The sequence below is a fragment of the Cricetulus griseus genome, chromosome 6 (assembly GCF_003668045.3).
Source record: "Cricetulus griseus strain 17A/GY chromosome 6, alternate assembly CriGri-PICRH-1.0, whole genome shotgun sequence".
Taxonomy (NCBI): domain Eukaryota; kingdom Metazoa; phylum Chordata; class Mammalia; order Rodentia; family Cricetidae; genus Cricetulus; species Cricetulus griseus.
In genome coordinates this window covers 104494300-104566388 of record NC_048599.1, presented here as the reverse complement: position 1 = coordinate 104566388, position 72089 = coordinate 104494300, and the positions used below count along the sequence as shown (strand labels likewise).

The following is a 72089-nucleotide window of genomic DNA, read 5'->3' as shown; positions in this document are numbered from 1 at the left end:
CCTGCTGGTGACATGAGGCTGTGCACTGCTCTGTCACTCCATATTGTAGAAAGCAGTCGGTTCTCCAGGCTGTGCCTTGCCCTGGAAGACTCCATTTTACATGCAGCTTTGGACTCAATTATGAAGGAGAAAGCTGATTTCAGCCCCTGGGTACACACAGAAATGATACCATCTGTATCCAATAATTATTCCTGGGCACAGAAAGGGAGCCATCCTATAAGCTTATTGGAGTGATCTGGACCTGTAGGAGCACATGGATATTGTCCTAGTTAGGGTCACTAGTGCTGTGATGAAACACCATGACCAAAGCATTTTTGCTTATACTTCCACAACACTGTTCACCACTGAAGGAAGTCAGGATAGGATTTCAAACAGGACAGGAACCTGGAGGCAGGAGCTGATGCTGAGGCCATGGAGGGGTATCGCTTCCTGGCTTGTTCAACCTGCCTTCTTACAAAACCTAGGACCACCAGCCCAGGGATGGCACCACCCACCATTGATGTTGTAGGGCCTAGCCCTACAACATCAATCACTAACTTAAAAAATATCCTATAGATGGGTCTTATGGAGGCATTTTCTCAACTTAGTTTCCCTTCTCTTAGATGACTCTAGCTTGTGCCAAGCTGACATGAAACTAGCCAGCATTGTTAATATTTAGGCATTTTACTGGCCTGCCTTTGGAGTTTTGACAAGATACGCCCTCAGATGCTACTACTAAGAGCACCACCTGTGCCCATTCAATATGTTTCCTTTTAAAAGGACCCTGCCCACCTCCCATCCCTCTCTCTTTCTCTCCCTCTCTCTATCTGTTCCTGTTCCCCCCTCTCTGCTCGTCTTTCCTCTTTCCCACTGTTCCTGTCCCTGGAAGCCAGTCTCCCCTCTTCCCTTTCCACCATTTATGATCCTTTTCTCCTAATAAAAAAAATCCTCTGTTTGAACTCCATCACTTGGCATCTTTTTCTCTTGCACCACTTTTTAAATTATAACAAGCATGGGTATATCAAAATCCTATCAGGAGAACTAGGCTCTAGAATTTATCTGTCATGCCAGACTAAGGCAAGGGTAGGACTCCTTCACCTGGACAAAGTGATGGACACCTTACCTTGATATGACATGGCCCCACACCAACCTATCATCTGACACAGAGTGTGTGCATCCAGGACTGACAAGCAGAGGACTCCTCACCTGTCCCTGGGGGTTTGACTTGGTTCTGTCCCCTGCTGTTGACATGGCATACTTGACCACCTGTCCATCTATATATAGTTCACTGATCTGAACCTGGACCTGAACCTGCTGTTTCCTGATCTGGAGCCAGCTTGACCTTTCACCTCACAATGGGACTGTACACTGCCCCCCCCATTTTTTCTTTTGAGATAGGGTTTCTCTGTAAACCAGGCTAGCCTCGGACACAGAGATATACCTGCCTCTTCCTCCCTAGCGCTGGGAGGGAAGGTGTGCGCCACCATGTCTGGCTTCTATAGCTTCTCCATGTAAGCCCTTATTCTAGCAACTCCAGCAGCAGATTCCTCCTGACACTGGTCTAGTTCATTATCAATACAAACTCTCTGTCCACTGCTTTAACTTTTATTCTCTCAACAAACCATATACATAGTGTGCTGTGTGATATGAGTTAACATTAGTAATTAAGACTGGAATAAAAGAATTTGCATTCACCTTAGCTAGATGACCATAGTAGGAAGAGTCCTATGACAAATCACTGTCTTTGAAATTGCTAAGCTTTATGAATTTACTGCCATTCAATCAATTCTGATACTGTGGAAAGACATAGGTGTGTCTGCCTATGTCTCTGATACAGTGCCAACATTCTGTTTAAAATCTAATGAGGTGCCAGGCATTGGTGGCACAGGCCTTTAACCCCAGCACTCAGGAGGCAGAGGCAGGCGGATCTCTGTGAGTTCGAGGCCAGCCTGGTCTACAGAGGGAGTGCCAGGATAGGCTACAAAGCTACACAGAGAAACCAAATAATAATAATAATAATAATAATAATAATCTAATGAGGCTCCAAGTCCAAACCATTCAGCAAAGCTGCTCCCAGAATCCTGACCTACAGAACTTTCCAGAATAAATAAATGTTTATTGTTTTAAGCTTTGAGGGTAATTTGCTACACAGCAGCCCTTGGGGTTCCACATGGTCTGGGCTCCCTTTCAATCATCACTTAAAGCCCCTGTTCCCTGAGTTCATTGTGACTGGCCTGTGCATTTCCCTTCACACAACCTTACCACAGGATATTCCCATTTTCTGAAGTTCCCTTGCCCAAATAGTACCTCCTCATCTTTTAGGTCTCAGCTTCAATGTCGATGCTTCAAGGAGAACTTACTCAGACACCCAGTCCAGACCATGTCCTTCTGTCCCACCCACCATCTTCTCAGCCTGTCCTGTTCTTGTTCATCATTCATCTGACTATTGATTATGATTATTTCCTTATTTGGTTTTTAAAAAACTTTGGCAGAGAAATATTGGTCTCTTCCTTCTTCCTTAAGGATCATTTTGTAAAGATTTATTTATTTTTACTTTATGGGCATGTATGTCTGTGCGAGGGTGTCCTGGGATGGGAGTAACAGACAGTTGTGAGCTGTCCTCTAAGTGCTGGGAATTGAACCCAGGTCCCCTGGAAGAGCAGCCAGTGCCCTTATCTGCTGAGCCATCTCCCCAGCCCCGGGTTGAGGGTTCTTATTAATACCTCTCCACTGTACCTCCAGGAACTTGTATCTTCATTGACACTTATAGAAGAAATAGTGTAGTTAAGCGGTTTCCACGAGTTACAACCAGTGCCATAACTAATGGCCCATCATGTAAGCACAGGGTTGACAAGTCCAGACTCACCTTCCTCATTTGCAGTAAGGGCAATGCCCTTCCCAGGTTGTTTCTAGCTCTTCAAAGGGATGGGATAGATGCCCATTGAATAAAGAGGGCCTCCAATCCCAGGTGGTTCAGTTGTCATGAGCCACTTAGTTAAAAGACCATGGACAGGCCACTTGGCTGGTGACTGAGAATGCCAGGGACCAGCTCTCCCAGGCATCCCCTGGATTGACCTATTTCCAGCCTATTAATAGTGGTAGGCTTTGCTCTAATCCCGGAACGTTAAAAAACTCAGGCATCTGATGGAGAGTTCTCAAGTCTCTGCTGTGGGTGTGGGAAGCAGCTCTCTCTGTCGCTCTCCTTGTCCGATTCCTTCCAGTCCAACACAGCCCAGCACACTCAGCACGCCTTTTCCCCAAGGCTGCATACTCAGACTTTATCTGGCATTGCCTCTAGCCTCCTGCTCCAATCATAAAGTACCTCAGGATAGCTACAGACTTGGGGAAACCTCCCTACCACATCCATAACGGTCACCACAGATAAGATGAGTTTCCCCACACCTTACAGGGACTAAGCCTGGACAGGTCACAAGTGGGCTGAGAGTAGCCTTCTATGGGCACAGCCCTCCTTTTTCTCATCATACCTCAGGAGCTGGGCATCTGCCTCATTGTCTTGCTCTCAGCCAGCTTCCTTGTTCACCTATACAAATGCTCCATTTCTATGGGATAACACAACAAAGTATCCATAGACCCTGGGACATACTTCTGAACCTTTCCCTTCTCATTCCTAAAGCAACTTCCGAGAAGTTCAGATCATCTCTATTGGTCAAGATATGCCAATCACAAGCCTGTGGCCAATTGTCTGGGAATAGGGTCCTCAGAAAACTATTGGCCGGAAATCTGCCAGAGGGTTCAGGGCTGGAGAGCAGCCTGAAATACACACTCTACTATGCAGACCTATTAGGAGGCTAAATGTGTTTCCTCTGTATCTATTCCATCATTCCTGGTGTTCAGTGAACTAGTGCAGTGTTTTTGCTTTTGCTTTATTTTGCTGTGATTTGACCAAAAGCAACTTGGGGAAGAAAGGATTTATTTTGCTTGCACTTTGCCATCACAGTCTATCATTAAGGGAAGTCAGAACAGGAACTTCAAGGCAGGAACCTGAAGGCAGGAACTGAAGCAGAGGCTATGAAGGAGTGTTGCTTACAGCTTGCTCAGCTTGTTTTGCTTCTACCACCCAGAACCACCTGCCAGGAAAGAGCCCTCTCACACCCATAACTAATGAAGAAAATACCCCCACTGACTTGTCTACAGGCCAATCTGATAGAGGCATTTTCTCAACTGAAGTTCCCTCTTCCCAGATGCCCCTAGCTGTGTCAAGTTGACAAAGAACCAAACAGGGACAATGTTACACCCAAGAACAGCCATGTCAACAACCATAACCTCAAGCCCATGAAAATGGCAAATCCTGGATGAGGCTCAGAGGATGGCAAAGCCTTCCTCTGGTCTGTGTGTGGATTTTGATAGTGTGTGCGAGAAATTGCCCACCATAACTTTCTCCCCATGGATATTTATAACCTAAAACCGATTCCCTATGGATTGCTCCGATTGAGATTAGCAAAACCTGCATCCTTGGTCTAGAATACTATAATCCCTGTCTCCTTGTTTATCTGAATGTAATAACTCTGCCTCCTTGTACGACTCTATGTCTTAACTCCTCCTCCTCGTTCAGCTGTGTGTAATAACCCCACCTCCCCATTCAACTCTCTATAACACACACACTGAGCTCCTGGGAGGCTGAGCTTCTCTGTAAGAACCCAATCCACCTAGGCCCAGTTTCTTTCTGTCCCCATGTTTGTGTGTTTGTCTTTTCTTCATTCCCTTGTCACCTCAGTTAGGTCAGCCCCCAGGGACCCCCCAAGGATTCTGTCCACCATCTCGTGTTTTTTTCTTCTAAAATAATAACTATAAGGGACTGGCAAGATAATTTAGTGGGTAAAAGCTCTTGCTGCCAAACCTAAGGACCTGAGTTCAACCCCAAGGACCTACCCATATGGTGGAAGGAAAGAACTGACTCCTGAAAACTGTTTTCTGAACTCTGACCTCTGACCTCCACATATTATGGCATGTCACCCACCCACCCATACACACATACAAGTAAATAAACATAATAAAATTGGAAAATAATTATAAGACCTTTAAGTGATCCCCCATTTTAAGAATGATAAAACAATATGGGTTTGAACTCTATGTCAGATAATTAAATTAAGGGAAATTTTGGGGGGCATTAAATAAAAAGAAAGGCAAGTTTCCTCTCCATCTCCCAGGCTTTATCAGTAAAGTTGGAATTTATAAAGAACAGTAGAGAACAGGCATGGTGGTACATGGCTTTAATCCCAGCAGATGGAGCTCTGTGGGTTCAAGGCCAGTCTGGTCTATACAGGGAGCTCTTAGCCTCAAGAAAAAGATGTTAAGATGCGGAAATCAATGCCGAATGTCACCCAGGTCCCAAAGCTGAGCGAGCAGGGCCTCTCCACCAAGGGCAGCACGTAGCAGCAAGAGGCTCTAATACTTTCCCTTTTGTATCGATCCCAACAGATCTATTCATTTAGTCTAACATGCACTGAAGGAAGGCTGGTCCTATGAGTCTCCTCAGACCTGTTTAATTGCACGTGATGCCAAGTTGGTAACTTTCCTCATGGAAGATGTCATTGACACCGTGCCATGGGGAGGGAGTTCTTTATAACAGCATTCGCTAGCTTGGACTTCACCTGGCAAGTGGGGAAGCACCGCTCACCAGGCGGCCTGGCAGGGAATTTCTTCCGCTCTGAGAGTTCTCTTTCAGCTGATGGAGGCAGTGGCGGGGCATTTTTGAGATCTCCTGACATCAGTAACTGACTGTGCCCACACACCAGGTTACACGAGTCCCCTGGTGCTCTAGGAAGCACCTCTACCTTTGGCCCCTCACTGGGAATTTAGGAAGAGAACTGAACTTCTGGACTAGGACCAACATCTGTTTCCTTCTCACTCCTTCAGTGTGCTTGTTTGTACAATAGGAGGCTTAGCCGGGGTGGTGGTGCACGCCTTTAATCCCTGCAGGGAGGCAGAGGCAGGTGGATCTCTGTGAGTTTAAAGTCAGCCTGATCTACAGAACGAGTTCCAGAACAGCCAGAGCTGTAAAGAGAAACCTTGTCTCAAAAAAAGAAAAAGAAAACAAAAGATATACTTTCTTACCAAATTTTATCTATCCACTGGAGTATTATTAATTATAGCAATTATTTTATTAATCAAGTAACCATGTACTTTGCTCAAAAACAGTTGCATATTAGTAAAAAGATTAAAATGTAAGTTTCTATAATCTCATCAATGCTAATTTTTAAAGATTTATTGGTTTTGCTTTTATTTTATGTATATGGGTGTTTTGCCTGCTTGTATGTCTGCGTACTACATGTTTGCAGTATCCAAGGAGGCCAGAAGAGGGCGTCAAATCCCCTGGAAGTGGAGTTACAGATGTTGTTAGCTGTGGGAGGGACACACAGTGAATCTAACCCACGTTCTCTGGAAGAGCAGACAGTGTGTTCTCTCTCTCTCTCTCTCTCTCTCTCTCTCTCTCTCTCTCTCTCTCCTCTCTCTCCTCCCCCTCTCCTCCTCCCCTCTCCCTCTCCTCTTTCTCTCTCCCTCCCTCTCTCCCTCTCTTCCCCATCTCCTTCCCCCTCCTCCTCCTCCCCTCCCCCTCTCCTTCACTCTTACACACAGGGTTTCTATCTCTCAGACAGGGTCTGTCTATGTAGCATTGGTTTTTCTAGAACTCCTTCTGTAGACCAGGCTGGCATCCAGTTCTCAGAGATCTGCCTGCCTCTGCCTCCCAAATGCTGGGATTAAAGGTGTGCGCTGCTATACCCAGCTTGCAGCCGTCTCTCCAACATTCCTGTTAATATTTTGTATACATCTTTCTAGACATTATTATTATTATTATTATTATTATTATTATTATTATTATCTGAGTGTGTGTATTGCAGTCAGGTAACAACTTTAGGAGTCACTTCTCTCTTCCCATCTTTTTATGGGTTCTGGGGATTGAACTCAGGGACACTACAAGCACTGAGTCATCTCATGGGTCCCAGCATCATTAGGGTTGAAATCATCTTATGAAACCAACTTACATCATATTAACTATTCCATAGTACTTTTTCACTAAGCACAACAGTCAAACCAAACAAAAAAAAAAAGTCCCCAATATTCAGAACCCTTTTCTTTGCTAAAGATATCTGCACACAGCCATTTCGAACACGGTATTCTCAGAAAATCCCAAAGTCTTAGCTTTTGCATTATAAGTATTTCTCTGCTGATCCCCGTATAAACCTGATTACTAAAATGTAAAAACTATGAATGTGAGACCAGCGTGAGCCATGTGGTGACACCCCAACTCATAAAAGTGGACAGTGAGTTATGGGGGGGCTGGGGTCTCTGCAAAATGTCCAACCTCAATACTGATACTTGCCCACTCTTATAATTTTAAGTTGGTTTTGTTTTTGTTTGTTTGCTTAGTTTTCTTTTTAATCAAATAATTTTTAAGTACACTGAGTCAGGGACTGTGCTTTCCAAACTATGTAAATCCCTCTGGTATGTTGTATGTAGCATTTGGGTTTGTTCTCAACCTCTGGGTTGAGACCACTTTGGGAATTGAACAACCCTTTTATAGGGCTGCCCTGAGACCACCAGAAAACACAGATGTTTACATTATGATTCATAACAGTAGCAAAATTACAGTTAGGATGTAGCAAAAAAATACTTTATGGTTGGGAGTCACCTCAACACAAGGAACCGTGTTAAAGGGTCACAGCATTCGGAAGGTTGATAACCACGGCTCTAGAAGCAACCAGAGACTTTGGGTATTCCATCTGGAATAGTTAGGAAACACACAGTACACAGAAGAATGGGAGTTGATGGAGTGGAAGACTTCCTAAACCATAGGTCATTTGATGAAACCAGAAGGGAGATGGCATCCACAGTTGCAACATGCTCTAGCCTCTTCGGAGCAGGGGGAATTGAGGGAAGCCAGTGTCCAGCCTGGTTTTTCCCACAAGCTAACACACCAAGGTTCCGTACTGCATGGTGATGGTGGCAGTGGGATATGAGGCCATTTTCACAGTGATCTATGTTACTACAACTTAATGCAAAAGCTCCAGACTATTGACTTGAGAGAAAGGGAAACTTCAGAATGTGAGCCCGTAGCAGCTGTTTGTTAACTCACTGCTGCTAACTCAGAGGTCTCAGAATCACTGGAGTCCAGTACCCTCCCTTGCCTGCCCCAAAACATCACTTCTGCTGAATGTAAAACCAAATCATTAATTCAGTCATATGCCTCATCCTCAAGATGGGAGGATAGTAAATAAGTTCCTCTTTTTTATGACTTGCTTACTTTAAAGCCTGTATTTGCAGGCATTTTTCATATTTCAAGTCCATCACCCCACCACTTTCTCCTTTCTGTGAGTTTTATTCCATTAGACCTGAGGCTAAGTACCATGGCTCACAGCTTCCAGACCCAGGAAAGACAGTAGGGGATATGTTGCAGTGTCTCCATCAAATAAATAATAGCCACCCGGGACGAAGACCTTTGTTTCAGCAGTTCAGGAGAATTCATTCTCGGTAGAGAAAACTCATTTGCTCATGGCAGCGATTCAAGCTGCTAGCTTCCCAGAGAATATTGCCTGAGCCAAATCCTTTCTCAGCGACGGAGGTCAGAGGTGAAGCAACCATGCTTACAGGGCAGAGCATTTTTATGGATCCCCTTGGCTTTCTGCTCCCTTCTTTACAGCTGATTAACACTCAATGGCCATTTCTTTTAAAAAGAAAAATTCAATTTCTAGGTTTAATTAACTTCCCTATCACAGCTTGCTGGAAACCAGACAAGGACTTGAGACTTTAGATTCCTTGATTTCCATCAAGGCAATTCACTGCTGAGGCTGGATAACTTCCAAATATGATGTCAGGGCTGGATGGCCACAGTAAGGGCCGGACTTAACATTTGTTTAGCTCTATGAGGACTCCCAAACACTGACTTAGTGTACCCATCTCAGGTGAGTGGAGCCAGGAACTGATGCTTTACCCCAGCTTCATGGCCAAGCTAAAACTAGTCTTCTCTTCCTCTCCCAACCCCAGGTTCACTGACAGCATGAGTTCTGTTGTTAACAGTTTGAACAAATGGTGGGGCATTTCTGTCTACCTCATTTTCTGAACAATTAATAAAAAGTGTCTATGGGGGACTCAGAACATAGCTTACTCTATATACATTTGCTAAGTAGCTGTAAATTAAGACAACCATATGCATTTTGTCCTTTTATTCCAGATCTTCAGGACTATAACATTAAAGAAACACAGTGTAATTGCTGAGATCATAAATACTGACCCAAATTGCCTGCATTCACATAAGCTATGACGTTAAGCAGGGTAAGTCCTGTGCCTCAGTGGCATCATATACAATGTAAGAATATCATAACAGTATCTACCTTGGGGTTATGCCATTGATTAGTTGAAAATACAAAACAATTATGACAATGATTGGGTTCACAGTGGCCTTCATGGTACATTTGTGAGAGGTCAACCCCCTACAGAAAGGTCATTTCTCTGAGTATGAGGTTATAAATTATCTACTACTACCACACCACCTCTCTGTCAGCAGTCACCTGTTTTGTGGGTGAGAGAGCCACAAAGGCAAGGCCCCAGAGCCCACTCTTGAGTCAAAAGAGAATGGGGCACATTCATCATAGTCCCACAATGAGCTTCTGCATGAGGAAGTGGTCCCACTGCCCCAGCCTGGCTGTGCATCACAGGTAATGTAAAGTGGCCGGGTTTTGATCGGACACAATATTCCCCTCAAGGTTTGTTTAAAACATGCATCTCACCTTTGTTTGTGATCTCTCCTGGAAAACTCCAGGACATGAGGAAAGAAGAACTTCCCAGAGGTCAGTCTGGGTGTGCACTGCTGTGAGTGTAAGATCTTTTATTCCTCTAGAATTAAGTGCAGCAAGAAAACATGCACCGTCTACACGTGAACCAGCTTGGTCACGAATCTGTCTGTCCCTCAGCTAAGTAATGGCACTGTCCATTGCAAGAGGACTTGAAATTTATTGTTGATAAAATGTCCTTTAAAAAATGTTATGATTTTTACATAATTATGTAAAATTTTTACATAATTATGATTATGTTATGATTCAAGTGAAAGGAAAAGTTACTGTAGTAGAGTAGGGCTCAGAAGCAGAGCAGTGTGACACATAGGAAAAGGAATTCTGCCCAGTCAGTTTGGCCGAGTGGTTTTTACTAAACATAAAACCAACTCTAGATGCTAAAACAGCTTTGGGTCATAGCCTAGTGGGCAGAATGCTCTTGTTTTCTCATTCATGTATGCACAATAATGATTAATTTTATAGACCAAAACCTTAGAAGCCAGGGGCAGTGGCCCATACCTGTAATCCTAATGCTTGTGAGACTGAGGCAGGAGGATTGCCTCAAGTTTAAGGTCAGCCTTGGATACAGAGTTGAGGGAGCCAGTGTACTCCCATAGGAATGAGCATCCATGACATAAGGATGGCCCTGTCAAGGATACAGATGCCTCAGACTCCTGGGAATGGCAGGGTCTTCCCTGGGGCAGACTCAGGGAAATGGCAAGGTTTTCTCCTGGTGAAAGTATGGGTGTTGATAAACAGGTGACATTTAGCTAAAAACAAAAAAGCTGTGTGTGCAAATAGTGTTGACTGGAGCTTCCTCATCCTATTGGATGGCATGATCATGGCCTCCCGAGACTGCTCACCTACAGAGCACCCACACTGAGACCAGCTCACCCACCTCCTTGTTCATGTTCTCTAGAATAAACACAGTAAGCAACCAGGCTGTGGTGCATCTCCATTCAAGAGATCCAAGAGCATCTCTACCCAAGAGCATCTCTCCATCCCACAGCATCTCCATCCCACAGCATCTCCATCCCACAGCATCTCCATCCCACAGCATCTCCATCCCACAGCATCTCCACCCAAGAGCATCTCCACCCAAGAGCATCTCCACCCAAGAGCATCTCCATCCAAGAGCATCTCCATCCCACAGCATCTCCATCCCACAGCATCTCCATCCCACAGCATCTCCATCCAAGAGCATCTCCATCCAAGAGCATCTCCACCCAAGAGCATCTCCATCCCACAGCATCTCCATCCCACAGCATCTCCACCCAAGAGCATCTCCACCCAAGAGCATCTCCACCCAAGAGCATCTCCATCCAAGAGCATCTCCATCCCACAGCATCTCCATCCCACAGCATCTCCATCCCACAGCATCTCCATCCAAGAGCATCTCCATCCAAGAGCATCTCCACCCAAGAGCATCTCCATCCCACAGCATCTCCATCCCACAGCATCTCCATCCCATAGCATCTCCATCCCACAGCATCTCCATCCCACAGCATCTCCATCCCACAGCATCTCCATCCCACAGCATCTCCATCCAAGAGCATCTCCATCCCACAGCATCTCCATCCCACAGCATCTCCATCCAAGAGCATCTCCATCCCACAGCATCTCCATCCCACAGCATCTCCACCCAAGAGCATCTCCATCCAAGAGCATCTCCATCCCACAGCATCTCCATCCCACAGCATCTCCATCCCACAGCATCTCCATCCCACAGCATCTCCATCCCACAGCATCTCCATCCCACAGCATCTCCATCCCACAGCATCTCCATCCCACAGCATCTCCATCCCACAGCATCTCCATCCCACAGCATCTCCATCCTACAACATCTCCATCCAAGAGCATGGCCCACTCAACCCCAGCTTTACTTTTCTTGTATCTTTCTTGCTTTTATTTATTAGGTTTATTTATTTGTTTATTATATTTTATTTTGTGTGTATGAGTGCTTTGCTTGCATGTATGTCTGTGCACCACATGCATGTCTGATGCCTAAAGAAGCGAGTGCTGGGAATAGAACCTGAGTCCTTGGCAAGAACAAGTGCTCTTAACCTCTAAGCCAACTCTCCAGTCCCATGTGGTGTTTCATCTCCTGTCACTCCCCGTCAGAATTCCAGGACCCAGCCACGAAGCCACAGTATAGAGACAGACCCTGTTTCGAGAACCAAAAGAAAGATAATTGATCAGATAAGCAAAATAAAAATAAACCTCACTCTGATGGAATCTGTTATATTCTAAAGAACTATTGACAGCTGGATTCTAAAATAACAAATTTTTCCTCAGTATTTCAAATTTTCATTTAATGCAAAGCCAAGTTCTATCTGCATTAAGATTTAATTCATCTTAACACTCATTTGATTTTAAGCTTATATAGATTTATTTTGAAAAAAGCATTTTGGTTATAAATGTGAGCTGAAGATTTTGATGTATAGTTGAACTGTTTGAGTATGAATTAAAATAAATTCATTTCTGTTAAGATGCAGGAAAGAAGACCCAACCATTCCCTATTTCAAAATAGGATGCAGACCCTCAACACAGATGAGGCTCTGGTCAGACTCATGGCTTCCTCCCAGTCAAGGCAGATCCTAAGCCCACATTGCCACACTCTCTGCAGTGGCTTTCAAGAAATTCCATGGAAGCCATACAGAAAAACCTAACTCCCAGACAGCCTTTGTCCATTTAGGACCCAGCTTCTCCATAAGGTTAATTCCAAAACTTATTTTTTATTATGTAGAGGTACAGAGCTAGGCAGCCTGCTTTGGGGTTCATGGACTTCAGGGGAGACTGTCCTGAATTCTTACCAACACTCTGACACAATGGTTTGGGGAGCTTGAGAGGAGACAGATCTCTTATTTCAGCCTACAGGAAACGTTTTTCCAGATAAGTACTTGGCCTTCGTTCACTCTCAGCTTGTAAACCCAGAAATGTTCTTCTGGCTCAATAGAGCATGGCGTTCACATATGGGCAGGGTTCTCTATCAACGCGATTGGAAGAAGTCCTGTTTATCATCGAGTGACACTTCCTCGATTTGCTCTTCTTGCTAATTATGGTTGTTAAGTTTTCCGGATCCTATCAGAAGAGCAGCTCATTAACTTTAATTATTTTTCAAACTTATTGGCTCCATTTTAGTCTGAAGCTGGCAGGTGCCAGTAGGTTTTTATTTCGGAAATTAATTAACAAGTGAGTGAAAGGCTTTGGGAGCGGACACCTTTCTCCTCCCCATTTAAGCAGCTGAGAGTGGATCTAAGACCCCACAAACTACAAGATGAGTTATCCAAGACACAAGAAAGCCACATCTCAAATCCAGCCAGAGATGTAACACTTGTTACCAACTTGTTACCAACTAAGTCACCATGAGACCTACATTCAGAAACCCCACGCATCAGGTTACCAGGTCATTTCCAGCTTGTGTCTACATCTAGTTGGTTCTAGATAGAAACCGACACCTAAAAAGTTGAATTAGATTCTCTCTGCATGCAGCCTGTTAAAGTTTGCTTCCAATGGCCCATTCAGGTCCTGCTCTGTGGCATGTCCCTGATATTCTATACTCACCAGAGTGGTTAATCCACTGTTGCAGACCCATGTCTGCTACAGCTACTGGATTTAAAACTAATTTTTAGGGAAAAATGGTACTCCATATCATAGCTACATTCCCTTACCATGGCTAGATACTCCTCACCATAATTTCCATTCATAGAATTCTCTCTCTCTCTCTCTCTCTCTCTCTCTCTCTCTCTCTCTCTCTCTCTCTCTCCTCCCTCCCTCTCCCTTTCTCCCTCCCTCCCTCTGTATTATGTCATAAAACATACATATTTAAAAAATTTCCACAAATATTTTGTCTAAAGAAATCAGACAAGAATATATCAAAGATGCCCCCCATAGCATTAATTGTAGGAAGTAAACATTAGGGAAACAAACAAACCAAAAATCCTATAGTCAATATAATAAAAAAAACAACTCAACCCTAGTCTTGCCACTAGAATATTAGCACAACCAGAAGTGATGTCACAGGACACCCAACAGAGGAAAATGCTTACCATATATTATATGTTACAAACTATAGACAGCGTTAGTCTAGTCTTTAACACTGATATTCATTTATGTTATGTCGGAACACAGCAACATTTTAATTTTCATCCCTGTATATTCTCATATTTTTAAAAACTTTCTTCTAGTCTTGTATTCAGAGAAGGAAATTAGTGTGATTTTTCAAATAAAAGAGAAAGCAGCCTCCTTGCAGCATAGAATAGCATTACTGCAGCAGTTTGTATGACCAAGCACTATTGTTCCTAAAATTCACAAGGAAGGGTTCTATGATTTATTGAGGGCTTTCTGGGTCCAAAGCAGGAGGCTGGGATATTTTGCATATGTTATCCCCTTTAATTGTGACAATAGTACTGTCTGTTGTCCTTACCCTTCTGGATGAGGATACAAAGATTACAAGAAACACAATACCTTAGTTTATCTTAGCTACAAAATGACTACAGAGCCAGAATCCACATCCTCAGTTAATCTCAATTGTCATCTTGATGAGGTCTAAATTAACTGTGAGAGGTGCCCCTGAACTTGCTGGAAGGGGTGGGGCATCTTAATCAGGTTAACTGATATGGAAGACTTGCCCACTGTGAGTGGCACCATTCCCTAAGGTCCTGGACTGTATAAGGAGGGAGTGAGCTAAGAAGCTGCATTCTTCTCTCTCTCCACTTCCTGACTGTGGACACCATGTGAGCAGCTCAGGCTTCTGCCACCATGATGGACTGTGGCTATAACTGTGACCCAAAATAAACTCTTTCCCCTTCAAGTTGCCTTTGTTGGGTATTTCACCACAGCAACAGAAAAGTAACTAAATCTGATTTCGTTCAATTATATTGTACACCCAGATGATTTGGATAATGATTAAATAGTTCTAGCAAATGAAAACAGACTAATAAACATAGAACCTAATAAAAATATTTGCCTGCTAGTTTTAAAAGTTGAATGTTTTGGATACATATGATATATGTATTTCCTCCCTATTCCATTCTGCTCTCTTCCATCCAGAGGCAAACACTATCTCCAGGATGAGATTTGTTCTTCCCATGTAAATTATTATTTTTTGGCTGCAAATGTTCCATAAACTAGACTGAATTCATCTCTCCCCAATAAGGTAAGTACCAAAAACTCAGTGTATTTCAGACAAAGAGATTTGGCACTGACATTGTTTTCAAGGGTTCAGAAATTGAGGGAAGCAAGTGGAATGATAAGGGTTTTTTTGTTTTTTGTTTTTTGTTTTTTGTTTTTTGTTTTTTCGAGACAGGGTTTCTCTGTATAGCTTTGGAGCCTATCCTGACACTCACTCTGGAGACCAGGCTGGCCTCCAACTCACAGAGATCCGCCTGCCTCTGCCTCCCGAGTGCTGGGATTAAAGGCATGCGTCACTAATGCCCAGTGGAATGATGGGGTTTGTATAATTTCCTCCATTTGGCCTCCAGGTTAATTCCTTCGGTGCTTAGAAACTGAGTGGTACAAACTACTTCACCAGGCTGCCCTGACTTCTGGCTTCTGGTTGGTTTGGGACAAAGGGAAGCAATTGGCAAGAGGGCAAAGGGCAGATAAAGTGAAGGTCAGAGCACCTGCCTGATAGGTTTCTTCCCTGTTGGGTGGCTAAAGTCATCATGGCACTGCTCAAATAGCCATGAGGCCTCTTCTACCACCTCTTCTTGCTGCCGGTGTTGTCATACTTGAAGTTCTGCCAGGAACAGGGGGAAAAATGGCATCTCACTGCCTGCTGTTTCCCAGTTCCCTGCCAGTGTGTTGAATTGGCAAAACCAGATCAGAAGCCTGTCACATGTGTGTCTTTCACATAGATTTTAGCCCCTTGATACAAAACAGTGCTCCAAAAGGCTACACAGAATCGGTAGAGTTTAGAGACCACAGCGCAAAATAATACAAGTGCCTAACATTGTTTGACTTTTTTTTTTTTTTTTTTTGAGCCAGTGTCTCCTCGTCTAACTTGTTATGTAGTGGAGGAGGATAACCTTGAACTTCAGACCCTCCTGCCTCCACCTTCCACGTGCTGGCATTACAAACATGTACCACCACACACCCAGCTTTATTGCTTGTATTTTTAAAGCTCTATGTTAGTCAACTGTCTAGTATTACAACACCATGCCTGAGAATCAAAGCACAAAGAGAAGGTGTCTTTTGGCGCACAGGTTTCATCCATGACTAGTCCTGTTGACTTTAGACCTATGACTTGGCAGTATATCATGGCAAAACTACCCAGTAGAGTGGAGGTGCACACAACATGGCCCAGATATGAGAAAGAGAAGAGACTAGCATCTCACACTACTATCCAAGGGCATAAGTCCAAGAACCTCCAACCTTCATCGGACCCCACCTTTTAAAGGCTTCATCACTTGTGATAGCACTGAGCACTTAACATACACAACTGGGTACACCTATCCAAATTATACCCATGTTCTTATTGTTTTGTCTGATTTGACATCGTGAGATACAGCCATGTTGGTACAGGCATCTCTAATTGATTCATTTAGCTACAGTACTGAATTCAATAATGATACTTCTGCATGGGAACTAGTAAAATGAGCAACCCCAAAATTACTGGGACTGGAGCATGAGTTATGAAGATAATATATGGCAGACATCAAACAGTGGGTAAAATTGGATTGCAGGAAAGTGTGTCCACTGTTGTTCTCATCATTCAACACAGATTCATCAAGTGCCTACCATGTCCTTATGCATTGTGCTTGATACAAAAGACAGAAAATCAAACATGACCTGGTCCCTGCTTTCCAATTGCTGACACACAAGCAATTAGATATATGGCTTCCAGCAGGGGAGGCAATGCAACAGGCAAGGCATCGCCATATTCAATAAATTTAAAAAGGAACTACTAAGCAATTTCAGTTATAGATTTAAGATTTTTCTAAATAGATGAAATACTGTACTGCAAATCGAATATGGAAGTTTAGTAAAAAAAAAAAAAAAAGAAGAAGAAGAATAACATGACCCAAGGGCTTATTTTCAGGATGCAAAATAGATTAACTTTTTTTTAAAAAAAAGTAAGTATTATCCCAAGTTAATGAGGATAAAAATTATGAATATGTCAAAAACTCACTTGAAATACTTTGGTAGCTTTCTTAATAAAAATTTAAGCAAGATTGGTGGAAAATTATCTTAACATGATAGACTAATGAACAAGCACTTCAAGCAAGTATTACATTAAGTAAGAGGTCTCTTGCCATCTAACCAAGAGGAAGGCTGTACTTACACGAGTCATCTTTTGGACACTTTAATAGTACAGCAAGTTAGAAAGAAATGAAAGGGGCTGGGGAGATGGCTCAGAGGGAGAGCATGTCCCTAAGCACAGGAGGCCTGAGTTTGATCCCCAAGACTAAGGCAGCAAAGTTAGTGTTTTAACAAGTAAAAGAATGCATATTATTTAAGAATTACTCTGACATTTTAAAATTTATTTAACTTTATTTTATGTGCACTGGTGTGAAGGTATTAGATTCCCTGGAACTGGAGTTACAGACAGTTGTAAGCTGCCATGTGGGTGCTGAGAATTGAACCCTGGTCCTCTAGAAGAGCAGTCAGTGCTCTTAATCACTGAGCCACCTCTCCAAGGCAGCACAATAGAGCCTGTTATTGCAGGATTTGGGTGAGCCAACCCTGAAGTTGTAAGCATGGGAGAGCTGTCTCCATTTCACATCTGGAGGACACATCTGCCCAGGCCCGGAACCAAGATTATGACTTGACCCATTCCAATACTCACCCCATCTATGATCTGCTGGAGCACGTGACCTGCAGACCTAAAGCTGCAGGTCTCCACAGCACAGGGCAACAACAGGATATCCAGGAGGAGCCCTAGTGAGAACCCAGCATCAACAGGGTAGTAGAAACCAGAGACCTCAATCCAGACCAATGACTTTTTGCAATGAGCACTTACTTGCAAGTAAAGATAAATGGACAAAGGGGTTCATGTGACTCACTGTGTCACCCTGCAGCTTCCATGATGAGATTTTTTTAGTTTTTCCTTAATTTTATTTTATTTTTTCTCCTTTTTTCTTAAATTTTGCTTTATTGGGGGGGTTGCAAGGGCAGAGGTCGAATGCAAAGAGACAGGGAAATGAATGAGATCAAGACACATGATGTAAAGGACACACAGAATAAATGATAAAAGCTTCCATACAATAAAAAAAGAATTACCCAAACATTACTTCCTGTGGTAGTTAGTTTGGTCAACTTGACACAGCATAGAATTACCTGGGGAGAGTCTCAATGAAGGATTGCTTACAGGGGTTTGCCTGTGGGCATACCTGCCAGGGTGTGCCTTAATTAAGATCATTGACGTGGGGAGATCTAGCCCACTGTGGTCAGAACCATTCCCGAGGCAGAAGTTGCTGAACTATGTAAGAGTGGTGAAATTGAGCTAAGGGCAAGAAAGTCAGCATGTATACATCCATTTCTTTCTGCCCTTTGTCTTTAGGAGGAGACTCTGTGAAGAATGGTGCTATAAACATTAATGTCTGTGTTCATTTTGACTGATATGTTTAGAACAAGTGTGATAGACTATGACTCATGTATTACAGCTGCATCTGCCACTGATTCCTGTTGTTGCCACCAACTACGCATCCTGTTAATTTTTCTGCCAGTTTTGACCTTTGGAAATACACAACAGTTTAAGTAGGTAGGCTAAAGCAAAGTGGAGACATCTTGGCTATTGGCCTCCGCTGCTACACAATGACATTCTTAGCCATTTAGTTGGTGGAAGCTTACAGAATAAATACAGTTAGCTTCTTCAGTTTAATCAGACTTAATCAGTTAGAAACACTAACATAGCAATATTATCACCAATACTTCAGATGAAAACCTATGAACTTTTCTGAAACACATTTTATAATCACAGGGTGTCTTCCAGCCAGCTCAGAGATTTTTAAGGCTGCCAACAGTAAGGCCCTGACTCCCACTTCCCTACTTGGCTCCACCCAGGACTCTGAAAACAAGACAAAAGCCTCAGTGTTCCCTTCAAAGCCCTGGCCTCGATTCTCCTTCTGCCAGCCTGGTAGAATAGGTGAGAGTGTAAACACAAACACAGCATTTAGCTCTGTCTCCGTGCCAAGAGCAGGAACCCTACGGCAGCTAAAAAGCATGGACTTTGGAATCAATGTGCCTGGATCGCAACGTGGGTCTGGCGTTTGCTTGCTGTGAGATCTTACTCTCTCTGAGCCTTTATTCTGTCAAGTGAGTTCAGTGATACCCACCTGGAACTGACCATGTCTGGACGGTGAGAGATGATGCAACCAGTCACAGGACACAGAAAGGCTCAGCAGTCATGCAGCGAACAGAAGCCACAGATACTGCTGCAGCTGTCAGGGCAGAGAGGAAGGCTTCTGGACTTGGGGTCAGAATTTGGTGCTACTTCTGGTTGTGCTACGTGTCAGCTTCTGTGATTGAATCAAGTCACAATCTCCCTCCCCCCACCTAAAAGATGAGAACAGAGGTACTTGCCGTAGGATCAAACAAGAATTTTGACCCTGCTCTGCATCATAAATGTCAATGCTTTTGCCAGTATATCTAGCAAGTTTAAGACACTGTCGTTACATTTGTTAAAAGACATTAACAATCATTGGCACAGAGCCTGTGTTAGTTGTTTTCTGTTGCTGTGATTTAAAAAAAAAAATGCCCTGACCCACCAAGAAGTAAGTTTGAGAAGAGTTTGTTTTGGCTTACTGGGATACAGTCCATCATGACAGGGAAGGCATGGCAGAAGGAGCGAGCACCAGGCTGGCCATCAGGAAGAGAAGTGATCACATTCCATCCACACACAGACAGCAGAAAGAGATCAGGAAGGACAGCCTGGCTGGAATACCTCAAGCCTGCCTGCCAGTGACATACTTCCTCCAGCAATGTTCTATTTCCTAATCCTAGCTGAGGCCCAAGTCTTCAAACACAGGAGCCAATGGGAGAAATGTCATATTCAACCCACAACAGTAATGTAGAAGACTCTCTAAACCAGAGATCAGAACCTGAATTCATGTAGAGATAGATATCTGTTCAGCCTTCCCTCCAAATACATCTCCAAGATACATTTGTTTGTTTAATCCGTGTTCTTTTAGCCCATAAAGTATTATCTCTTTAAAACAATGTTAATTCATTGAGAAAAGTGGTGGGCTTCACATGAGGATTTTGAGTTTTGAACTCTTGAGAAACCAAATTTGACAATACTGGGTGGCAGACAGATCATTTAGAAAGGAATTGAAATGCCCACACTACTGAAATTTCCCATGTCCCACACTACTGCCATATCTCCCAAACTCCGCCCAACTCATTATGGCTATGGAGGAATGAATTTGCGATATTTGGTTACATCAGAAAACACAGCATTACTAATAACGCATCAACATTTACAAATGACATTCCATTCACACTAGAGCAGGTTCAGTGTTTTCTTACTAACAACATCACTCTCACCCCGTTCTATTTCAATACACTTTCTTCTTTATCTTTGTTACTCATTTATTTATTTATTTGGGGGATAGGTGTAGGACACACAGGTATCACAACATTACTCGAGAGGATATCAGAAGACAGCTTGGGGGAGTTTGTTCTCTCCCTCCATCATGTATGTCCCAGAGGTCAAACTTAGGTGGCCCAGCTTGGCAGTAAGTACCTTCATGTGCTGAGCCATCTTGTGGCTCACAATACACTTCTTATGAAATGGCTTGAGTCATAGTTATTCAACTGAGAATTTTGCATAACCCTAGATATGCCCCCATAGTATGTCCTCCAAGGGAAAGTCACTTGTTGACAACATCATGGGAGGGAAAGATTTATCTTAACAGGAAACAAAGAATTCCCTTGGGATTTCCAGGCACTGTGAGGAATAATGCCTTCTCCACCCCTCTGTAACCTGAAAGCCCCTTGATACACTCTGTGGCCTTTAGATAAGAAGCCTTCAGCATTTGCCTTTTAACATCAGTACACATGGTACATGATTACATTGTCCCGTGTTACAGAACAGGGGTCAAGGAAAAATAAACAGCCTAAGATGAAAATAAAAGCTTTTCTCCACCACTCAAAACCATATAGTGACTGTCAGCTTCTTCCATGACCTGAATTTGGTGCAGCTTGTGGATTTGCAACTCTTCACAATATCAAGGGACAAAAATCAAAAGAGCCCATCAGGCAAGTAAGCTAAGTATCAGGAACAGGTCATTAGAGTCCCTGACTGTACCTTTCATCTTCAAAGGACACACAGGTAATAATCAATGCAAGCAACATGCCCTCAAATTAGGCAGAGTTGCTGGAACGACTCAGTGTAGGAGATAGCTGAAAGAGGCGGATCTGGGAAGGCTGCATTAAGCAGGCTCTTTCATCTGCAAAAAGCCAGATAGGCTACTTTGAGTGATAAAGGTTTTAGGTAAACACTTACATGGAAATGAGAACAATGGGATGTCAAGACAGGCAATGTACAATTGGGGTCTTTAATCCAGCACTTGGGAGGCAAGGACAGTAGATGTCCATGAATTTAAAGGTCAACCAGGACTATACAGTGAGACCCTAACTAAAAAAAAAAAAATGAAATAAAGAAAACTAAGGAGAAAAATCTTCATAATCTTGGCTTGGTGATCAGTTTATATTAATGGCAAAATATGATAAGTTGAACTTTATCAAAATTTAGAAGTTTTGTTTTGTGATTGTTTCATACTGTTAGGAGTATGAAAACTGGGAAAATATCTGTAACTCACATGCCTGGTAAAGAGCCATATCCAGAACATACCCATAACCCATAAAACTTAATAATATAAAACTAAACAACCTAATTTAAATATAGGAAAAGATCTGAACTGAACAGACACTTCAATGGGAAGATACAGGATGGCATATAACCTGTGAAAGGATGCTTAGTCACATGAATCATCAGGGAGATGGAAATTAGATACCACTACACACTTATAGAATAGTTCACCCCCAAAAGCAGCTGAGGATGTAGTTCAGTGGTACAGCAGTTGCTGATGCTCAAAGCCCTTGGCTTAATCCTCAACAACAAAAGCAACAGCAACAACAACAACCACACACACACACACACACACACACACACACACACACACACACACACACACACAGTGACACAGCAAATGTTGCTGAGGATGCAGAGTAATGGGGAATGCTCAATTATTGCAAGTAAACATGGAAATCAGTGCAGCCATTTCATCCAGTATCTTATTTCCTTCTTTTCTTTTTGGGGGATACTTTCTTTAGTATTCTTAGATGACCTGGAACTTGCTATGTAAGCCAGGCTGATCTCAAACTCACAGAGATCTGACTGCCTCTGTCTCTGCCTCTGTAATGGTGGGATTGAAGGCGTGTGCTACTACACCTAGCTCAAGTAAAGCCATTTAATTTTTTTTTGTTTAATATGTGTGAATGTTTTGCTTTCATGTATATATGTGCACCACGTGCATGCCTGGTGCCTGAGGTCAGAAGAGGGTGTTGGATACCTGAAACTGGAGTTACTGATGTCTGTGAGCTACCATGTGGTGCTGGAAGTTGAACTTGGGTCCTCTGCAAGAACAAGGAGTGCTCTTAACTGCTGAGTCATCTGTCCAGCTACAGCATAACCACTTTAAAAGACAGCTTGTGTCTAGCAGTTGAGAGCACTGGCTGCTCTTCTAGAGGACCCAGGCTTTGATTCCCAGGGCCCACATGGCAGCTCACAAACACCTTTAACTCTAGATCTGGGAATATGACACCCTCTTCTGGCTTCCATGGCAGGCACCAGGCAATCAAATGGTATTCAGAAACACCCATACACATAAAATAAAAAGACGTTATAAAATTAAATATAAACTTAGCCATGTACAACCCAACAAATCTATTCTTTATTTTTACTGAAGTTATTGAAAAGGTATGTCCCACCAAAACATATACATTATTGCTATGGCAGCTTCACTGACAATTAAACAAAACAAAACTGGAAACTATGTATCTTTCAACAGATGAATGGCAAAATAAAATAAACACATCCACAAAGTGGAATGTCTTTTCAGTGTTAAGCTTGCAATAGAGTTCACAACATGTCACTCTTTTGTTTGACTGTGTGTACATTTTCTTTTGGAGACATGGTCTCATATAGATCAGGGTGGCCTCACCCTTGCTTAGTAGCTGAGGATGACCTTGAACTCCTGATCCTCCTGACTCTACCTCTCAAGTGCTGAGTTGTGTGACACCATGCCCAGCTTTCCTTTTTCTCTATCTTTCTAAATATATTTTATACTTTTATTATATTTATTATAATATTATAATATATTTTATTATACTTTTAATATATTTTATATATTTTATATATTTATAATGAACGGATTTTAAGACAGAGCCTATTTACATATTGATTAACTAACTTTAAGACAGGGTCTTGTAGCTCAGGCTGACGTAAAATTCATGACACAGTCAAACCTGGACTTAAACTTTTACACCTCCATCACCTCAAAAGTGCTACGATTAAAGGCATGAACATCTGGCTTTATACATAAATCTAAGATGAATTTTTCTAGATTAAAGAAACTAGACCTAAAAGGCTATGTTTTGTATGATTCTAGTCTGGAAAATATAAAATTATAAGGCTAAAACAAAGATTAGTGGTTTGCAGAGTTAAAGGGAGGAGTGATTAGCCAGGGGACACAGGTACAACTTGAACAATAAAACCTGCTGTTTTTCATTCAACCAGCAAAGAATAACAGTGCTAAGTATAAAATAACAATACATGAGGCCATGTTTATATAAATAAGTGACAACAAATAAATGACAGACAAGCAGCAAACTTCCCTGTAGAAGAATTAAATAATTTATGCACATAATTTCCCTTCCCCCAACACATAAGTGCCTCACTCCTTAAGTGCATCTAGACATGGTAACTTGCTTCCTTGGGAAAGGGCATAAGTAATTTGCTGTTAATCAAACAGGCAAACATAAGGAATAGTTTAGTAACCTGGGACTCCCCTTGGTTTGGGGGATACAAATAGCCCCCCTCTATAGTGCACTTGACAGCTTAGGGCTCGTATCTGATGTGTGCACACACACACCCCTCTCCTAGCAAACTTCCTTGAAATATAGTACACTCTCCTGCATCAAGCTACTTGCACACCCCACTCCAAACAATGAAATAAGTTCCTCCTCCCCTTAATGACTGTAAGACATGGTTTCTATTCAATCCTACTTAGTAATATTAGGGTAGGAGGTTAGCGAAGTCAGTCCAGCCCAAATTGGTTTTGGGTGCAAGTGCAGTAAGACAACCCACCCTCTACAAGAATTTTTAGGGAGAATCCCCTATTTACCATCTTTGAGATGCATAATTGGGCATTCATATAATTGAAATCAGATGCATCATGGGAAGGGGCATGCCAATCAAAACAGAGAAGCACCTGGCACTACAGCCTTTGGCAACAAACTCGTCCTTTTCATGAGCCCTATGAAAAGAATAGTCAAACAACCAGAGCCTTTGGACATTGTCACTCATGTGGCTGCAGTCACTATTGGCAGCATGCTTCTTTCTCATTTTTACCATGGTTTTGCTTTTGAACAAAGTTTCTGTTGTTTTATGTTTTTGTTCTTTTACTTTTTGAGGGGGTCCTCCACCCAGCTGCCAAATAAATCACACATGGCTGCTTATACTAGTTATGAGTACCCAGCCTTATCTTGGCTTGTTTCTTGGATGGGGGATGTTCTTCTGTTTATATGTTTCTCTTATTGGTTGCTGAATAAAACACTGATTGTCCGGTAGCCAGGCAGGAGCTATGAAATGAGAATTCTAGGAAGAGAATGCAGAGAGAGGTCACAAGAGAGACTCCATGTAGCTGCTGAGGGAGCAAGATTCTCCAGTAAAATAAGACCATGTGGAAATACTTGGATTGATATAAATAGGTTAATAATTAAGAGAGAGCTAGCCAATAAGAAGTCTGAGCCATCGGCCAAATAGTTTAATTAATAAAGACTATGTTTATTTGGGGGAAAGCAGCTGTGGGACCAGGTGAGAAAGAAACTGTCTACATTTCTTGCCAGATTTTCTTAAATTATCATATCTACCTTTTGTCTCTGGGCTTTGACCTTTTCTTACTTCTGTAAATCTTACAGCTGGGTGGCTGGGTGGCTGGGTGGCTGGGTGGCTGGCCCCTGACATCCTCCGCTCCTTGTCCTCTCATTATTCCTCCTCTTCCTCATTTCTCCTTCTACTATTTATTCTCTCTTCCTGACAGTCCTGCCTATCCTTGCTCCTGCCTCACTATTGGCCGGTCAGCTCTTTATTGAACCATCATAAAAACCACAAAGAACCACAGCTTCACAGAGTTAAACAAATGTAGCATAAACAAAAGTCAAACACCTTAAAATAATATTCTACCACAAGTTTCATTGCTAGCCTGTAATCTGTGTGTGCCTTTACTTCAATCCTTGCTTAAGAAACCAAAAACCAGTAAGCACCTCGCCCTGGGTTTGACTTCTAGTAACTTAAAGGCAGACAGCATTATAGAGTGGGCAGGTTAACATGGCCAACCGTGAGCCATGTTCACAGCATATAATTCTGATATGACAGTGAGAATGGACTCCTCTATCGTTATTCTGCAGAACCCATAGCCCCAGTCTAATCATGAGAAAAACAGCAGACATGTCCAAATGGGATATATTCTTTAAAATATCTGAGCAAGGCTTTTTGAAACTGTCTTGAAAAGTGGGAAAGCTTGAGACATGGTCACAAGCCAGAGAAGACAAAAGGAGACATGACAAATAACTGTGATGTAGGATCATGGATTGAATCAGTGAAGCAGTGAAAAAATGTGGAAATTTTGTGAAATCAGAAGGGAGTGTATACTTCAGTTCATGATGCAAATGTGGGCTTCCTGGCTTTGACAAATGCACCGTGTTGATGTAAGATACTGGCAACTGGAAAAGCAGAGGGAAGGGCACGTTGGAACTGTGTGCACTGTCTGCAACTTTTCTGTGACTGCAAGAACGGTGGTGGTGGCGGTGGCGGTGGTGGCGGTGGCGGTGGCGGTGGCGGTGGCGGTGGCGGTGGTGGTGGTGGCACACACCTTTAATTCCAGCACTGGAGGGGCAGAAGCAAGCAGAACTCCAGAGCAAGTTCCAGGACAGCCAGGGCTATACAGAGAAACCCTGTCTCTATAAAACAAACAAACAAAATTTGTCGGGCTGTGGTGGCGCACACCTTTAATCCCAGCACTTGGGAGTCAGAGGCAGGCAGGTCGCTGTGAGTTCAAGACCAGCCTGGTCTATAAGAGCTACTTCCAGGACAACAGCCTCCAAAGCCACAGAGAAACCCTGTCTTGAAAAACAAAACAAAATTCAAACAAACAAAACAGTTCCAAGATAATAGTTCATTTCAAAATGAATAAACAAGCCAAGCATGGTAGCACACTCCTATAGTTTTGGGAGGCTGAGGCAGAATTGTGAGTTCAAGGCCAGCCTGGGCTACATAGTGACTTCCAAATCAGCTTGAGCTACACACTGAGACTTTTCCTCATTAAATAAATAACTCTGACAACAAGGTGTTATTTATATTAAAGGAACACAAGTGTTATGGAATATTAGTTGAAGGTGTGTTACATTTGTTTATGCTGTAGAACATTTGTTTAAATATGCAAAGATGTGCTATATTCCTTTATGTTGCATTTGTTTAACTCTGTGAAGCTGTGGTACTTTGCCTGTCTTAAACACCTGATTTGTCTAATAAACAGCAGAACAGTCAATAGCTAGGCAGGAAAAGGATAGGTAGGGCTGGAAGGCATAGATAATAAATAGGAGAAAAAGAAAAAGGGGGAGGAGTGAGAGAAAGGAAAAGGAGAGCAGGGTTCCAGGGGCCAGCCACCCAGCTACACAGCAAGCTATGGAGTAAAAAGTAAAGAAAGATATATAGGAAGGTAAAAGCCCAGAGGCAAGAAATAGAGAAGATAATTTAAGAAAAGCTGACTAGAAACAAGCCAAGCTAAGGCCAGGCATCTGTAAGAACTTATTTGGGAACTGGGTGGCAGGCCCCCAAAGAGCTAAGAGTAAAGAGTAAAAAACAGCCAACTACACATAAGAATATCAGTACAGCTTGAGCCTGTGACCATTCAATTCCCCACAGGGTCCGTGGCAGCATTAAAATAGTACAGGTTTATCAGGCATTGCTTTAGCAGGAAGTTCTCAAGCTTGCTGTGTTCAGAATAACCAGAAACTCACCATTGAACTCTCTTTTTAATAGAGTTCCTATTCCCACCTGGGGGAGAAAGCCAACACACAAACCTGCATCCCTTTGACGCCACTGACTGACAAGCTGTTCTATGCCAATCCTCTGTCACTACTGAACACACAACTAAAAACACAGACAAGCATCAGCCACAGCTGCCATTCTAATATGCAAATCTACAAACACAGTGTTTCTCTTTGCATTTGCCAGTTCTCAGCAATCCATTTATCGGCTCAACCCAGCTCTCACTCTCATGTGTTGTGTGGGACAGAACTCCTCCTAAAAGACCACTTCATGGGTTCCTATTAAGTGGAGTTATGCATTACCTACAGGTCATCAGCCTCCTGAAGTCTGGGCAGTGGTGACTGGGCTTCTGTGACACACAACATGACTATCTTGCTAAGTCTATATTAGGAAAGGGTTGCTGCTGTGTGGAATTACTCCTTAGCCAATCTAATCAGGAAGGGTTGCCATCCATACATTGGGAGCCAGACCTTCCCAGACTATGGGCTGAAAGATATGCATCAATACGATGAAAAAATGACCCTTTCATCATGAGAACTCAGTATTAACAAAGCCCAGATGAGCCTCATGAATGATGGTTCTGCAGAGTAAATTGCTTCTGGCTTAATTGTTTTAGCCAATAGATGTTTCTGCAGAGGTAAATTGCTTCTGGTTTGATTGTTTAAGCCTGTAGATGTTTGTGTCTTCTGGACCTTACTTTTCTGCTGCCTGTGATATTTCGAAATGCCAACTTGCCTGCAGCAGACTCTGACTCAGACTGACTGACCTGGACAATAATTTCCCATGCGTTCTCCTCCACTATGTTGTATTTATATACATTAGCTTTGGCAGCGTCCTTGGGATTTTATTCTTTTGCTTTCCATTTGAGCATACTCCCCAACTAAATGAAGAAGGCAAAGTGGTACTAGGAACAGCAATGATGGTCATATTTTTAAAATTCTCAGATTTGTACCTCACCTGCTACCAGTTGCCACTGAACACATACTACATATTTTGATGAGGCAGAAACAGTAGTTGCAGTAGCTGAATCAGGGGCCATTACATGCTCATGCATGGAATACAAATCAATGACATTTTTAATTTATTTACCTGGGGAAATAAGAGATTGAGCCAGGGAATTTGTACACACTAGGCAGACACTCCCTGACAAATACTAACATCATGTTCTCAGCCATACACTAGAGACCTAAAGTGAAAGACACCATCATACTGTACCCCCTCTATCACTGAGCTATATCCCAACCTCCTCCAAAATAGCATTCTTACCCCAAGTGCAAGGCAAGCGTATGGTGATGGGCAGGATGGTACCAGATATAAAGAATCTAACTCTTCCAAGAACATGGGATGAGAAGAGAGCTATTCTGAACTCAGAAGGTAAATAAGGTAATTAGAGATGGGCCGTAAGGGACAGTGAGGATTTCTCTTAGTAGAAAAAGGCATTTAAAATGCAGAGATTTCCATGAATAAGTCGAGACAGACAGTGTTTGTCAGAAGGAAGAGCATCACAGTTTCTACTCACTTGGATTTCCTCTAGCCGTGCAGCTGATTGCCGATGACGATGGTGATGATGATGATGATGATGATGATGATGGTGACGATAGTGATTATGATGCTGCTGTTGCTGCTGATGACAATGATGATGATGATGACAATGATGATGACGATTCCTTCACTGATATTGGAACCAGGGTTTCTAAGCTACCATCACGGACTAGGGACTGTCGGCTCTCCTGGAATCTTCTGGGCTTCTGGCAACATACTAGGACTACTGAGGCACCCCACCTTGTGGACTGAGTGACCACTGGTTGTCAACCCCCACTAACAGACATTCCTCGCAGGACTACTCTGACTGTTAAGGCCTCCAGCTTCGAGGACCAAGTAACTACTAGTTCCCAGCTCCAAGGTGTGATTCCTTTGTTACTATTTTAAGCTGACACATTAAATTTGGGTATTGTCTTGGGGTTTTCATTGCTGTGAAGAGACACCATGACCATGGCAACTCTATTTTTTTTTTTTGAGACAGGGTCTCTCTGTAGATCTGACTGCCCTGGAACTCATGCTGTAGACCAGGCTGGCCTTGAACTCATGGAGATCTGTCTACCTCTGCCTCCTGAGTGCTAGGATTGAAGGCATGCACCATTACCCACAACATGGCAACTCTTATAAGGAAAACATTTAATTAAGGGGCTCACTTACAGTTTCAGAGGCACAGACCATTATCACCATGTCTTGGAGCATGGCAGCATGCAGGCAGACATGGTGCTGGAGTGTTAGCTGAGAGTCCTACATCCTGCAGGCAACAGGAAGTTGACTAAGACACTGGGTGATATTCTGAACATAGGAAACCTCAAAGCCCCGCCCCTCCCGTGACAAAGCCATACCCACTTCAACAAACCTCCTCACAGTGCCACATTCTCTGATATTATAGGGGCAGTTACATTCAAACTACCAAATTCCACTCCCTGGCCCCCATAAGCTTGTAACAATATCATAATGAAATTCAATTTCAAAAGTCCCTATGGGGACTATCACAGTCTCAACAATGTTTTAAAGTCCAAAGTTCAAAGTCTCTTCTGAGATTAATGTAATCGCTTAACTTTAATACCCTATAAAATCAAAATCAAAATAAAAAAACAAACCTAACATATAACAGCCCATAAAATATCTTACCATTCAAAAATATAGGAAAAGGAGTATTGCAAGGAAACACTGGACCAAAGCAAGACCAAAAATCAACTGGACATACTCCAAACTCTGCATTTTCATGTCTGATGTCAAAACACTTCAGATCTTGTTGTGGGATATTTGTACACTGTGTGAAGATATATTTCTCTGATTGGCTTAATAGAGAGCCAAATGGCCAATAGCTAGGCAAGAGGTATAGGTGGGACTTCTAGGCACACAGAGGACTCTGGGAAGAAGAGAGGCAGAGAAGCAGCCAGATGTAGAATGTGTCAGACACACAGAATGGGATAGAGGTAAAAGCCACATGGTGGAACATAGATTAATAAAAAATACGGGCTAATTTAAGTTATAAGATCTAGTTAAAAACAAGCCTACACTAAGACCAAGATTTCATAATTAATAAGTCTCTGTGTAGTTGCTTGGGGCTGGTGGCAGAAAAGAAAGTCTGATTACATATGGCTCCCAACCTATAGGCACATATTTCCACATAGGGCCTGAGAAAACTAAAAAAAAAAAAAAAGACAAAACACCAAAAAAAAATGGACATGGCTTCCTAGTAACCCAGTCCTTACAGCTTGCAAAGATGCTCTGTACAGGGAACATTTGAGCAGCTGGCATGCTAAGAAGAAACAGAATGCCCTCAGCAAATTCCCAGAGCTGTGGCAGATAAATGCTGCTCCTGGCTATTGCAACAGGCATAAGGCTTGGCTTTCATGGATCCCAGTAAGATGGAGCCAGCCACCAGTGTAGAGCCACATGGTGGGTTTAAGACTTGGCTCATGTGGTCAAGAAAAAAATAAATTTTTAAAAATAATAAAGTCTTTAAAGGAAGAATAAAGTGATATTTAAAAAATAAGCTATGTAATAATGGAAAATATACAAGATGCCTGTATCCTGTATGGTACTGGGTTGACTTTGTATTTTTAAAATGCTAATGTACCAAAAATAACTTCCAAGAGGCATTGAATTATGGAAACTGCTAAATTAAACCAACCTATATATTTTTGAAATGTCTTAAATTCAAAATGGAAGTCAGAAAATATGTTGCATTGTGGGAGAGGTTATGCATTTGTTTCCATAGGAAACAAGAAGTATGGTTCTTTCCAAAATTAATAAATATCAATTTGACTGGGGGAGACCTCCTGAAAATCTTGGCTATAGTCATGAAAAAGAGATCAAGAAAGACTATAGAACAGGTGGTGTATATGCTGACCCCTCTACTATGGGAACAGCTCTGACTGATGAGACACAATAAATCTTATTGGCTACAGAGTCCTTGTGACTGGTTACGCAGTCCAAACAGACTTATAAAGTTTACAGATGCCTTTTACCTGCTCAAACATAGAACAAAAAATAATCTTTAGCCAACTTGGGCACATCACACATTCCATACATGTTAGCTTTAAAATTTGTATGTTTTCATAAAAAAAGGACCAGGCACCAAGAAGGACAAATAGCCCAGGTGATCCAGCTACTCAGAATGTCTCTGTTGCAGTTTCTTCAAAATTCTGCATCCAGAACAACTTCAAGTCTGCTAGCTGAGATGATCCAGCCTCACAGACTATCCAGCCAAGACTTCAGATAAGCTCTACATTTTCCCATCACATAGAGACTAAACAAAATATTACAGCTAGCTTTCCCAGGACTTAACCATTATCCCAACTTTTTCAGGGTCCCCTGAAGATGCCATAATTCCCCGATAGCAGGAAGCAGTCTGGAGAACTCAGCACCCACATTCCCAAGAGGTGGGGTGGGTGATTTTTGGTCATTTGATGGGTTATGGATGTTTGTCATCATTTGGGGGGTTGATTATAAGTTGTTATTGGTAATGGTCAGAACAATGCTGAACAAAGGAACAAAGGAACAGGGATCTCTTTCTGAAGGGAAAGGGGGAATATAGTATAGAAACAATGGGATAAAATGGTGGATTGTTGAGTCTACTTTTGAACAATCACTATTTCATATTTTACAATGGTATGGAATTTTGTATATTGATACAAATTTAAAGTTATTTTTGTTATATATATATGATATATATATATATATATATATATATATATTTATATATATCTACTCTTGGTTAAGGTATTGTACCTATGCAGCTCATTTAAAATGTAATATAAAGTTTTAGTCCTTTAAAGCTATTTAGGATAATAAAGAAAGACAGATTAGTAGTTAGTGATCTATAACAATCAAACTTGAAGCCATGTTAGGTATGTTTTTAAGGGCAAACAGAGAAATGTTTTAGATATACCTATGGTCCTCAAACACTTCAAAGACCTATAGAATATTACAGTTAAAATGTTTTAATAATATAAGGCCTTTCATGACAGTGAGACCCATCTGCTCCTTGCAGCACCAGTTTACTTCAGAAAAAGGTTGATGGACATCAAAGAATCTTTATGTGGAGTTTGAAGTTAATGTGGCAAAGTTAGCCACTGGGAAAGAAACTGTACTTGCCTGGACTGACAGTATGCTGTCCAAATTGTTCAAACAGGAAACAAAAGAAGGCAACTGCCAAACTTTGCAAAGACAAGACAGGACAATTCTTCAAAAATGTCCTGCTTCACAAAAAAGTCTGTCAGATATTCTAGAACTATATGCCAAAGATGGATGCCCCAACATTGCAGAGAAACTTTGGGTGACTTTGGGCAACAGGAAGCCAGATTTCTCTGTTGTTTCTTAGTTTTGGAAATTTCTTGCTCTGCACTTACTGTATACTCAGGTAATATTTTATTCTTCTTGGGTCTCTGATGGGGGTTGAAGACTAGATAGTTATAGTTACAACTTTCCTTGTTACCAAGTACAAAAAATGAAACTCACAAGAGTTAATACTAGTAACCACAAAACAGAGTCTATACTAGGTTGTTTTGAGATGTCCCTCTGCCAATATAAGTAATCCAAAATTCTTCACTTTAGCCTCAGGCAGACTCTTCAGACAAGGGCAAAGGCAGTCACTTTCTTCACAAAATATTACAAGAATGATCTCTAGGCAACACACTAAAATTCTCCTCTGTAACCTCTTGAGCATCCGCCCCCCTCTTGCACCCCCTTCTCCCCCGCATCAGTTTATTAAATCACATCCAACACTGCTGTCTCCCATGCCTCTACTAGTATGGCCTATTTAGCAGCACTTAATGCTTTTCTAATCCACAGTCCCAAAGTCCATATTACTCCAAACAGAAACATGGTCAGGTCTATCACAGCAACACCCTAGTCCCTGGTAGTGACTTCTGGCTTAGTTAGGATTTTTATTGCTGTCAAGGAACACCATGACCATGGCAACGCATAAGGAAAACATTTCATTGAGGGGGCTCGATTAGTTTCAGAGGTTCAGTCAATTATCATCATGGTGGGAATCACAGTGGCCTGAAGGCAGATGTGGTGCTGTAGGATTAGTTGGGAGTCCTACAACTTGCAAGGCATAGGAAACCTCAATGCCCATCCCGCAGTGACACTTCCTCCAACAAGGCCATATCCACTCCACAAAGCCACACCTCCTAGTAGTGCCACTCCTCTATGAGATTATGGGGGCCAATTACATTCAAACTAATATATATCCAAATATACATCAAATATATATGACTATATCTAAATTCTCTCTATTTACATATATAGTATTCAGACAGTCTCCATATATATCCAAATATATATGAATATATATCCAAATTCTCTCTATATATACATATATATATATATATATATATATATATATATAGTATTACACACACACATCAACTCTGTTGTTAGTTGTTTTTTATTCTTTGTTGTAGGCTCATTGGGATAGCTCGCCCCCCCAGCTCCCAAATAAATCACACACAGAGTCTTATTATTACTTATAAACACCCGGCCTTATCTTTATATGGAGGTCAGAAGAGGGTGCCAGACTTCTTGGAGCTAAAGTTACTCTATTGTGGACAGCCTGATGCAGGTGCTGGGATCTGAACTCCCATATTCATGATGTAGCAGCAAGCACTTTAACCCCTAAGCTACCTCTCCACCCTGTAGGAATTTTTTCAGATTGGCCTTGTGTTAGTTTTCTATAACAGTAACAATTCACCTAAGATAATTAACCTAAAGGGAGAAATATTTATTTGGCTTGCGGTTTCAGTTCATAGTTATTGGTTCCATTATTTTGGGGTCTATGGCAAAATAGTGCATTATAGTAAAAGGCAAAGGGGTTCCCTCCTCAGGGCAACTGTGACTAAAAAGAAAAAGGGAGGGGCAGAGTCCTACTGTCTACTCTAAGGACAGGCCCCAACTTACTTCCACCTGGCCCCACCTCTTAAAGGTCCTGCGCCTCCACAGGCTAGTGACCAAGTCTTTAGCACTTAAGCCTTTGGGGCGACAATCCGGATCCAAACTATAACAAGATCCCAATTAAAGCTCATCTTTATATTTCCTAGTTACGTCTATGATATCTCTTCTAATATGTTCTTTTCATACGGTTCTGATTCCACATGGAGAATTGGCCAGCTGTGTGGAAGCAAGGTCCACGTACTGTATTTCCATGGTTTTTTAGGATGCCATTCATTTGCTCCTCCAGGTTTTAAAATGGACAACCTAACTGAAGGGTGTGTGTGGGTAGCTATTAAAAAAACATGTGGGACTAGAATACTTTACCCTTAATAGTAGTTCGACGCCAAAGACAGTTGACACTTGGATTACCGACAGTCAAACTGACCACAGTATCTAGGGGTGGGAGGAGCAGTGTCCGGAGGAGCACTTAAAAGGGGGGAAGGAAAAAACAGGTTCTGTGAGATATGTGTGGATCAAACTTAGCTACTTAAAAAGAGTGCGGGGGGGGGGGTATCAAAGGGCAAGAGGCAAAATCCCAAGGAAATGCAACCTTGCTTCCCGCTCTGGTTTAGGGACTACGTCCGATCAGGAAGAGGAGAAAAACAACAGCAAAATTTGGGACAGCTGTTATTTCAGGGAACATTATTCTTTTTAAAATTGAATTGAAAGGACCTGATATTCCAACCCCAGAAAGCCACTGCGAACTATTAGGTATATAATCTTACTAAACAACACCTAAAAACAAACCGAGCGTCCAACGTGCTTGGCATTTGCTCCCTCCCTTTTTCTGCCTCTGGCCACCAGGAGGAGCTGCAACCAAGCAACTTTTCTTCCGGGACCGTAGAATCGCCCTGGATGAGTCTTGTCCACTCCGGGGCCCCATAGCCAGGCGTCGCGCTCGGAGCCGTATTTCCGCTGTCTTGCGCGCCCTGCCAGGTTCCTCCCCTCTGCTGCCCGCCGGCTCTAGTTCCCGCCGGCTCCCGGAAGGGGGCGCTGTCTGCGGCGTCGCAGCGGCCGTGGCTGCCCGGAGACGATCTCCCGGCGGGCTGTGCGGCCCGGCTCGGGCGGCTGCGAGTGCCACGTCCCAAGTGCTACGCGGAGTCGCGGAGCGGGCGGTGCGCGAGGCGGAGCAGCGCTGAGCCGGCCGGGCCGTACGGATCGCCCGCCGCCATGGGCTCCTCGCAGAGCGTCGAGATCCCAGGCGGCGGCACGGAGGGCTACCACGTCCTGAGGGTAAGGGCTGCGGGGTCGGAGGCCCTGGGGACGCCGGGACGGCCAGGCCCGAGTCCGCGGAGCGTCCTGGGCGCGGCTGCGGGCGACGCGACCCGGGACCCGCCACCTGGCTCCCGGCCCTCCGCACGGCCTCGCCGCGTCCTGATCTGAGCCTCAGAGTTGGGAAGGGCAGGGGGCACCGCTTCCAGAAGGGACCGGAGCCGGTAGCTGGGTTCCCGGGGAGAGTGACCGAGGCGCCGGGGATGTCACCGCAGGTGTCGATTCACCTCGGCGCCCCCTGGATGCGTGGAAAGGCCACCTGGGCAAGACAAGACGAATGGCCTCCCACCAGACTTGAATTTACTTGATTTTTTGATAGACTTTTCCGTTCCGGGTCGCTCCTGACCCTTCCAGATCTCTTCTGCATTTCCTGGAGGAGAGCGATTTCCGTTCTTCTTTCTAAGATGAAATAATCAGAGAGATAAAGCTTTAGGTCGCTGTAGTAAAAAGTAATGGGGAGGACTGTTTCCAAAATAGCCAGGGTTGATAGGAGAACGCAGCGCCAGACCCCAGGGTGCAAAGACACACCCTCCTCTGAATGGTCATGGAACCAGGAATACGGTGACACCTGTGTGAGTGGTAACGTGAACAGAGTGGCCTCAGTCTGCAGCTCCATTGAGGGACAACATAGTGTCAAAAGATGCCAGCTTCTCGGGCAAGACAATCTTCCCCGAGGGTGTGTTTACTACCTTCATTTTCTGCCCTGAGTCCCATATTCTAAGATAACATTCTAAAGTAACAGAAATATCTGAATGCTAGGGCTGTGATGGGCCACCTTTCTGATTGTTGTGTATAGCTGCCTCTCCAGTCCACTCAAAAAGAGCATCTTGCAGCCCAGCTCTTAGTAGTTTGTTTGTACATAAGCCATATTACTTTCCTGTTCCCTTCAACTAACCACATTCCTACGTGCTGTACTGATAGGGAAAATAGAGAACTGCTCCATCCCAGACTCGAAGGGAAATTAATGGCGGTGCTTTTTTATTCTCGTCTGATTTTGAGTTGTCTGCTGTGAGGTATATTATCGTGTTACTAGCTAATTCTCAGAGTGGCTGACTGTGATCGTGAACCCTTGGGGATCCGTGGTATTTTTATAATAATAAACACTTGGGGAAACCCAGAAAGACACATTAGTGTTAATGAGTAGGGAAAAAAAAGTCTTTAGGGTCTTAAAAGACAGACCTTCACATCAACAGAACTCCAGTTTAATGGCTTCATTCCTATGCAAGACTGTTGAAATATGTTTTCTTATAAATATTTATTTTGTGTGCCTTGGAGTTTTGTCCGCATGTATGCCCATGTGAGGGTGTCTCTGCAACTGGAGTTAGAGTGCTGGGAATTGAACTCAAGCCCTCTGGAAGAGCAACCACTGTTCTTAACGTCTGAACCATCTCTCCAGCCCAAAAAGACTTTCTTTTTTGTTTTTGGTTTTGTGGTTGGTTGGTTGGTTGGTTGGGGTTTTTGTTGATGTTAAGAAAGAATTTTTCTGTGTAGCCTTGGCTGTCTTGGAACTCGCTCTATAGACTCACAGAGATCCACCTGCCTCTGCCTTCCCAGTGCTGGCATCAAAGGTGTGTGCCCCTACTGCCCAGAAGTATATTTTCTTTACAAGTACGCTGCAGAGGATCTGTGCATACAGAGTCAGTAGTAGAGGTGTGGTGTTCTCTCCTCCTTGAGTATTAGAAGTATTGGGGGAGCCTCAGTTACCAGCATCTGGAGCACAAATGCTGCAAAATTTGAAATAATTCTTCAGAGTGTTTTTATCAAAGGGAATTTAGTTATTGTGTCATGAAGCAAATGTTTCTAAATTCTTAGCCCCTTCTTCCCCTAATTCTGTCACTCATTTCCTTACCTGTATTTTCAGAGAAACGAGCTGTTTCCTTCCTTCCATCTGTTACTTGCCTAAATGCATGGTGGTGCATTCCTCTACAGGATGCTGAACTTGGGAACCAATCTGTCTGTGACAGGGAAATCTCGGGATAAACTCACCAATGTTTGATGAGTTCTAAACTGATGTAATTTCATTTTCTTTGATAACCAATTCCCTGTCGATAAAAACAATTTCCTAATGATAGAAACATTATTTCTTGTTCTGATGCCTGCATCTGCTGCTGTCTGTCTATTCTTTCAGGACTCCTCATAATCGATAAAGTAAACTTTCCATTGAAAGATTATTTTCAGTACTTACTGTTCAGTTCTTGGTTATAAATCTACAGAGGACAATCTGAAGGATCCAGCAATTCCTTTAAGCAGAATACTTTTCTTTTTAGGTATTATGGGTTTCCGTCTTCTGTCTGTTCTTTTAGGTATTGTGTATTTCTTCTGTCTTCCTGCATGGTTCAGTGCAGTTATGATCCCATTCATTATATATTCAGTTCATCACCCCCACTCCAGAGGTGACTAACCACTCTGGAGTTTCTCATGTGGCCATTCAGTGTGTTTAATGCATACAAAAGCATCTCTTTGCACACTTGGTCTGTTTTTCTCAGGTTTTTGCTTCTTTGTGTAACCACTGAAAGCATATGATACATACTGTGATGTTCCTTAACTGAGCAGTGAGCATCATTGACCTGAGCTTCATAGGAACATGTGGATAACTAGCACCTCCTGGTGTTGAGCATTGAGTTTGCTGGTCTTTTATTCTTAAAAGGATGTGCTGGGAACCTTTTGTTTTACTTAAAATATATATTCCCAAAATTGCAGAATTCTAATGTCCTATAAATACTAACCTCCATTTTACTAAGTTGCTGTGTTTCTGATTATCTGTTCTTTAGAGAACGTTTAAGCAAGTTTCAAGATAAAAGAAAGTTACCTATAATTGTAATGTCTAAAGGTAAATACTGCTAGAATATTTGTCGTTGTCTTTTATTTTCCTGTGGTTTACTCAGTCCCCTATCCATGTGTCACAAAGTTTTTTTAAATGATTTGGCATAATCAAGTTGAGTGTGGGCAAAATATATATTAGAGCAGGGCGTGGTCAGTCACACCCATAATCCAGCACCGGTAAGGCAGGATTGCCAAAAGTTCAAGACCAAGCTTGAGTGCATAATGAGTTCTAGGCCAAGCTTAGTTTCAGAATGAGACCCTGTTCAGAAAACAAGAAGAAACAAATAAAGATATGTTAGTCTTCTAGCCTAAATATTCAGCAACTTTGTTTCTTGGTAAATACAGTGAAGCTTAAGCATTAATTAGAAAGCTGTGCTTTGAAGGAAAAGTTTTCAAACACCTGAATAGTTTCAAAAGGTTACATTTTCAAGGTGGATACCTGGGCCAGAGAGATGGCTGAGTGGTTAAGGTCAGTAACGCTCTTGCAGAGGACCCAGGTTCCGTTTGCAGTTCCCAAATGGGCGGTTCACAGCTGCCTATCACTGAATTGTGGGAGTTACACCTCTGGCCTGTGCAGGCACATGCACATACCACTCCCACACCACATACACACAGCTAAACAGAAAAGTAGATTCTTTCGGTTGGCCTGATGGTTAAGTGAGTGAAAACCCTTGCTACCCGACTTGACAAACCTGAGTTCAGGTTCTAGGACCCAGATGGTGGAAAAGGAGAACTGACTCCCGAAAGTTGTCCTCAAACTACGACATGTGTACCATGGTGCCCATGGGCCCACGTGCTCAAGCACACAAAGTGTAACTAAATTTGACAGATTTTTAAAAGTGAACTTTGTGGTAGTGCATGCCTTTATTCCCAGCTCTCTGTTAACAGAGGCAGGCAGATCTCTGAGTTTAAGTTCAGCCTGGTCCACATAGCAAGTTGAGTTCCAGGCTAGGCCCAGTGGTGCATACCTCTAAGCCCAGTACTTGGGAGGATAAGGTAAGAGGCTCAGGAGGTCAAGGCCAGTTTGGTGTTACACAGCAAGATCATATTGGGGGGCAGCAGAGTGTAGAGTGTCCCTGTGCACATGTGTGCCTATGAAGACCATAGGGGGTGACATCCTCATTACTCTTCAGTTTAGTTGGGAGGTGGCATCTCTTACTGAACCTGAGGCTCACTGATTGGCTAGATTGGCTGGCCAGCAAGTCCCAGGGTCCTTCAGCTTTCTGCCTCTCAGCACTGAAATTGCAGACCACACGCAGCTTTTTAACTGGGGTACTGGGGATCTGAACTCAGGCACTCATGCTTTGTACAGCCAGCGCTTTTATCTATTGACCCATCCACCTAATCCAGAAGAAGCTATCTTTAAAAAGATTTGACTGATAAGGGAAGATTTCCAAACTTGTCTCAAAGCCTTTAAAAAATAGCATTTCTGCTTCCCTTAAAAGGTGGATCAGGGGCTACTGAGATGGCTTGAGCCTGACAGCCTGATTGAACCCTGTGACACATGTGGTGGAGGGGGAAGAACTGGCTTCCACAAATTGTCCTATACCTTTCACACACACACACACACACACACACACACACACACACACACACACACACACACTCTCGAGTGCGTGCGCTCAAGATGTTATTTTTAGTTTCAAACAATAGGTTAGAGCTATGTATCACTTTTATTTATTTATTTATTCCCATCCTTGAATCCTAAAGCAAGGCAGAAAATGTATCTGTCAGGGCTTGTAGATTTTGCTAGAAATTACTGTAGGTTACTTCCCTCAGTTGATGTGTGCCAGACCCTTGCTTCAATTTGACATTTGTTATCCAGTGAGTCCAACAAAACCAGTTTCAAAAGTCACATCGTTGGAGTGGTCTCTAAGATGTGGCCATTACAAATTAAGCAATTCTGGCCTGTACTTAACACTCTTTGAGAAGGGACTCTCCCAGGGCATTCTGGAGCCAGTGCTCACATCAGTCTGGAGACATGGAAGCTGTTATGTTACTCTTCCTGGGCATATTGACTGATGGGCTATTGAGATGCTTTGCAACCCCCTTGTAATCGGAGACCTAATTCAAGGCATTTGCTGCAGACTTCACAGCACTTAGGTGCTGGCTTCATAGTGCAAAGTGGTGCAAATGGAGTTAGTCCTGTAGAAAACTGCACACCTGGACCATGTCTGCTCTCAAGTGGAGCTGGCCTGTTTCAGTGTCTCCTCACTAACTGATGAAGAGAAGCCTGCTACCAGGGAAATACTTTTTTTTTGACACACAAACAGCTGGGCTATTTAATGTTTTTTTCCCAAAAGTAATTAGAATACTTTATAAGCAAGTACCACCTGCAGATTCTGCCTCCCTCCCCATTGATCCCTTCAGTTTAACACCAAGAAGCTTTTTAACTCATAAACATTCTTTGAAATTACCTTCAAATGCAGGAAGCAGATGCTTTCAGCTTACTAAAGCCACAGGAGCACAGTACATGGACCTTAGGACACTTTTAAACATTGTATCAAAGAACATAAACTGTCAGAAGTCTTGATCTAGTAAGTCTGGCCTGCTGAGCTCCTCAAGGGCCAAACCTCTTGTTCTCCATTGCCTGTGGCTTAGGTAAGGAGTCTGTGTGGTGCTGGTCCCACCGCCTCCTGGGCCAGACCAGCTTGCTGCTCCGATGGTGCTGCTGACACCACTGCACGTATTTTACTGTCTTTAATATCCCATTGAAAGGACTATATTCTTTTGATTTACTGATTAAAAAATGTGAACTGGTAAATACATATGACATGCGGTGTGTACTTTGGAATCTAAGTGCATATTGCAGGAAGTGTGTTTATCTAGTAATCTCTTCTTTAAAAGACACATTCAAGATCAGAGTGGTTACTGGGAGACTGTATACTGACTTGTTGACATTGCAAATACATGAAAAGGAATGGTGCTGGGGTTTCTTTTTGTCCTTCCCTTCCCTATACACACACCTTTTGAGATCATCAAAACGTATTTCCAGAAATAGGGAACCACTTCACCTAATGGACACGAATACATTGAGGACCATTGTGGTAGAACACCCAAGACCACACTTGGGAACTGGATTCTAGCCCCTTGCTGTTTGCTCAGGTGTCCTGTGAACCTCTCCAGACTGCCTGTTTGTTTGAAAGGACACTACAGCTGTGCCCATCCACCTTTGTCACTCAGCCCCAAATCACACTATAGACATGAAAATATTTGAAGGTGAATATTATAAATCTTGGGGGGTGGGGGGAAAGCCCCTTAGTTTGGCTCAAGTTAATTCCTGTCCCTAAAGCACATATACATATATGATATTTGTTACTTTTAAAGAATTTTTGTTTTTGAAGAAAGTGTCTGTTGGAACTCAGGTGAGCACCATTGTCTTTGCCCCACTATGACTCCATACATTCATTAAAGGTCCTAAGAGCCCAGGTGGGAACAGTGTCCTGCATTTGGTGTTCTTTATGCGTTTCAGCCTCACAGACCATCAGGATGGCTGCCTCTCTTCACAGCTAGAGAAAGCACAGAGAGGTTAATCTGACTTGCCCAAACACAAAGCAAGCTTTCCTTCCCCAAGAAAAACATCTAAACCAGTATTTGAGCTGAGGATTTGGGTAATATTTGCTCCCCAAACCCAGATCTTTTCTAGAGAGCTGATATATGTAATGGCAGGGTTTTTTTGTGTTTTTTTTTTTTTCCCATTTTAATGCCAGTTCTTTTTGAAAATCAGAATTGGGGGTTTGTTTGCTTCAGAGGCGTCTGTTTGTGTTGGAACTTGTGAGCTAAAGTCTCAGCCTACTGTGTAGTTTGAACTACAGGCATACTATTGCAGCTTAATAAGTAATTCACTTAAAATTGCTTTGCATGTTATTCATTACATCATAGGACCATGTCAATACATGCCCTTTGAATTATTTGGAAGAACACAAGAGGAGAATTTGTTGGTGAATGAGACCTAACATCTTTTAGCCTATTGCAGAATCATTATTATATGTTATTGTCTTTTGTAACCACGGAGCATTTAGGTTTCATTTTGCTATGTTCCATTGTTGTGATCATGTAAGCAGACACATGTAGTATAGGGTTTATGTGTGCAGTTGAAGTGAATCCTCCAGGGGTCACATTCATGGAATTTATTTTCTAGGTTTTTTTTAGTTTTGATTTTTGAGTCAGGGCCTCACTTTTTAGCCCATGTTGGAACTCACTGTATAGCCTAGGCTAGCCTCATACTTGTGGTAATCCCCCTGCATCAGCCTCCTGAGAACTGGACTTATAGGTGGGCCCACCACACTCAAGTGTTTTCTTGTCTTGTTTACTATCTCTGTTGCTTTTAAGTCAGTACAAAAGTGAGAATTCTGGGCTTAAATTGAGAGACGGGTCATAATGGTACAGTCATTCAAAGAGACTTTATGAAAAAGAATCTATGGTACAATTAAGCTGGAAAGATAGCTCAGCAAGGTGGTTGTCAAGCACCAGAACCTAAGTTTAATCCTCACCACCCACACTGAAAGAGGCTAGGTGTGGTGGCATGCTTGTAATCCAAGCACTGGAGAGGCTGAGGCAGGCGGAATCCTGAGAGTATCTGGCTAGCCAGTGTAGCCTACTTGATGAGTCAGTGAGAGATCCTGTCTCAGAAAGGCAGAAAGTGCCTAGGAAAGACCTCAGTTGCCCTCTGACCTCGTCAGGTATGAGCGTGGTGTACACACACACACACACACACACACACACACAGAGAGAGAGACACACACACGCACACACACAGACACACACACGCACACGCACACGCACACCCGCACATGAATCTATATCAATATACCTAACCATCAGAAAAATGCAAATCAAAACTACTCTGAGCTACTACCTCATGTCGTGTGTTGGGTCACAGTGAGGAGAAAAGTACTGAATACAGATGCTTTATTGAGAGGGAATTGGTAAAACAAAAAATGAAGTCTGCATGCAGGGAGGGATATTGGTTGGTTGATTCAGGGTAAGTTTGGAAAACTTTAATATAAGATCAGAAGATGAGAGAAAAGTGTAGCTTGGTGAATTTTTACAAACAACCCTTGAACAGCATTCCTCTTCAGTTGCATCCTGCCCACCCCCACTCCCCAGGGTGAATTCTGTCCACACTGATTTGTAGCAATGGCAATTAGTTGGCCTATTCTTGAGCTTCATGTATTATGTACTCGTTTCTGTACGTCTTCTTTGCCTCCCATACTACTTTTATCCAGGTTGTGTTTACTGTAGTCCTTTGTTTTATTATTATACTTAATACTGTTGAAAATATGCCAGATTTTCTTAATCCGCCAATCTGCTGTTAATAGGCATTTGCATAACCTTCACTTTGGGACTATGGCAAATAACACTGCTGTGGACATTATTCTGTGCCTTTTGGAGAACATTTGCATACCTATTTCTTCGGGAACACACTTTAAGAGTGGAATATTGGGTCAAAAGATGTACAAGTTTTCAATAGATAGATACTTCCAAGTTGCTATTTAGAGCCCTACTGGCAGTGGTTGAGCTTTCTGAATGTTTACCCTCAGTGGTCTACATCTTTTTTGTTTGGGGCATTCTGATAGATGTGTAATGATGCTGTGTTTCCTTGATCACTAAGGTTAAGTCATTTCATATTGAGTCTCTTGTGTTTAGTATCAGCTAAAGTTATTTATCCATTTCTCCATTCGCTGCCTTTTTAAAAGCATCTTTATTGAGATATAATTTTCACCGGCTGAGCTATGCTCCCTTCCCCCGTCCTTACTGTCCTTTGTTAAGATTGGTCGGGGGTTTGTCCAGGATGCAGACTCTGTTGAGTGTCTGCTGTGGTTTCTCTATGTGCTCATCTTCTGAGGAGCAGGTGCTCCAGTTGTATGAAATATGTCACTTCTTATGTTGATGAACACTGCTTCTTATGTACATTTTTGGAAGTCTGCACTCTGGAAGACCTCAGATATTCTCCTTTGCTTTTCCCTGTGAGCTTCATTGTTTTTCTTTTGACCTTTGATCTACCATCCATCTGAACTTAATTTTTGAGAGACAGCCTTATTAAATGAGTATCCCAGCTAGCACTTTACAAGTCTATTATTTGTTTAAAGAATAGCAGGTACTTAATCCACAGTTGAAGGAGTAACTAGTATCCAGGTACTAGTTAGTGGGCTGCAAAGTTTGCCAGGTAACTATTGGTCGGAAGACAAGCTTCGTGTCTGGACGGCTTCTGTTATGGGTTAGAGCCTACCCAGAGGGTTTGGCCAGCATAACCTCAGTGCAGCCCTACAGTGTTTTCCTTAAGTAGACAACATGTCCTTTGCTTGCAGGTAAGAGGACAGAGTCCCAGAGAGGAAACACCAGCATTAATGGACAAATCTGTGCCTTAAAACTATGTCAGTCCTAGCTGTGCATAGTAGGGCACATCCCTAATCCTGGCACTGGTGTCAGCCAAGCTGCACAGTGAGACCCCATCTCAAAACAAACGAAACACCAACAACTGTCTCAGTCAGCTTTAAAACTCTTACCTTTTCATTACACATTCTTAAAAATCTTAGATTTTTCCAGGCAGTAGTGGCACACCTTTAATCCCGGAACATGGGAGACAGAAGCAGGTGGATCTCTGTGAGTTCGAGGCCAGCCTCGTCTACAAAGTAAGTTCCAGAACAGCCAGGGCTACACAGAGAAGCCCTGTCTCGAAAAGCAAAACAAAAACAAACTAAAATCAAGAAAAAAAAATCTTAGATTTCAAATTTAACCAATTTCTCTTAAATTATGGTAATATATTTAAATTTCAAATTTAATCCATTTTTCTTAAATTACTGGAGTATGATATTTTGCTTGCAATAGGTGTCGAATGGTCCATGGAATCAGGCACATGGTTTTTGTTTTGTTTCAATTAAGATGGGTTTGAAAGAAACAGAAGATAAATGAGCAGTCAAGGCCTTACAAGGGGCAGAAAGTACTGAAATGGTCTTGATGTTGGGGGATGAGCTGAGGACACTCTTGTCAGTGGCTAATAGTGCTCAAGGCACCTACCCATGCAGCTCTGATACCACCTTCACAGCCTTGCCGGCCTTATTTTTCGGGCTATGACAAATGGGCACTAACCAAGACGGATCTCCAGAGCTCCCTCTGCTGGTGTCCTAGCAATAATTAAGATATCTACTTGCCCTAATTTGTGCTGGGCTCTAATGGTGTATAATAAATTTGAGAAAGAAATTAATTTCAAGGTCCATTAAAAACAGAGGAAATCAGTGTTTGTTGCAAATGAAATGGAAAAATAGAAAGGGTTGTTTATTTCTTTTAGAATTCAGACTAAGCTATTGGATCTTTTTTGAGTTGCAGGAAGAATACTTCTGATGATATTGGAAGCTTTCCATTTCAAACAAATACTTTAAACTTTACACTTCGAGGGCGGGCGGGAACAGCATGCTAGGAATCAGTGTGGGGTAACCTTTGGAAGTTGATGAGATTGCAAAAGTGCTGTCACTGACTCTTTTTGACTGAAAGATAAAGTTTTCAGGGAAAAAGTCCAAAACTGATCTGTAAACTAGTTGAATTCTAGATAAAGTGCTATCAGAGGCAATTTAGAAGCTATGTTTAGATAATTCATATTTAGACAGTCCAATTATACATGGACCCAGTTAGTAGAGAAAATTCATTCTGAGGGATGGTTTATCTCTTTTTCATACCTGGGGCATTTCACATCTAATTGGTAGCCACTTGTGGTGGGGGCTCATGACTAATAATTGTGACTTCACCCCACCCCACCCCCCACTATAACTTGATTTGCTTGGTCTGATTTCTGTTGAGACAGGGTCTCTCTGCTGTGTAGCCAGCCCATCGCGGCCTCAGCCTAACAGTTTTCTTCCTTGGCTCCCTGAGTGCCGACACTGCAAGCTGTGCCACATGCTCCAGAAAGTCCCCGTCTGCCTTCTAGACTTGCAGTTGAGAAGTCTATCTGATATTTTGACTTTTAAATGTTTTGGTAATACATAAAGTGGGAAAGTTTCCATTCAAGAAAACTAGCCATGAGGAAATTGCGGAATATATTCTGTTTTGTTTTGTTTTGTTTTGTTTTAACACTAACACCCTTGGGGATAGAGATGGCTCAGTGGCTTAGAGCACAGTCTATTCTCACAGAGGACCCAGTTCAGTTCCTGGCACCCACATGCAGCTCACAACTCCTCTAACTCCAGCTTCAGGGGATCTGATGCCTTCTGGCTTCTACAGGTGCCTGTATTCATGTGCATGTCATACACAGATACATATATACAAATGTAAATAAAAACAAAATAGCATTTTATTTTTTGAGACACACTCACTAGTAGTCTCAGCTGGCCTAGAACTTGATGTGTAGACCAGGTTAGGCTCACACTCAAGAGATCTGTCTGCCTCTGCCTCCTCAGGGCTAGGTCTAATGTGCACCACTGTGCCACCCCAACCACTCAAAATAATCTTGTCAAGAAATAACTGAGTAATGAGACCCTTTGATGCTGATTTTTTTTTACTAAAACTATTATCTTTAAATAATTATTTCCTTTAATATGTAACATTTTTATAAAAAGGACTTGTAATGGGGGATCACTGAAATGGACAAAGAATTAAATATCTAGGAAAGGCAGAAGACCCATCCGTGAAGAAAGTGAAAATAACAGCTCTTTTGCCAGCATCTCTCTTCAGGATGAGATGAGCTGGGAGCTTCCAGTCCACTAACGAGCCTCTGGGTTGGGTGTTGTACCCTGCCTCTGGGCCTCCCCTTTCTCTGTTAGTCCTATTTAGATACCCACTCCTCCTGCCCTCCCGCCCTCTCCTCTCACTGTCTTTTGTGAACAAGAAGCTGACATCTTAGGCAGCCCACTTTCCATTTCCATGCGTATGCCCCTCTGACGTGCCCTCAGCTGGATCCCAAAGTTACAGGGAAACATAATAAAGCAGAAATAAAGTTTTAAATACAGTAAACACTGACCCTTCTCTATTTGGAACATTATGGAACATTACTTACTGAGCAAAAGAAAAATGCCCATTTTGTTGTTGTTGTTTAGGGCTAATGATATTTGTTGTTGGTTGGAATTTTTGGCTTTTTGTTTGTTTACTCTTTGGCTCTTTACTCTTTGGGGGCCTGCCACCCAGCTCCCAAATAAATCACATGGAGGCTTAGTCTCAGTTATGAATGCCCAGCCTTAGATTGGATTGTTTCTTGCCAGCTTTTCTTAAATTATCCCATCTACCTTTTGCCTCTGAACTTTTATCTGTCTCTGTTTCTGTATACCTTCCTTTCTTACTCTGTTGCTGGTTGTGTAGCGGGGTGACTGGACCCTGATGTCATCCTCTCTCCTTGCTCCTTGACCGTCCCAGATTTTTCTTCCTATTTATTGTCTCTGCTTGCCAGCCTGGCCTAGCCTTTCTTCTGCCTTGTTATTGGCCATTCAGTTCTTTATTAGACCAATCAGGTATTTTAGACAGGCAGAGTAACACAGCTTCACAGAGTTAAACAAATGCAGCACACCTTTGCATCGTTAAACAAATGTTTCATAGTATAAATAAATGTAACAAATCTTAAAATAATATTCTACAACAGATATTAAATAGAAAAGAAATATTGACCCAAGAAGTAAAAGTATAACTTTGAATGATACTGGCGTTAAGTGAAGTGCATTCTAGGAATGATCTTGACTCCATTTTCAAAGTATTAAAATCATGTGTCCCTGTGAGAATATCTACACCTTAATGTGCATATATGTATGATCTGTCATTTTCATAGCCTCAGAATTCTCTTAGAACCGTGTGGTCTAAAGCTAGGTATGCTGGCTCATAGCTGTAACTCTAGAACTCAGGGGGCTAAGGCAGGAAGATAGCTGGCAGTTCCAGACCAGCCTGGAGTACAGCATAAGACCCTCTTTCAAAAAACCCAGAAAAGGGCTATATAGTCTATTGCAGAAAATCAGCCTACAAATATTAGTGTAAACTTCATTTTTAGGGTAGTTGTGATAGTGTTATAACCTCAAACAGAATAAAAATTGCTCTTACTGCCAGGTGTGATGCTCACACCTTTAGTCCCCGCACAGGCAGGCCTCTCTTGTCTACAGAGTAAGATCTTGTCTAAAACAACAAAGTTACACACAAACACATTTTGGAAAATCGAATGCAAAGTTAACTGTATTCACTTTGGTGTTTATTGGTTGTATTTCTATTGCTTGTTGTCAGTGTACTATGAATTTATAAAATTTGATAGTTAGTTTTAATCCACCTCAGATCTTCCCATTTAGAGTTCCTCTCTCCATTCTAGTCCTGAATCTGCTAGGTTTGTCATTAGAGAGGCCTGTGTGTACCTCCTTTCCCCTTCCTCTTCGAGGCTAGCAGGCTGTGCTGGCACTGTTCCTCTGTTAGTGTTGAAGTGAGTGGTGCCCAGGGAATAAATGCCGAAATGTGCGTCTTTGTGGTGATTGACATGTCATCTGCTAATCTGGGGGCAGGCTCCTCCCATTCTGTACCCTCTTCCCCTACCTCTGTTTTTCATTTCAAGTGTTCTTTTTACAGGTACAGGAGAATTCCCCAGGACACAGAGCTGGACTGGAGCCTTTCTTTGACTTTATCGTTTCTATTAACGGTTCAAGATTAGTAAGTTCAGCTTTTTATGGTTTTATATATAGAACTTTGTGATTTTCTTCAGAGTGAAATTATTCTAAATTTCTAGGTTGTGTGTGTATCAACTACTTTTTAAAAACAATCATATTAGGGGCTAGTGAGATTTCTTGTTGGGTAAAGGTCCTGCCACAGAAGTTTCAGGACCTGAATTCAATCCCTGAAACAAATGCAAATGTATGAGGAGAAAATTTACTCCACAGAATTTTTTCTGTCCCACTTGTGCAGTATGGAACATGAGTACTTGCTTTCATGTCCTCTCTCTCTCTCTCCAGCATGTACACATAAACACACAACCAAAAAAATCAGATGTGCACACAATCATACTTAAATTTTGTTTTGTTTTTTCAAGACAGCGTTTCACTATGTAGCCCTGGAATTCACTCTGTAGACCAGGCTGGCCCTGAACTCATGAAGACCCACTTGCCTCTGCCTCCCGAGTACTGAGACTAAAGGCATGTGCCACTATTCTCAGCATGCTTAATTTTTAAAAGAATGATGCTAAGTGTCACATCATCTGAGGGAGGAGGAATCACTCCAGATTTGTACTTCATGTATTAAAGTTTGATTTTCTAGGCTAGTGACAAATGGACTAGGAACGTATCATTTCCCTGTCAGTTCTCTTGAATCTCAGACCCATGATATGTAAATTTATTGGAACAATAGAAAGAGTTGTTCTCCAAAAACTGCTTTTTCTAAATTGTCTTCAGTTTACTGTTGATACAGTCCTTTGGAAAAGAAATTATGTAACTTCTGCAAAGAGAATTCTCATAACAGTATATATTTGGCTGGCTTATTTTTATAATGGTCTTATTAAGTTTCTGCTCATAATTTGTCAGTGTCTCTGACACAGTGGCCTTTGTTTACATAAAGAAACATTAACACTATTTCACTTCTTTCCCTTTTAACTCCTAATGAACAATAGAGCATATATTAGAAGGAGGGTCCAAAATTAAACTTTAAAGTAAGCACATATTTTTGATTGATTTATTTATTTATTATGTATGCAGCATTCTGCTTCCATGTATATCTGCACACCAGAAGAGGGCACCAGATCTCATAACGGATGGTTGTGAGCCACCATGTGGTTGCTGGGAATTGAACTCAGGACCTCTGGAAGAGCAGTCAGTGTTCTTAACCTCTGAGCCATCTCTCCAGCCCCATATTTTAGATTTTTGTTTGTTTTGTTTTATACTTCAAGACAGGGTTTCTTTGTGTAGCCCCGGCTGTCCTAGAACTCACTTTGTAGAATAGGCTGACCCTAAACTCATTGAGATACGACTGCCTCTCCTCCAGAGTGCTAGGATTAAGGTATGCACCACCACCACCTGGCTATATTTTAGATTTTAAAAGCAATCCTTGTAACTTTGTTAGAGATGAAACTTTTTGTGGCATATTTTGTTTTCACTCACTGAGTTGCTGGTTCACTCTAGTGTGGTGTTGGTGTTCCATGGTCAGCTGTTAGAAAAGTAGTCAGCTTGCCTAGCATTGAGAATTCTTTATTTCCCGACATTCTTTTACTGGGAGAAACATTTGAAATTAATAAAATATCTGCCTGATGAGTTTGTATTTATACTGATTACTAATATTATTTTTATGAATTGCTTAAACTAATAATAATTAGCATTATTTTTATTCAAGAGTGATTTCTGTGTGTTTGTAGAATAAAGACAATGACACTCTCAAGGATCTACTGAAAGCCAATGTTGAAAAGCCTGTAAAAATGCTCATCTACAGTAGCAAAACCCTAGAGCTTCGGGAGACCTCAGTTACACCGAGCAACTTGTGGGGTGGCCAGGGCTTGCTGGGAGTGAGCATCCGTTTCTGCAGCTTTGATGGGGCCAACGAAAATGTTTGGCATGTGCTGGTAGGTATTGACCATGAGCCACGCCTGTGGGTGTAAACGCAGCTTAGAAAGCTGGAGGGGCACTGGTTATCTCCAGGTATAGGGAGTATAGGGATTGTATTGGGATGTATGGGTATTATTAGGAATTGTATTAAATTATATTATAGAGATATTATTATGGTTTTGGTTTCTGAAAACCAGATTCATTGCTTCTTTGGGTACAGATTATTATTTTTTTAACCCCAGGAAGAGAAGCCAAAGAGTCCATAATGCAGACATTGGTAGAAATATTTTAAGTATTAAATATTATATAATTGTTGTTGTTGGAAATTTAAGATACATATATTCCCTAGTTTCTTAAATTTAACATTATCTCTGTGGGAATATTGGGGTTCTTGAGTCACTATAATTAAGAGCTGTCACTATAAAACTTGGAAGCTTGCTTTCTGTGTGTTGAGTTGGGGTGTGTCTATGTCATCCTAGGAAGTGGAATCCAACTCCCCAGCGGCACTGGCAGGCCTGAGACCTCACAGCGATTACATCATTGGAGCCGACACTGTCATGAATGAGGTAATTAGAGCACTGCTTAGTAAGGAAACATGCAAGGTAGTTTACTGTGTTCCTTAGTAGTGAATTATGTCACATTTCTCTGCTGTTTGAGTTCAGGACATTTACATGCTGTGCATTTAGAGTTAAAATTTCTACTTCATGCTACTTCATGCCTGAAGCTATTAAATGGACCATCTAGAAGTTGTCTCCTTAGGTATAGCTGTGAAGGAAATACCATGTGGTCATTGCACAGGTTCTCTGTGATACACAGACACCTCTAGCGTACCTCCAGCAAGTCTCACCTCTCATCAGTTGGACTTGTCACTCATTTATGGCAGTGCCACAGAGCTCCCTTAGCTCAGCTGTGTTGCTCAGATCCTTTTCCTTGCCTCTTCGATAGTGGAAGTGCACACAAAATCAAAAACATAAAGCACCTGAGTAACCAGAACACAGTAACACAGGATCTGCAAAACTTGAAGTGCTCGCAGTAAGAACACTGATGAGGGTTTTTGGAACTGACCTGAGGCCTGGCATCTAGTGGAACTGCTTGAATTAATATGTATTTTAAATTAGACTCTGCTAGGCCAGTTGGTATTAAATAGTGATGTCCATATCTGAGGTAGGGTCCAGAAGCTGGTTTCTTTAAGGAAGTTTCTTAGCTGATTCGGATAGGAGCCAAATGTTGAGGCCCACTGTTCTCTACTACAATACCTTCAGCTTTTCTCTCTTGATGGTGTATAGTCTGAAGACCTGTTTAGCCTTATCGAGACACACGAAGCAAAGCCCCTGAAGCTCTACGTATACAACACCGACACTGACAACTGTCGAGAAGTGATCATTACACCAAACTCTGCGTGGGGTGGAGAAGGCAGGTAAGGTCATTCTCAAGGTGAAACTCTGACTGCTTAGTGTTAGCAGTCAAATGAGTTACAACTTTCATTTTACCATATTATAAAAGAATGCTTTTAGGACTGGAGAGATGGCACAGAGGTTAAAAGCATTGGCTGAGGTCCAAAGTTCAATTCCCAGCAACCTCATGGTGGCTCACACCCTCTGTTATGAGATCTGGTGCCCTCTTCTGGCAACAGGCATATAGACAAGCAGAACATTTAAATAAATAAATAAATAAATAAATAAATAAATAAATAAATAAATAAATCTTTAAAAAGAATGCTTTTATTTTTAAATGGCATCTTGATTTCCTTGGGAAAAGAATTGATTTAGAATATTGAAATTAATAATTCATTTTTTAAAAGCACATGCCTAGGGAGCATAGTACCTATGTTATATCCCGTTTGTTTTGTTTTTCTCTTCCTAACCTAAGAGCTAACTCCTTTCTCATTTGAGAATTCTCGAGTATAAGTCATAATTACAGAAAAACTTAGGCAGGAAGGGTTTGGAAACTTCACACATGTTCTCAACCCTGCTTGATTTGTATGGCTTCCTTGCCACATGGAGCAGGGAAGGACTCCATATGGGCTCCATATGCTCACAGGGATTTTACTTCACTACCTAAGGTTCTTGAATTAAATATGGTAAATTGAATGTGTTGGGTTAAATTCACCACAAGAATTCTAAGGAAAGTGAGACAGGGGTATCTTCTCTGCATCTGGCCTGTCTGGCAGCACTTGATCACATTGTCATTGTCCACTGCTGGCTTGCAAACGCCCAGAAACAAGATCTTCTCAAGGCATTCATAATTGATCCACTTCAGGGTCTCAGGGTGCAGCTCAGCTGGTAGAGTGCTTGCCTAGCGAGCACAGAGCACTGGCTTTGATCCCCAGTACTGTATAAAACCAGATGTCCACGTGCCTTAATCCCAGCACCCAGGAAGTAGAGGCAGATGGATCATAAGTTCAAAATCATTCTGGACCACAAAGGACTCTGTTTCAAAATAAAAATGTATTTTTTTAATCCACTTTAGGATTGCCTCATATAAACTAATTTGCAAAGAATCTCTGTGTGCATTTGGGTGGCAACACAACACAGCACAACCATGCCCCTCTCTTGATGTGTTTTAGTTTCTTTCTCTTGCTGTGATAAAATACCCTGACAAAGAGCAGCTTATGGGGAGACAGCAGTTAGTTTAGCTCACAATATCAGGTTACAGGCCATCACTCTGGAAAAGTCACAGTAGTGGGAACTTGAGACATCAAGTCACACACATCCATAGCAGAGAGAAAATGAAGGTGTGCATGCTTAGTGCTCTGCTAGCTTTCTCTATTCTTACACAACCAGGGACCCAAACCATGGAACGGTGCTGCCCACAGTGGGCTGGGTCTTCCTACCTCAGTTAACAGTCAAGACAATCCCCACAACACGCCCTTGGCCAACCTCATCAGAACAGTCCCTTGTTGAGACTCTTGGCAGGTGTGTCAAGTTGACAGAACTAACATCACAGGATGGAAGAATACTCGGGCCAGTTTAGTACCGCAAGAGTGCTGGGTGAGCATGGAGCCAAGAGTAAGGAAAGAGAGTGGGTTTGTAGACAGCGAAGCTGAGCTGCAAAGGACACCGTTCTTTCATGTTTAGTGACATTAACTGTACAATGCTGTGTTCATATTTAGAGCCCCTTTTTTTGTAAACATCTGGCTATCATTCCTTTTCTTTGAAGGCTCTTTTCTTTTATGTAGTTTAATACCACTTATGGGCATCTCTGTAGACAGTCCCTTTCAGCCATTTTCTCAGGTGTGCTCTGCCTTTGTACACAGAATATCTCTGCCTCCTTTCCTTCCTTCCTCAGAAGCTAAAGGTGTGTTACTCAGTGCTCTTCATCTCAAGCCGCTCTTGAGTTTGTAATAGATATTACTGTTGCTGCCAGCTCTTTCTCTATCATCACCTAGTTATTTTGATTAGTAGGCACCTTTTAAACCAGTGTGGTGGTGCCCACCCCATTGCTCAGAAGGTGACATAACAGGAGTTCGAGTTCAAGACCAACCTGGACTACATAGCTTGACCCTGTTGCTCCCATCAAAGACAACAATAAAAAACAAACAGCCACAAAAACTTGCTTTAAAATGTGATTATGCCCAAAAGACTATCATTGATCAATGTAGATGACTTAATCTTTCTTCCTCTAATTTTGAAAAAAAAATGTAGCTTTGACGATAAGAAAAAATGGAAGTATAATTTTGAAATATAAAGCATCACTGTGAAAATCGTATTTGGATAAGGAAGAGCTAAAGTTGGCCACTGCTCGCTCTACCAGCTTTGGTAGTAGTGGGGTCCACAGAGATAGATAACATGTATACCTTGGCAGAGGAGAGAGGTTTCCATACATGGTGGCTCTGAAAGTGCCAGGTGCTTTGGGAAGTAAGAGGTAGTGTAGAAACATAGATTGGAACCCTACATTGTCAAAGGCCTTAAACTCACTGGTCAAGATTTGGCTTACTTTGAGCTCTGGGGCTGTGATACTATGTAAGTAAACATTCATTGGTTCCAAAGTGTGGGAAGCTATCACCATAGTAAGTACATACATACATACATACATACATACATACATACATATGGATTAGTGCAGAAGAGACAGTTAAAGACCCAGGTGTAGAAAAGCAAAACTTGAAACATCTCTAGCATTCCATTGATAAAACAATGAACCTATTTTCAGTTTTTGTGTCACTTCCAAGATTTTCAGCTCTGGGTAGAAATTAGTCAGCTGACTTTGGCCATGACCTGCTCTGTTGGATTGACAGAATAGAGTGCTGCTTGATAGTCCCAGCAGCATTGCACAGAGATTCCCCCAGAGAAGGAGGAAGAAATGAGACACTGCAAAGAGGCAGAGTGTTCCTGTTGTTTAGAAGGGTGCCTCTGATGGCAGTACCAGAAAAATTAGAAGAAATGGGCATCGATTATACATATGTGACTTGTGCTATACTCTGCAAATGATGCCATTATGTGGACTTGTTTAGAGCTCTTCAGTGGACAGACAGGGTGTGGTTATACAGCAGGTAACTATTAGGTGTCTACCTAGTGCCAGGACTGTTAAGGCAGTAAAAAGCAAAGACACGGTCCCTGTAAGCCTTAATATTCTATTGAGGGAGACAGACACTAAACAGTAAACATGCTGGTGTTGAATGGTAATAAATGTTTGAAGAAAAATAGGAACTAAGAGTAGTGTCTGCATAGACATAGTGTTACAACAGGGTGGGCCCTAGGAGAGCTCTGGGAAGATGGCAGAATGGAAATGCAGATGAATACGGATGAGGATCAGAAGTCCAGACTACATGAGACCATGTCTCAAAATAAAACAAAGGATGGGGAGGGAATGCATGGTCTTAATGTTTTACAACCTCAAAGAAATACAAGTTATATTTTATAACAATAAAAAAAAATGTTTTTTAGCCTTGGATGTGGCATTGGCTATGGTTATTTGCACCGAATACCTACACGCCCGTTTGAAGAAGGAAAGAAAATTTCCCTTCCAGGACAAATGACTGGTACACCCATTACTCCCCTTAAGGATGGGTTTACGGAGGTAAGATCATTTTACTAGTGGCCGTTTCTATGTATGGAAGCATGTGGCGGTGGCACTAGTTGAGGCAGACAGTGATGAGTTGCACATTAAGCATCGTGTTGAATTTGAGGTTCTTGTACATCTGGAGGGAGTTAGGTGTGTGCTGCTGGCCCTTGAAGAACACAGGACTAAGTGTGCAGGTTTGAGATCGTCAGCCCAGAGGTCAGTTTAGCCCAGGGGAAGTTGATGAAATTGACCAGGGATTGTGTGGCTTGCAGAGCTTTTAACTGCTTTTTAGGAAGGCATCCCAAATGGTTCTCTCTCCTGTCAACATGGCCACATAAAAATCACATACCTGAAAAGAAGATGGGAAGGTGGGGTCAGGTTTGGTTGTGTGTGTGCGTGTGCTATTTGTGCCTGTGTTTGTGCTGATATGCATATGAGCGCACACCCAAAGAGGCCAGAAGATATTAGAGCCTTTGGAATTGAGTTACATACAGTTATGAACTGCCCAGTGTGGGGGTGGGGGAACCAAACTCAGGTTGTCTACAAGTGCTTGCTGCCCTTGTTGCCATCTCGCCAGACCCCTGCCATATTACTTGGTTCAGCCTGTCCCAGTTCCAGAGGAAGTGCAGCTACTGAGAAGTCCTCCCTTTCCTCACTCCCCATGCCTGCAAGGCCCAGGACCAGAGCCTGGGTAGTGTTGATTCTGCTGCCCTCTCTTCTGCCCCCAATTGGGGACTACTGCCCGGAGAGGTTAGTATGTGAAGACTGTAGTGTCACGTGGCCACCAGGAAAAGGGCAGAATGCAATGTGAGAATGCAGAGAGTCATGAGAAAATTAGAAGTGACACCGAATACAGGGACTCTGAAGTGTCTAGAGACCAGACTCCTGAAAAGTGACAATGTTGTCAATGAGAGAAGAATGCATACAGTGAGGAGTTAGAAATCTCAAGGCTGGAGAAATGAATCATGGGGTAAGGATTTCCAGCTGGTCTCTCACTAATTCATAAGTAATTCTCTCCCCTCCCTTTTTTTTTTTTTTTTTTTTTTTTGATTAGGTCCAGCTGTCCTCAGTTAGTCCCCCATCTTTGTCACCACCAGGAACTGCAGGAATTGAGCAGAGTCTGTCTGGACTTTCTATTAGCTCAGCTCCACCAGCTGTCAGCAGTGTTCTCAGTACAGGTATGTAGAGCTGTGCTCCGTTAGCAGGCTACTTTCTCCTGCCACTGTCATGGACACTCAAGAAGTAGGGCTGGTGTGCTCTGCGTTAACAGACAGCACCTGTCTGTAAAAGCACATGAGTCAGACTCAGCATTTCACTAGCCTCTGCATGGTAGATAGATCCTGGGCTACTGTTAGACTCCACATTTGCAGGGTTGGGACCCCACCTTCTCTAGCTGCTCTGTTTGTTCAACACGTATTTGTTTCCTGCTTAGACATAGGGGTGTGAAGAGATACCTTTTCTTTCTTAGGGGCTCAGTCTCACTTAGGACATACAACTGGTTCCTTCCCTCCATGTCTTTATTCTTGTTCCACCTGACTCAGATCTTTTTGTTTGGGTTTAATGTCATCTCTAACAACTTTATGGAGAGAGAATTTTCACACCATAGTACTCACCCACTTGAAGTGGTTTTTAGTTCTTTGCAGAGTTGTACACCCTGTCAGCTGCGTACATTTCATTTCCCCCATGCCCCAGAGAAGCCCTCTCCTAACTCTAGTCAGTCCCTAGTTTCTGAAGCCTGTCTGGCTGAGACAGCTACTGACCTTGCCTCCCAGTGTAGATATTTCATATAATATTTATGGTCTTGTGACTGCTTTGTGGTCTTAATGTAATATTTTCAAAGATCATTGATATTGTGTGATATTGTGTGTATTGTGTGTAAAGTAGATTGCTCCTTTTAATTACTAACTAATGTTTTACTGTCTGGCTGTGTCACATTTTCTTGCCCATTCATCAGTTGAGGGGTATCTAGGATGTTTCTACTTGGCTTTCTGAGTAAGGTGGCTTGTTCCCTTATGTGCAGGTCTCTGAGTCTGTGTGTGAGAGGTCACATTTCTGTTGAATTCTGACATTTTATTTATCAAATACATTATCTTACTATTTCTGAGCTCATCTAACTGTATTCAGAATCTGCTTCTACCCCAGTTTGTTCTGGATTAGACTGTCCATCAAGAAGCAATGGTAGTTAAGATGTAATGTCTGGAGCTGGTCACCTTGGTTTAAATTCTGCCACTTTTTTACCTCCTTAATGGGTGTTCTGTGTGAACTTTAAAATTTCAAACATACTGAAAGATGATGGGACTGTACTTAAACCCAGCTTCCATCGCATGTGAAATGTGCTCCCACTGCTTCCTATGGCTTGTCTCGTTTTGCATCTAGAATCTGTGCCCAGTGCCTAGGCCCTGTGATCTCCAGTAGGTTGTGCTGTCATTACCACAGTCGAGTATGCTCCCCAAATGCAGTCAGGTATCCATGTCAACAGACTGTGGCAAGGGGTTTGCCTGTTCTATCTACTGTATGAGTTCTTGCCGATGCTATCCTGATTTCTTACATCCCTCAGGCAGCCTTCTAGTTTATTCTGAACACTTGGGTAGTGGGGGGTTGGGCTGCTTCACAAGGGGCAGGCCCTTCTGTGTCTAAGTAATTCTTACCTATTTAGAGCAACTAGGGAAAGAAGTGATACTTCATTTTGACTCCTCCCTCGTCACACTGCAGTTAAGCCAGGCTTGTGTTAGATGTACATGCACTGAGGTTCCTGGAGTCGGCACTATAGACAAGTGGCTTCTTGGATACTAAAGAGACGAACAGGATTGAAGCAATACTTGCTCACAAGAGACTTAAAGCACTGACATTCTGACTGTTGAGTCATTTTAAAAAAACACTAATAAAGTTTTTACAGTTGAGAACATGAATTCCTAAGACTAAAGGGTTAGCTAGCACCATGACCATGTCAGAAGTAGTTTCCTGTTAGATGTGCTTGTTTTCCATCCTAGCTTCGCTTGTTCTCAGAGAACTCCACACAGTAACTGTGGACATAGAAAAGTGTGTTGGGTGGGATTTTTGTTTGCTTGTTGTTTTTTTGAGGCAGGGTTTCTCTGTGTAGCCCTTGTTGTCCTGGAACTCTTGTCTGTAGAGCAGGCTGGCCTGGAACTCAGAGATCTGCCTGCCTCTGCCTCTGCCTCCTGAGTGCTGAGGTTAAAGGCATGTGCCACCACACCAGGTCGGATTATGAAATTTTTAGAACATGAAGCAGCATTAATCTGTGTGACTTTTGTGGCACACACACACCCATTGTCTTCCCTCACCCCATTTCCTGGCTTGGTTTTTCTTCAGAAAGTATATCACCACTTATAAGGTGTAGCCTGGGACTCTGAAAGATTGTGGTTTCTGTTTCTTCCCACTGACAAGAGCCTAGAACAATATAAAGCAGACAGTGGGTACCCTCCAGCTCAAGTGCATGAACAAACCAACCATCTGTTAGTCCATCTGCCCATCCATCCCTCCATCCATCCCTCCATCCATCCATCTATCTATCCATCCATCCCTCCCTCTAGGAATCTGATAACAGGGCCAGAGAGGTGGTCCCACAGTTAAGGGTACTGGCTACCCTTTCAGAGGAGAGGACCTAAATAACATTCCCAGCTCCCAGGGCAGTCAACGCTATCTTCTGGCTTCTGAGGACACTGTATACATATGGTGCACAGACATATATACAGGCAAAGCACTCATATATGTAAAATAAATATAATTTTTTTAAAAAGTGTGATAACAGCAAAGAACTCTCTTCTCCAAAACTATTAGGAGCTTCCCAGACCCAGTGAAGCCCATCCATGGCCCTAGATTACAATTCCAGGACTAGGTCCAGTCAGTTATTTTTTGATACAAAGAATGGATTTATCCTTTAAAAGGAAAGAAATGTAAGATGAAAACTTTCATTAGGAAATAGAATTTGAAGCAGACACAGGCTATTTTCATTTTCTTCTTCTTTTTTTAATGTGTATAAATGTTTTGCCTTCGTGTGTATGTATGTGCATCACACATGCTCCTAGTGCCCTTGGAAGTCAGAAGAGGGTGCCAGATCCCCTGGAACTAGAGTTACAGATGGTTGTGAGCCACCGTGTGAGTACTGCATAGCAACAGGTGTTCTTAACCACTGAGCCATCCCACCAGCCCCTATTTTCATTTTCTTAAAGCAAAGATTTAAGACAGAAATATACAATTGTTACAGTGTCACTATTGTATGTTACCACTTAACAAACACACACTAGTAACAGTGTGGTCCGGAAAAGAGAGAGTTTCCAATACTGGAGTTATGCAGTTTGGGTTCCTAGAACTCTTGCCAGTGCTATGGCTAGGCAGTCTTTTTCTTTTCAATCTACTTTCTTTCTCTCTTTTCCTCCTCCCACCCACTGTGTCCCCTTTTGCATGCCTCCAGTTTCTTCAGGAAAGCACTTCATACACAAGTAAATAAGACAGCTGCATGTGATGGACTCATCCTTTTGGGCACAGTTCACTCCTATTGCCTGTTTAAACATATCTCTGTAAGACGGAAGCCTGGCCCTGCAGGGCAGTTTGAACGCCTCTACCTGGAACACTGAGCAGCAGACGTGATGAGATACCGTGGGGTTGGACCTAAGTCTAAACATGGTGCATTTGTTGCAAACACATCCATGTAGCTTGAAGATCATCTGTACTGTGGTTTTAGTCTGCCTGTGTTTTCACTTCCATCCCTTACATGAGGTGAGGGGTGGGATTTTCACTTGCAGAGTCACATTGGCTCTAAAAAAAAAAAAAAAAAGCCTCATATTTGGGATTATCTCAGATTTGGGGTTTTTAGTTAAGGGTGTTCAACACATATTACTATTGTTTTGACATCAGAAAGCTTGCCCCTTAAGTAGGTGGTAAATGCCAGTAGTCAGACCTCTATCAGATGGCCTCCCAAGGATCACTTGTACATGGAGACTGTTACAAGTCACTATTGCTACAGATGGGGATGTGTTGGCCTGTGTAGGACCTGAGCTTGAAGGAAGCCAGTCATTCTCTTCACCGTGGACATCCGAGTGTTCTCTGCCATTGTCCCCATTCACAGTCCAGCCTTCGCTGCTTTCCAGGGCACAGGGCTCTCCAGCAGCCTCATGTTTGCATGAGCCTGCTATGGATCTAGCCCATCTTAGGTCAGTGGCAGACTTCCTGTCCAGTGAGCTTATCCAGGGGAGGTTACCCAGCTTTCTTTCCCCTCAGCAGGCTGTGGCTAAGATGTCTGTCAGGGCTGTCCATTGGTGGGTCAGCTCTGAAGGGTGACACGCAGACAGCGGGTGGGACCTGGCCATGGGGAAGGACTGGACAGTGTCCTCTTGGATATGGTCTGTTCACTTTCTGACAGTAAAATTGATTTTAAATTATTTGAATGTGCTTTATTTTAGGTGTACCAACTGTACCATTGTTGACACAAGTTAACCAGTCCCTTGCTTCTGTGCCACCAGTGACCCCAGCTACTACATTATCAAGTAAGCAGCAAGCTAGAGACATGTTTGGTAATGGTCTTTGCTTCTGAAACTCTTAATCATCCTCTTAGCACTGCACAGCCCTGTGACAGGAGAATGTGTGCTGCTGTCTTCTGCAGAGCGGGAACCGGTGCCAGTTAGCCTGGGAGTCTCCGCCATCTCACCGTCTGTGGCCGCCCTGGCTGAGGAGGCTCCTTATTTAGGTCTTGAGTTAGGTGAAGGGTTAAAATGGTGTGGGCTCTCCTGAGTGTTCCCGGCACAGAGCAGACCCTGCTGTCTAGCTGCTAACAATGAGATGTCGAGTCAGTGATGACAGTGTGTTGTCAGGGCCTCGCATTACAGAGCTGTGTTGTTAATGTGCAGGTGTAGTCAGCCATGAATTGCACATGCGCTCACGCAGAATGATGGGCCAGCATGCTGAGCTGTTCGTGTGTGGGGCTCGAGTTGATACGCGTACCTGGGGATGTTCATTCCTGCTTTTGCAAATGTAAATCTCAATTAGTACATATACGAAAGAAAGCCAGAGACAGTAAACCTCTGCCATCAAAGAAAAATCCACTTGTGCTTTCTGCATAGCTGCTACAATAAATGAGCTTTTTCTCCAGGTACTGGACCACTGGCGCCATCACTCTTGTTCAGGGTCTTAGGAGTATTCGTTCCTTGTTTTAACTTTGCTGGTTTCACAGCCTAATCACATAGATATCAGAACATGTTATGTGACATTTAGTTGTCATTTACGTCATTCTAATGTTAAGCCACTACACATTAAGTGAACCTCGCTGTTGGAATTTTGAAGAAGGACGTACTTTTATCAGCATATAAGGATCTGTGTCCTCCTCAGGTAAGTGATTTACCTGTGTTCTTTCTCACCCTCTACTCAGGTCTGATGCCTTTGCCATCAGGGATGCCTAACCTCCCCAACCTCCCCAACCTCCCCAACTTCAACCTCCCTGCTCCACACATCATGCCAGGGGTCGGCTTGCCGGAGCTCGGGAACCCGGGTATGTTGCATGCCTTACCCTCCTAGGACATTGCTAATAAAAACTATTCAGGAAAGTGAGGCCTCCAGTTCAGTCTTTTCCAGACAGCAAATCAGCTTAGCAGATTTCACTACTTCTCTCAGTATTCATCTTTTTATGAAGAAGAGGAAGGAAAGGAGTCTGTGACTCAGCCTGCTGCCTCCCCCTTTCTCTCTGTACTCCTTGACAGGTTTGTCCCTAGACAAGCTGTCACAAAGGTCAGTGGAGTGGCACTCAGCACTGAATTTGATGATGTGATGCAGGTCACCCACTAGAGGTGCATGGGTCCTTTCTTCCCACTTCCTGTTTGAGACTGTAGCCCACGGGGAACATTGGTGCCTGCTCTGTGCAGTCCAGGCCCATTATGTTTTGTTTGTTTTCTGAGACAGGGGCCTCACTGTGTGGCTCCCAGGCTAGCCTCAAATGGAGTATCTTCCTGTCTCAGCCTCTCAAGTGCTTGATCACAGGATCACAAGGCCTGCAGTCCTGTGCCAGCTCAGTAGTCCGTTGTTGACAGGTGTTTATAGTAGCGACTGAGAGGACTAACTGCCAACAAGTGGTACTCAGACCTTGTGTCCAGATGAAAAGGAAACAGCAGCACCCCAGCTGCTCCTGTTGGCAACCCCGGTGACACTGCAGTGATCTACCTACTACACTAAACTTTGGTTGTCACTGTCACACTTCTAACAAATTTGCAGTTCTCACTGTGTGTATACTCATCAGCTCGACACAGGCTGAGCCAGGGCTGAAGAAAAGGGGCCCAGAGAACCCCAGCCACGCTCACCACACCACACTGCTTCTCCCTGGTGCCTGCAGTCTTGGTCCCGATGTCTTGAAATGCAGCAAGCTCTAAGAGCAGGGTCAGCTTAGCAGATTTCACTGCTTCTAATCAGTGTTCATCTTTTTATGAAGAAGAGGAAAGAAAGAAGTCTATACCCTCTCTCCTGCCAGTGGTACCCTGGACATACACGGTGCAATCCACCCTCCCTTTGCTCTTCCTGCTTTGAAAGTCTCCAGGATAACCCACTAAGAACAGCATAATAGTTGTCTGTCTCAGGGCCTCCCCAGGCGCAGGGTGGCTTCCGTGAGGCAGCCCTCACTGCTCCTCGATGGCTCCTTCCTGTTAGCTGACAATAGGCAGCTGTAAGTAAGTGGACTTGCACCTTGCCTGGGGAGCAGGGTCCTCCTACCTCAATCCAGCCAGCTCCCTCAAATGCCATGAGGTGCTTTTCCATCATTCAGGAAGGATCCGCTCCCATCAGCAGATGCCCTACATGCAGGGCTGCAGCACATGGGGTTTGGAAATCCCTGGCCTCCAGTCAGGTCAGCAGAGGTTGTGGCTTGCGTTGTCCTTCCTCAGCTTCAGGTTCTAGATGAGGCTCGGATAGAGAGGCTTGATAGCGACACTCTGGATTCTGGGAGGATATGTGATCTCTGCTGTTTCTGTCCTAGGTTTGCCACCTCTTCCCACCTTGCCTCCCCGAAACTTATCTGGCATTGCACCTCTCCCCATGCCGTCTGAGTTTCTCCCGTCATTCCCTTTGGTTCCAGAGGGCTCTTCTGCAGCCAGCGCAGGGGAGCCGCTGTCTTCCCTCCCTGCCACGGGCCCACCTTCTGACCCTGTCATGACTACTGCAAAAGCAGAGGCTGCCTCCTCACTCACTGTGGATATGATGTCCCCTGCTTCCAAGGTCCCCAGCACTGTTGAGGACAGAGTCGGCGACTCCACTGCAACCACCGAGAAGCCTGTCTCTGCAGTTACGGATGCAAATGCTTCTGAGTCTTCTTAACTGGGAACCAATCTTCACAATCGACGTGGTCTATTTATTTAACCGCAGGATCATGTCTGGAACCGCAGACCACCATTGATTTCATACTAGTTTGTACCGTATCTGTAGGCATCCTGTACATAATTCTAAGGGGAAACTACGCAAGAGGCCAAGGGCTTGTCTCCTACCAAGTTGGGTGAAATCACAGCCAGGGAGGGGTGTGAGAATGTGCTTGTATTTTAAACAACCAAAAAGTTGTTATGGGTGGCTTGTTGCCAGGCATCTCCTGCCATTCTGGGATGTACATCTTCGGGAAAGAGATGGCAGGGTGCCCGCTAGGTTCCTATCCCCACTGCTACTCCTTGTGTAAGGAAATGAAATACTTTATGCCTAGTGCCCACATGCAACATTTCTTGTACTTTGTAAATTGTTTGCAAGAACACAGACCACCTCACTAAACTGTAAAAGGAAACAAGAATTTACTGTTGGTCTCCGTGAGTCACATCTCTATTAAGGTTTACACAAAACTCCCCATTGGCCATGTTTTGTTCCAGTTACACAGCACACTATTAATTGAACATCTTTTTATTCCGCTTGTACACGGATCTTGTTCTGAACTCAGAATTACTCAGACACCGTTTTTGTAGCTACTGCTGTTGCTTTAGATGCCTGTGGAAAGGTGGCATTTAAAGAGAGATAAAGGAGGTGCTGTGCTGTGTAGCTACTTAACAGTGTAGCGACCCCGGGAGAGCATAGACACAGCAATAAATTACAGTGGCTTTACTTTTCTCCTTGTGTTATATATACACGTGTACACAGCACGTGTGCTTCATGCTTAGCATCTCTAAAGTCAGTTTATGGTGTGCTTTTCTAAGTGTCCAACAGATGCTAAGTCGAGTGGAATTGGTTTCCTGGGTGATGTAAATGCATCTGGTAGCCTCGTTTCGTAAATAAGATGGAAGCAGATCATTGGTGATTGACCTGGTGCCAGCATAAAGACACTCCAGTGCAGCGGTGGCCGTTGCTGACACTCAACCAGAAACCCAGCACCTCTCCCGGGATATACTTGTAGATCCACATACATAGTTAAAGTTGAATGATGAAGAAGGCTTCACCAATCCCAGCACTGGGCATCCCTAAAGTTCTCTGGCAGCTGGTCAGCCAAATTGGCAAGCTCCAGGTTCAGTAACAGACTGTCTCAAAATAGAAGGTGGAGAGTGATCAAGGACATGTGACATGGACCTGTGGTCTACACAGGCACGCGCACGCGCGTGCGCGCGCAAACACACACACACACACTCACACTGATTAGAGAGAAAGCATAGCAGTTACAAGACAGGCAAAGCAGGGGGGAGCAGTTTCCAAAGCTGTATAAAATGATCAAACAGTAGAGCCTCCAGTGAAGGGCTCTTCACCTTGGTGAGCTCTGACTTGAGAAGAACAGCCCTGGATCATCATCCTGGGAAGAGCTGTATGAGAGTATACAAAGCCTCAGGCTCTGGGGGGAGAGGGAAAGTACCCATGGGGAGGGTGGTGGCCCAGTAACTACTTGGAGTGCAAAACTTACTATTCTTTTCTTCAGGGAAACATCAGACTGGGGATTAAAGCCAGGGCCATGAGGATGCTGGGTATATGCTTTGCCACCGACCTCCTGAGTTCCAGTAATTTGTAGGCAACAGGAGATCTTCCTGTACGGGGTTCCAGAAGCCCAGACTTAGGACTGCCCTGGGCAGTATACCACTGTGACAAGTCAGGGATCTTGTTAAAGGATCCAGTTTAAGTCACAGCAACATCTGGTGGGGATGGGAGGTAGGGACACTTTGTCACTAAGCAAATGCCCAGCATCACACAAGAAAGCTAAGGCAGTAATGGAGAAGGGTGTTGGGCTAGGTTGAGTTACCTAAGAGATTTCTCAAAGTGCAATGATTTAAACAAAGTTCACTTTTCCCATTTAGATGAGGTTTCCAGCCAGGTGGTGATGGCACATGCCTTTAATCCCAGCACACGGGACGCAGAGGCTGGCAGAGAAGTGATTTGGAGTCCAGCCTGGTCTACAGAGAGAGTTCCAGGACAGCCAGAGCTACACAGAGAAACCCTGTCTTGCTCCATCTGTATGTTTCCACCCACCAAGGTCATGGCATGATCTCAGGTGGCAGTTGGAAACACAGCCACCAGTCCTCAGCTGGGAGAAAAGCATGGCATTCTTGTGCCTTTGGGATCACTTCAGAGTTCCACACAGCATTATAAAATGCCAACACGGAGCCATGTGGCCACCTCCAACTAAAGGAGGTTGGGAAATGGAGCCTTTGTTTCTTATCCACCCTCAGTGCCATCACCACATAAAGTCAGTGGGCAGCCAGATGGACATGTGCAATGTAACCATTTGCCAATATTTGAGGAAAGACACTTGAGGGCAGAGGCACTGGGAAGGTACCACACAGGTCATATTCTTAAGTGAGTACTCGGGCTGTCATGAGTGGAGGGTGGGGTTTGTGGACAGTAGCCCAGCCTCAGGTACAACTGAGGAGAGCTAGCTGGGTATGGTGGTACATTCCCGTAACTCCAGAACTTGGGCAATAGAGCAGGAGGTTTAGAGGGATTCAAGGCCAGCTTCCACATGCCACCCACTAGAATAGCCAAGACAAGAGTCTAGGATGCTTTTGTTTTTTAGTTCTTAGTATTTTAAAAGTGTTGGGGGGACACGGGTGTATCTACGTATGATTGTTGGAGGATAGCTTATGGGTGTTGGCTCTCTCCTACCAAGTGGGTTCTGAGGATCTATAGCTATGGAGGACTGTGCTGACAACTCTCCCAGTAGCCCTCATGGTGCCTTCCAACAGCTAGAGAGCTTCCATCTCAGTCACAGCCTTATTTCTTTATATATGTCAGCCAAAGCATGTAGTCTCCAATAAGGGCTTAACAGCCTAGTTTGGGCATTTAGCCAACAGTAGTGGTAGCAGCCTTATGGTTTGTGGGGCTCTAGGGGTCTCCTTGACACTGGGAATTTCACCCAACAACCTCATGTTTCCTGGAAGTCTCCTTCCCACAGTCACACAGAGTGCCTTTACTTAAACTACTTAAGTCTGTCTTTACTGGCTTCCCATGTGCTTTTACAAATCTGTAAGACACCCAAGGGTTAGCATTATATAAAGAAACCTTTTCCCAGTGGGTGGGCAGGCTCTTTGAAGGTAGAGCACTCTTCTATGTTGGTCTTGGATGGCTAAGGGGATACTAAAATAGGAATGTTAGTGAGGTCTCCTACAGCTGAAAAGATGTATCAGTTGTTTGGTCAAAAGAGCAGTGTTGGGTATGCAAGTCTGGATGAGAGACTACCCTGTTAGCCCCACCCCTTACCCTGTAATCCACAGTCATCTTCCATAAGCCACTTGACCTCCCTGCCCTAGGGAGCTCCTGCTGCCCTGGGGTCACTGTGTACCTCCACATCCTTGATGATCCTAGGTTGGCCAGCCAGTGCTGCTCAGCCTGGCTCAGGGCCATACTCTCATTTGCCATGTTCAGCTCTAGAGCCACTTCCTTAATTTTTGACAGGCTCCCGGCCCACATCATGGCTCTTGCCACATTGCCATCAGCCACACCTGGCTGCTACAAGGACCTCGGACTGAACAACCTCTGTCCCCACTATACTTTATGCAGAGGAGAATACACACTGTACTCTGGAGATAACTGCCGACCACAAAGTCAAGTTCAATGGCTGCCTGTATTGCTTGTCATTCATTTCTTCCATTGCTCAGGCCACAGGGCCTTCCAGAAGGTCCAAAGGATTCCCTGTAAGTCATGCCACATCTGTAGTTGAAATCTCAGACAGACACCTCTGTCTGCTTTCAACCCCCTTGAGTTAACATTTTACAAATCTAATTTGCATGTCTGTCTAAATCATACAGATTTTCTAGAACCTCTCATTTCTCAGTTCACATCTCCCCCCCCCCCCCCTTGGGGTTCAGTAAGGCTTCTAAAGCCCCTTACCAAGTCCAAGGTCCCTGCTGAATCAGTCAGGCCTAGGCAACTGGGAATCAAACACCTCCCTCATGCTTAGTTCCCTCAGCTGTCTGTCCTTTGTTGCCCTCCAGTGCCTGATACTCATAGGGACCTTAGCCCATGATAAGTAAGTGTACCAATGGCTGGGTGAACCAAGTCATGGGTTTCCCAGGGTTTTTTGTCATGGTCAGACCCAAGGGCTATCTTCTGTCTCTTCCTTTGCTGTATCCTGTGTTTCCCAAGCATTCCACATTTCTGGATCTCAGCAAGGATCTGGTTGGTGCACTCCTTATCCTGATAGCTGTAAGAAACAGCAACACCCCCATCTCATCCTCCCCCTTTTCACTTCAACCAAATCAAAGACTGTTTGCAGCAGAGTGTAGTGCCGCACACCTCTGATCACAGCAATTGAGGCAGAGGTGCATGAGTCTCTGTGAGTTTGAGGCCAGCCTGGTCCACATAGAGAAACCCTGTCTCGAACAAAGGTCCCTGCAGCAGGTTGCAGGTACCTGTCTTTCTTCTGCTGTAATTCCTCCCTTATGCGGCCAAGTTCTTTCTGACAGAAAGTCAGCCTGAGTTGTATGTCTGATTGTGCAGAGGAAGGTCAAGAAACAGCCTCCATGGCCTGCTTTTTCTTCTATATCCCATACGTGTAGGGATTATAATATATTCTTTTTTAAATGTATTTTATGTGCATTGGTGTTTTGCCATGGGTGTCAGGTCCCCAAAACCTGGAGTTACAAACAGTTGTGAGCTGCTGTGTGGGTGCTGGGGATTAAACCCAGGTCCTCTGGAAGAGCAGTCAGTACTCTTAACTGCTGAGCCATCTCCCCAGCCCCAGTAATATATTCTTTAGTTTCCAGTCAGCCCTGCACTAAGGCAGTGGACCCCATTCATCAAGGAGGCATACGGCACATACTATGTAGAGCACTGGTTCTCAACTTATGGGTCAAGACCCCTTTGAGGGATTGAACAACCCTTTCACATGAGTCACCTAAGACCATCAGAAAACACAGGTATTTACATTATGACTCACAACAGTAGCAAAATTACAGTTAGGAAGTAGCAACAAAATAACTTTATAGTTGGGGTCTCACAACATGAGAAACTGCACTAAAGCATCTCAACATTAGGAAGGCTGAGGTCCACTGATAGAGGAAGATGGTCACACTGGCATTCTCTCAACGAAGATCCCTTCTCAGATGGCTCGGATTGACCCCCACATCAACGAAGCACTCTATCCCACATGACATGTCAAAAGGAAGTCACATTAGGACGGGCCCTGCAGACACTGTACCCTCACACAGATGGGCCTCAGTTATGTTTCAGCACCCCCTGCTGGGGACATACAACCACTCCTCCCAAACTCCACTTTGGTTCTCTCAGTCCCTTTGGGAACCTCCAGTTCAACTTTTCCAAGGAAAATGTGAACAAACACCTACCCCAGGTAGGGTGCTAATGACAGACCAAAGGAAATTTCATGTCAGTCTGTCTTAGTGAACTTGGGAGTTCATGGGGGTCACAAGGAGTATGAGGCAGGATTAATTCCAGGAATGGGTTGACATCACAGGTGCCTACCCTGTTGGAGCCTGCTCTGAGTCAGCTGGGTTACCTGAGTAGGGGCATGAGGATTGAGAAATAGCAGATAAAAGAAACAGAGACAAACACAGGATAGATTCCGGAGGACTGTCCAGTCCATGCCTTTCAGCACACTGGACAGCCCCAAGTTTAATTTAGACTCAGCTTACACACAGAGTAGAGGCAAAGCAGAACAAAGAGCATTATCAGTTAACTGTCCTTGAGTAGAGGAGCAGCCGGGTTCACTATCTATCATGTGGGTCCTACTGGCAGCAAGCAGCTTCATTCCCTACAGTTGGCATCAGTACCGTTCATTAGAGCGATAATATACTCCATCCCACGAGCTTAATCAGAACTTTCTCATGGCTCTCAAGGAGACTCGAGCAAGCAAGCTTGAACTCTAATGTCTTATAAATGTCAGAATAGACTCCAGATGGAAACTGAGTCACTTGTGGGCTCCCACACTACCCCAGCATGAGTGATGATTCGTGAAAGCTGAAACCCTGGAGTGCCCAGCTCAACTTTCAGGTCCCAAGAAACCCCAGGCTGGCTTGCCTAGTTGTCGGTGCTGTTGGAACCAGGCTGCCAGGAGACTCCAGACCACCTCAGAGGCAACTTTACAGAAACTTGTGTGAACCGAGAGAAATACAGAGACTCGGGAGCAGAGCATGGAAGAAAACTACATTTTTTTCTAATTTAATGCACGTTTTAAATACACATTGAAAAACAATTGTTCTATTTTAATGAGAAAAAGGAGCACATTTAGAGAGACGTGATGATATGAGGGCAGGCCCCCAAGCACTGCGCAAGGAGCGCTTTCCTCGGAGTTCTCACGGGGCTTCCTTCTCGGTAGTCTCAAACCGAGGCTGGGGAGCTTTGGGTGGGAGTTTGAATCAAGGTAGATCCCTTCTGGCTCAGGCCTGAGTTCTGCCCTGACAAGACGGCCCAGAAAGGCTCCGGGGACCCGCAGTGAGCACATCAGGCCACCAGGTGGCGCTGCGAACTTGGAAAAGCTGTGCCCTGCCGGAGGCCGCGGGGTCTACAGGCCGGCCGTGCAGGGCCCGGGGCGTGGCCAGCAAAGGCAGAAGGCTGGCTCCCGGGTCTTTCCAGCGCAAACGCTTGGCTGAGTGGAGAATGCCAGGGATCCCAGGGGTATCCGTACAAAAGGGTTCAGGCTGTGAGGAACGTGGCTGGGACGGAGTCCGGTGCAGTATCCCACCTCCTCTGCCCGCGTCCGCTCTTCGGTGCTCCGCCTGGTTACTGGGACGCCAAGCTACGGCATCTCGCGCCCAGCCAATTAGCAGTTTTTGCCCAGGTGATGGAGTGACTGCCTGCACCATCTGTCACTCCATCCGAGGTTTACAGATTGACGTTCTCTCGGGTGCAGGAACTGGGAAGAGAGTCGTTCAAGACTAGCAGGAAATGAGCAAACGCGGTTTGGGGGTGACACACCCTTCGCAAATGAAGTGGGGGGTTGGGTAGCGCTGGGCATGGAGAGGGGCACGAGGTGCGGTACTGTTCTACAAGGCCTTGAACGCAGGGGTAAGATGCTTAGACCATGCAGTTCCGCAGAGCTTGCCTTTTGCAGAGATCAAGGTGTGAAAAACTTCGTTAGCAATTAGAAGTCTTCTCTGAATTGGGAAATGAAATACCTGGAAATCCAGACAAGCCTGATGAATAGTGTTCATCTGCCCGAGTTTTCGCAGTCTCTGGTCAGATGGCCGGTGGCAGTGAGGCAAGCCCTCCTTGTCCCTCCTGCAGGTGTCGTTCAGTCCTCAGGGTAGAAAACAGCAGTAGCTAATGAGTTGATGACCAATGGCAAGAGCCACATCTGGCTTTGCTGGTATCTGTTAGCGAACTGCTATGAGTGCAGCTCCATGTGGTGGGGGTGCAGAGATGACCGGGACACTCAGGTTTCCTGCGGCATCTTAGTCATGACCCTCTCTAGACCAAGCAGGGACATAATGCGGGCAAGGGAAGATGCGGGTATGCTTCAGCTCACATCTGTCCTCTCCAGAGGAGTGGCTGTTTAAGTATCTGAGAGGATGAAAGGCCACGGGGTGGGAGGTGTCCAGTTCTGACTCTGAATTCCATGTAAGACTGAGTTCTTTCTTTCATCTACCAACGGAGGGTGGGGGAGGTACAAAAACAATGGTTGTTAAGAAATAGAAATGGGCAGACCCCTTTAAGACCAGCACTTGGGAGCCAGAGGCAGGCAGATCTCTGTAAGTTTGAGGCCAACCAGGTCTAGAGTGAGTTCCAGGACAGTCAGGGCTGTTACACAGAGAAACCCTGTCTCAAAAAAAAAAGTCAAAAACAAAAAGATTTAAAAAAAAATGGATCCTTTAAACTTTGCAATAGATTCGCTTTTCTGCAAAAGTCAGGTGTGACTTTTCCTCTCCTTAGTGAGTCCTGAATGAAGTCTTGGACAGAGGTACTTATGTCACTTCAAAGGTTCCTAAACAGTTTGTTGGGGATCTTTAAGGTATCTCAAACACAAGACAAATAAAATGATAAGGCTCACATTTGAAAATTTCTGAGAATGTAATACTTTTTTCTTTTTTTTTTTTTTTTTTTGAGGCAGGGTTTCTCTGTGTAGCCCTGGATGTCCTGGAACTA

General features: G+C 43.4%; 1 protein-coding gene across 1 annotated transcript; it reads left to right on the top strand.

The window, feature by feature from the left end:
• Positions 1-35068: 35068 nt before the first annotated feature.
• On the top strand, positions 35069-64684 carry Gorasp2 (golgi reassembly stacking protein 2). The gene is made up of 10 exons (XM_027420216.2): positions 35069-35262; positions 48649-48729; positions 50417-50620; positions 51083-51169; positions 51890-52020; positions 55490-55622; positions 56662-56785; positions 61028-61111; positions 61990-62109; positions 63580-64684. The coding sequence occupies exons 1-10, from the start codon at positions 35200-35202 to the stop codon at positions 63915-63917; spliced, it is 1365 nt and encodes a 454-aa protein (XP_027276017.1). The 5' UTR covers positions 35069-35199; the 3' UTR covers positions 63918-64684.
• The last annotated feature ends 7405 nt before the right edge of the window (positions 64685-72089 follow it).

What these genes read in the sequence shown, in the direction of transcription:
- Gorasp2 (XM_027420216.2), top strand. Translation starts at nt 35,200, where the DNA reads ATGGGCTCCTCGCAGAGCGTCGAGATCCCAGGCGGCGGCACGGAGGGC. An exon ending in CCGACACTGTCATGAATGAG is followed by an intron (nt 51,170 to 51,889) that starts GTAATTAGAGCA and finishes GATGGTGTATAG; the next exon opens with TCTGAAGACCTGTTTAGCCT. An exon ending in TTAAGGATGGGTTTACGGAG is followed by an intron (nt 55,623 to 56,661) that starts GTAAGATCATTT and finishes TTTTTTGATTAG; the next exon opens with GTCCAGCTGTCCTCAGTTAG.